Below are 72089 nucleotides of genomic sequence, written 5' to 3'. Positions count from 1 at the left end.
CCCAGTTTCTTGTGATCCACACAGTCAAAGGCTTTGGCATTGTCAATAAAGCAGAAATAGATTTTTTTTTTCTGGAACTCTCTTGCTTTTTCAATGAGCCAGTGGATGTTGGCAATTTGATCTCTGGTTTCTCTGCATTTTTTAAATCCCTCTTGAACATCTGGAAGTTCACAGTTCATGTGAACTTGGAGAATTTTGAACATTACTTTACTAGTGTGTGAGATGAGTGCAATTGTGCAGCTGCTTGAATATTCTTTGTCATTGCCTTTCTTTGGGATTGGAATGAAAACTGACCTAATGACTAGATGTTTTCAATTGCATATGCTGAAAGAACTGGCTGTGCAGTTCTGAAGAAAAGAAAATCATTTTAACCCATTTTCTCTGAAGTGCAAGGCATATCATGGCCATCCCTGAATCATAAAGTCACCTTTTCTTTATGTAGTCATAGTTTCATGCCTAAATTATAGGCCAACTCGTGCTCAACTTGACTCTGATGTCAGGGGCAGATCAACTGATAAAAAGCTTGGATTGTCCCTCTGGAGGAAAGTGAGATCTTGGTCCCACGAGAAGAATCTGAAGGGTTAAGGGAACTTGCAAGAGTGGGGAAAGCTTAGTCCATCCTACATGTACCAAAATCTTAAATAAGGCTTATTTACTTTACCGAAGTAAAAAAAAAAAAAAACAGATGATGAAAACAATTATAAATCAATGAAAGGTAGAGAAACTCATAGTCTGTGATCAAAAATTGCATTCTAAGAAAACTTTGTTCTCTTAACCTAGAGAGGAGACTAAATTGCATCTGGTACCAGCTTACCAGAAGACAAGCAAACAAACAAACAAATTATCAGTAAGCTTAAAAAAAGTATTTTCCATATATCTTGAAGTAGCAGTATTTCTGCAAAGGCATCAGTGTGAAACCATAGAGGACATGGTTAAAACCTGATGAAATAGAAATTGACAATGTCATCTGGTCACTGCTGCGACTTGAAATGCTTTAATATGATAACTAGAATTATAACTGACAGCATTTGACCAGGACATATCAGATTTTCACGGATGTCACATAATTTCTAGGATATCTATATTAGGAACTGAAGGAATCTTTGAACCTAGGAAAGAAAACAACAGTCTCAAAGGCCCTTGCTGAGTCATCTATCAGCAAGGAATGTCTTTGCAAGGATCGCAAAGTGAAGGGAAAATACACCGACCTGCCTCTGCAACTTCGGTCCTCTGAGCAGATCTGGAGGTCTCCCTTTGTATAAGCTAACCTGTTCCTTCCAAATAGAGGTTTGCAACACAAAACAAGTGGCCGCCTATTCTTCCCCGAAGGAGGCTCTCTTTCCCCACATCCTGCGAACTCCCTTTCCCAGCCTCCTGGAAAAGTGCTTCTTGCAGTTCCTTTCAGAAAATCCTATGGACAGAGAAGCCTGGTAGGCTGCAGTCCATGGGGTCGCTGAGGGTCGGACACGACTGAGCGACTGCACTTTCATTTTCACTTTCATGCATTGGAGAAGGCAATGGCAACCCACTTACTGTTCTTGCCTGGAGAATCCCAGGGACGGGGGAGCCTAGTGGGCTACCGTCTATGGCGTCGCACAGAGTCGAACACGACTGAAGCAACTTAGCAGCAGCAGCAGCAGCAGCAGCAGCAGCAGCAGCAGCAGTTCCTTTCTTAGGGGCAGTTATCCCTGAGATTGGGACCTGGAAAGGCAGAGCCACCTCCACACACACATCTTTTCTGTCCCCTTTCCTCTGGAGGAGAGCTCTAGTGAGCCTAGGTCTGTCAGGAAAATTCTTGGCTTTGACGGGATCACACCCAGTGTGTGAACCTGCATACCCGACCTAGGGGCCACAGGGCACCTGTTTTGCTCGAGTGGGTCCTGGAGGGGTGCAGCATAGCAAGAGCTTAAAAATCCATCCAATTTGTCTTTCTTTTACCTCGGAGAGAACGAGTTTGCTCCACCTCCACCCTTTGGCAGTGTGGAGGGAAGAGGGCACAACCCTCTCCCAAAGGGGACATAGGGCCTACCAGGAGAGAAAGGCCCCTTGAGGAGCTGAGCCCAGGTAGGCAGCCAGTGATGTCAAGCACACTCCCGCTGCTTGCTTCTTCATGGGCACTCCGACAATCTGCTAGGAATGTCTTGGCAAGGATCTCAAAGGGAAGGGGAGATACATGGCCCTGTCTCTGGAACTTCAGTCCTCTGAGCAGATCTGGAGGTCTTGAGTTGTATAAGCAAACCTGTTCCTTCCAAATAGAGGCTTGCAAACACACCCCCGGTGGTTGCCTCTTCTTCCCCGAAGAAGTCTTTCTTTCCCCACATGCTGCGAACTCCCTGTCCCAACCTCCAAGATTAGCACTTCTTGCCATTCCTTTCTTAGAGGCAGTTATCCCTGAGCTTGGGGCTGTAGGGAGTAGCCCCACACTCACAGGGAAAGGCAAAGACTCCTCCATACATCTCCTCTATCCCCTTTGCTCTGGAGGAGAGCTTTAGTGAGCCTAGGTCTTTCAGGAAAATTGTTGGCTTGGACAGGATCTCACCCTGTTTGTGAACCTGCATACCCAACCGGGGGCCACAGAGCACCTGTTTCAGTAAAGTGGGCCCTGAAAGGGTGCAGCCTAGCAAGATCTTGAAAATCCATTCAGTTGCTGTTTTTGTACCTCTGACAGAGCGAGCTTTGCTCCACCCTTTGGCAGTGTGAGAAAAGAGGCATGACACCCTCCCCAAGGGGACAAGTGGCCTACTTCAAGAGGAAAGGCCCCTTGTGGAGTTGAGGCACACAGTCGTGTCAAACACACTCCCACTGCTTGCTTCTTCATGGGCACTCCCGCTATCAGCTAGGAATGTCTTTGCAGTGATCACAAAGGGAAGGGGAGATACACGGCCCTGCCTCTGGACCTCCGCTGCTCTGAGCAAATCTGGTCTCCCCTTGTTGGTCAAGTTCAAGTTCAAGTTCAAGGTCAAGGTCAAGTTCAAGGTCAAAGTCAAGTCCAAGGTCAAGGTCAAAGTCAAGGTCAAGGTCAAGTTTAAGTTTAAGGGCAAGGACAATGTAAGGGCAAGGACAAGGTAAGGCCAAGGACAAGGCCTAGGGAAGGCCAAGCCCAAGGCCAAGGGCAAGGGCAAGGGCAACGCCAAGGGTAAGGCCAAGGCCCAGGCCAGGGCCAAGGCCAAGGCCGACAAAGCGAAGCCCAAACCCCGTAACGCCTGACAGAAGGCAGAAGGCACTAGGCCCCTGTGCAGAGGAAGCCACTGAAGGCGGCAAGGCCACAGAGCTCCCCGATTCCGTTCCCACAGGAAGATGTAAGGATAAAGGGCCTCATCCCAGCACAGCACCCGCTCCCACCGGACCCCGCCCCCTGCAGACTCGTGGAAAAGCCTCGTGGGAAATCCTCAAGGGAAAGCCACTGATCCCATGATCGATGCGACCGGAAGCGTGACACTGCTGCTACAGCTCGAGAGGAAAGCGCACATGCATGCCACCTCTCGAGACGAGTACTGACTCCCCTGGGGAGAGTCCAGAAGTACCCCAAGTTCCATGTCAGCACTGGAGAGGAATCCTCAGGTTCCGGCCCCGACTCCACACAAGGTCTTTGGCCCTGGCATCGAAGGGAGAGGAATCCCAAAAGGCCCGCGAGCAACTCGCATGGGGACTGGCCAGTCCTGAGGACACCAGAGCGAGTCCCATAGGTCACCGTCATAAGACGAGAGCACCTGCCCCAACTCGAAAAAATCCAGGAGGTTCTCCACTCCAGGCTAGATGAGGCCCTTTTCCGCTGAGGCATCTCACTGATAATGACATCTAACCTCTGGAACTTCCAACGGGTACTTCACACCCTTGCTGTAACTGAATAAGTTACCGGACATACCCGTCTCCACTCGAGAAGAGGCACGAAGGTCCAGCCCACATCCAGAGGAGCCCCGTTTCCGCCTCGTAGCTCGAGATGAGGGATCCTTTCGCTGCTAAGTCGGGAAAGAATTCTGGGCGTTCACGTCGCATCTCAAGAGGAGGCGCTCTCCACAGGAAAGGCGAGAGGAACTCCAGGGTCTTGCCACCAGTCCCAGAGTCCCCCAGATGTTTCAGTCCACTCCAGAGGAACCTGTATTCCCTGCACTACCTCGAATTGCACGCCGAGGATCGAGTCCCACCATGGTGGAACGTGGGACAGCCCTGTGGGAAAGCCTCGTTGGAAATCCTCGAGGGAAAGCCACAGATGCCATGATCGACGCGCCAGGAAGCGTGACACTATGGCTACATCTCGGGAGGAAAGGGCACGTGCATGCCCCCATTGGAGACGAGGACTGACTCCCCTGGGGAGTCTCCAGAAGTACCCCAAGATCCATGTCAGCACTGGAGAGGAATCCTCAGATTCCGGCCCCGACTCCACACAAGGTCTTAGGCCGCGGCATCCAAGGGAGAGGAATCCCGAGAGGCCCCTGAGAAACTCGCATGGGGACGGGCCTTTCCTGAGGACACCAGATCGGGTCGCTGAGGTCCCCTTCATAAGTCGAGAGCACCTGCAGCAACTCGAGAAAATTCAGGAGGTTTTGCCCTCCAGGCGAGATGAGGCCCATTTCCGCTGAGGCTTCTCGAGGTTAATCAAATCTAACCTTTGGAACTTCCAAAAGGTCCTTCAGACCCTTGCTGCAACTCAAGAAGTCCCCGACACCCGTTTCCAGTCAAGAGGAAGCACGAGGGTCCCGCCCACATCCAGAGGAGCCCCGTTTCCGCATCATAGCTCGAGATGAGGGATCCGTTCCCTGCTTGGTCGGGAAAGTATTCTGGGCGTTCCCGTCGCATCTGAAGAGGAGGCGCTCTAAACAGGAAAGGCGAGAGGAACTCCAGGGTCGTGCCACCATTCCCAGAGATCCCCAGAAGTCTCAGTCCACTCCAGAGGAACCTGTTTTCCATGCACTGCCTTGACTTTCACACCAAGGATCGACTCCCACCACGGTGGAAAGTGGGACAGCCCTGAGGGAAAGCCTCGTGGGAAAGCCTCGTGGGAGAACCTCGTGGGAAATCCTCGAGGAAAAGCCACAGATCCCATGATCGACGCGACGGGAAGCGTGACACTGCTGCTACCGCTCTGGAGGACAGCGAAAATGCAATCCCCCTCTCGAGACGAGGACTCACTCCCCTGGGGAGACTCCAGAGGTTCCCCAAGTTCCATGTCAGCACTGTAGAGGAATCCTCAGGTCCCGGCTCCGACTCCACACAAGGTCTTAAGCCCCGGCATCGAACCGGGGAGGAATCCCGAGAGGCCCCCAAGCACCTCGCATGGGGACGGGCCTTTCCTGCGGCCCCCAGAGCGGGTCCCTGAGGTCCCCGTCATAATCCGAAAGCACGTGCCGCAACTCGAGAAAATCCAGGAGGTTTTGCGCTCCAGGCGAGATGAGGCCCATTTCCCCTGAGGCTTCTCGAGGCTAATCACACCTAAACTCTGGAACTTCCAAAAGGTTCTTCACACCCTTGAAGCAACTCAAGAAGTTCCCCGACATAACCGTCTCCACTCTGGAGGAAGTACGGGGGTCCCGCCCACATCCAGAGGAGCCACGTTTCCTCCTCGTAGCTCAAGATGAGAGATCCTTTCTCTGCATGGACGGGAAGGAATTCTGTTCGTTCCGGAGCATCTCAAGAGGAGGCGCTCTCCACAGGAAAGACGAGAGGAACTCCAGGGTCTTGCCACCATTACAAGAGTCCCCCAGATGTCTCAGTCCATTCCAGAGGAAACTCTTTTCCCTGCACTGCCTCGACTTTCACGCCGAGGATCAACTCCCGCCACGGAGGCACATGGGACAGCCCTGAGGGAAAGCCTCGAGGGAAAGCCTCGGGGGAAAGACTCGAGGGAAAGCCACAGATCCCTTGACCCACGCGACGGGAAGCGTGACACTGCTGCTACCGCTCCAGATTAAAGCGCACGTGCATGCCCCTATTCGAGACGAGGACTGACTCCCATGGGGAGACTCCAGAAGTACCCCAATATCCATGTCAGCACTGGAGAGGAATCCTCAGGTTCCGGCCCCGACTCCACACAAGATTTTAGGCCCCGGCATCGAAGGCAGAGGAATCCCGAGAGGGCACGGAGCAACTCGTATGGGGACTGGCCTTTGCTGTGGCCACCAGAGCGGATTCCTGAGGTCCCCGTTGTTAGTCGAGAGCTCCTGCCGCAACTCGAGAAAACCCAGGAGGTTTTGCCTTCCAGGCGAGATGAGGCCCATTTCCTTGTGGCTTCTCCAGGCTAATCACACCTAACCTCTGGAACTTCCAAAAGGTCCTTCACATCGTTCCTGCAACTCAAGAAGTTCCCCGACATCCTGTCTCCACTCTAGAGGACGCTCGAGGTTCCTGCCCACATTCAGGGGAGCCCCGTTTCCGCCTCGTAGCTCGAGATGAGGGATTCTTTCCCTGTTTCGCGGGAAAGAATTCCCGGCTTTCCCGTCGCATCTCAAGAGGTGGCGCTCTCCACAGGAAAGGCGAGAGGAACTCCAGGGTTGTGCCACCATTAACAGATTCCCCCAGATGTCTCAGTCCATTCCAGAGGAACCTGTTTTCCTTGTACTGCCTCCACTTTCATGCCGAGGATCGACTCCCCCCACCGTGGCACGTGGGACAGCCCTGTGGGAAAGCCTCGTGGAAAAGCCTCCTGGGAAAGCCTCGAGGGAAAGACACAGATCCCTTGATCCACGCGACGGAAAGAGTGACACTGCTGCTACCTCTCTGGAGGAAAGCGCACGTGCATGCCCCCATTGTGACGAGGACTTACTCCCCTGGGGAGACTCCAGAAATACCGCAAGATCCATGTCAGCACTGGAGAGGAATCCTCAGGTTCCGGCACCGACTACACACAAGGTCTTAGGCCCCGGCATCGAAGGGAGAGGAATCCCGAGAGGGCCCCGAGAAACTTGCATGGGGACTGGTCTTTCCTGAGGCAACCAGAGCGGGTCCCTGAGGTCCCCGTCATAAGTCAAGAGCACCTGCCCCAGCTGGAAAAAATCCAGGAGATTTTGCCCTCCAGGCGAGATGAGGCCCATTTCCGCTGAGGCTTCTCGAGGCGAATCAAACCTAAACTCTGGAATTTCTAAAAGGTCCTTCACACCCTTGCTGCAACTCAAGTAGTGACCCGACATACCAGTCTCCAGTCTAGAGGTAGCACGAGGGTCTCGCCCGCAACCAGAGGAGCCCCATTTCCGCCTCGTAGCTCGAGATGAAGGATGCTTTCGCGGCTTGGTCGAGAAAGAATTCTGGGTGTTCCCGTCCCATCTTAAGAGGAGGCGCTCTAAATAGGAAAGGTGAGAGGAACTCCAGGGTCGTTCCACCATTCCAAGAGTCCCCCAGATGTCTCAGTCCATTCCAGAGGAACCTGTTTTTCCTGCACTGCCTCGACTTTCACGCCAAGGATCGACTCCCACCACGGTGGAAAGTGGGACAGCCCTGAGGGAAAGACTCGTGGGAAAGCCTCGTGGGAAAGCCTCGTGGAAAATCCTCGAGGAAAAGCCACAGATCCCATGATCGACGGGACGGGAAGCGAGACACTGCTGCTACCACTCTGGAGGACAGCGAACGTGCATGCCTCCATTCGAGACGAGGACTTACTCCCCTGGGGAGACTCCAGAAGTACCCCAACATCCATGTCAGCACTGGAGAGGAATACTCAGGTTCCGGTTCCGCCTCCACAGAAGGTCTTAGGCTCCGGCATCGAGGGAGAGGAAACCCGAGAGGCCCTCGAGCAACTCGCATGGGGACTGGCATTTCCTGAGGCCACCAGAGCGGGTCCCTGAGGTCCCCGTCGTAAGTCGAGAGCACCTGCCACAATTGGAGAAAATCCAGGAGGTTTTGCCCTCCAGGCGAGATAAGGCCCATTTCCGCTGAGGCTTCTCAAGGCTAATCACATCTAAGCTCTGGAACTTCCAAAAGGTCCTTCACACCCTTGCTGCAACTGAAGAAGTTCCCCGACATCCCCGTTTCCACTCTAGAGGAATCACGGGGGTCCCGCCCACATCCAGAGGAGCCCCGTTTCCATCTAGTAGATTGAGATGAGGGATCCTTTCTCTGCTTGGTCGGTAAGAATTCCCGGCGTTCCCGTCGCATCTCAAGAGGAGACGCTCTCCACAGGAAAGGCGAGAGGAAGTTCACCGTCGTGCCACCATTACAAGAGTCCCCCAGATGTCTCAGTCTATTCCAGAGGAACCTGTTTTCCCTGCATTGCCTCGACTTTCACGCGGAGGATCGACTCACACCACGGTGGCACGTGGGACATCCCTGTGGGAAAGCCTCGTGGGAAAGCCTCAAGGGAAAGCCACAGATCCCTTGATCCACGCCCCGGGAAGCGTGACACTGCTGCTACCTCTCTGGACGAAAGCGCACGTGCATGCCCCCATTCGAGACGAGGACTTAATCCCCTGAGGAGACTCCAGAAGTACCCCAAGATCCATGTCAGAACTGGAGAGGAATCCTCAGGTTCCGGCCGCGCCTCCACATGAGGTCTTAGGCCCCGGCATCGAGGGAGAGGAATCCCGAGAGGCCCCCGAGCAACTCAAATGGGGACTGGCCTTTTCTGAGGCCACCAGATTGGGTCCCTGAGGTCCCCGTCGTAAGTCGAGAGCACCTGCCGCCACTCGAGGATATCCAGGAGGTTTTGCCCTTCAGTCGAGATGAGGCCCATTTCCGCTGTGTCCTCTCAAGGCTAATCACACCTAAACTCTGGAACTTCTAAAAGGTCCTTCACACCCTTGCTGCAACTCAAGAAGTTCCCCGACATACCGGTCTCCACTCTTTAGGAAGCACGAGGGTCACGCCCACATCCAGGGGAGCCCCGTTTCTGCCTCGTAGCACGAGATGAGGGATCTTTTCCCTGCTTGGACGGGAAAGAATTCCCGGTATCCCCTTTCATCGCAAGAGGAGGTGCTCTCCACAGGAAAGGCGAGAAGAACTCCAACGTCAGGCCACCATTCCAAGAGTCCCCCAGATGTCTTCGTCCATTGCAGAGGACTCTTCTTTCCCTACACTGCCTCGACTTTCACGTCGAGAATCGACTCCCACCTCGGTGGCACGTGGGACAGCCCTGTGGAAAAGCCTCGAGGGACAGCCCTGTGGGAAAGCCTCGTGAGAAAGCCTCGTGGGAAAGCTTCGGGGGAAACCCTAGAGGGAAAGCTGCAGATCCATTAATCGACGCTACGGGAAGCCTGACACTGCTGCAACCGCTCTGGAGGAAAGCGCATGTGCAGGCCCCCTCTTGAGAAAATGACTTACTGCCCTGGGGAGAATCCAGAAGTACCCCAAGATCCATGTCAGCACTGGAGAGGATTCCTCAGGTTCCGGCTCCGCCTCCACACGAGGTCTTAGGCCCCGGCATCGAGGGAGAGGAATCCCGAGAGGCCCTCGAGCAGCTCGCATGTGGACTGGTCATTCCTGAGGCCACCAGAGCGGGTCCCTGAGGTCCCCGTCGTAAGTCGAGAGCACATGCCGCAACTCGAGAAAATCCAGGAGGTTTTGCCCTCCAGGCGAGATGAGGCCGATTTCCGCTGACGTTTCTCAAGGCTAATCACATCTAAGCTCTGGAACTTCCAAAAGGTCCTTCACACCCTTGCTGCAACTCAAGAAGTTCCCCGACATTCCCGTCTCCACTCTAGAGGAAGCACGAGGGTCCCGCCCACATCCAGAGGAGCCCCGTTTCCGCCTCGTAGCTCAAGAGGAGGGATCCTTTTCCTGCTTGGTCGGTAAGAATTCCCGACGTTCCCGTCGTATCTCAAGGGGAGGCGCTCTCCACAGGTAAGGCGAGAGGAACTCCAGCGTCGTGCCACCATTACAGGAGTCCCCCAAATGTCTCAGTCCATTCCAGAGGAAACAGTTTTCCCTGCACTGCCTCCACTTTCACACCGAGGATTGATTCCCACCACGGTGGTACGTGAGACAGCCCTGGTGGAACGCCTCTTGGGAAAGCCTCGTGGGCAAGCCTCGAGGGAAAGACTCAGATCCCTTGATGCACGTCACAGGAAACGTGACCCTGCTGCTACAGGTCGGGAGGAAAGCGCACGTGCATGCCCCCTCTCGAGACGAGGACTGAACACCTGGGGAGACTTCAGAAGTACCCCAAGATCCATGTCAGCACTGGAGAGGAATCCTCAGGTTCCGGCCGGGACTCCAAACAAGGTCTTCTGCCCCGGCATAGAAGGTAGAGGAATCCCGAGAGGCCCCAGAACAACTTGCATGGGGACTGGCCTTTACTGAGGCCACCAGAGTGGGTCCCTGAGGTCCCCGTCGTAAGTGGAGAGCACCTGCCCCAACTCGAGAAAATCCAGGAGGTTTTGCCTCCAGGCGAGAAATCACGTGGGCCCCACCCGGAAATCACGTGGGCCCCACCCGGAAATCACGTGGGCCCCACCCGGAAATCACGTGGGCCCCACGGGGAAATCACGTGGGCCCCACCCGGAAATCACGTGGGCCCCACCCGGAAATCACGTGGGCCCCACCCGGAAATCACGTGGGCCCCACCCGGAAATCACGTGGGCCCCACCCGGAAATCACGTGGGCCCCACCCGGAAATCACGTGGGCCCCACGGGGAAATCACGTGGGCCCCACCCGGAAATCACGTGGGGCCCACCCGGAAATCACGTGGGCCCCACGGGGAAATCACGTGGGCCCCACCCGGAAATCACGTGCGCCCCACCCGGAAATCACGTGGGACCCACCCGGAAATCACGTGGGCCCCACCCGGAAATCACGTGGGCCCCACAGGGAAATCACGTGGGCCCCAACCGGAAATCACGTGGGCCCCACCCGGAAATCACGTGGGCCCCACCCGGAAATCACGTGGGCCCCACCCGGAAATCACGTGGGCCCCACGGGGAAATCACGTGGGCCCCACCCGGAAATCACGTGGGCCCCACGGGGAAATCACGTGGGCCCCAACCGGAAATCAAGTGGGCCCCACCCGGAAATCACGTGGGCCCCACCCGGAAATCACGTGGGGCCCACCCGGAAATCACGTGGGCCCCAACCGGAAATCACGTGGGCCCCACCCGGAAATCACGTGGGCCCCACCCGGAAATCACGTGGGCCCCACCCGGAAATCACGTGGGCCCCACCCGGAAATCACGTGGGCCCCACCCGGAAATCACGTGGGCCCCACCCGGAAATCACGTGGGCCCCACCCGGAAATCACGTGGGCCCCACGGGGAAATCACGTGGGCCCCAGCCGGAAATCACGTGGGCCCCACCCGGAAATCACGTGGGCCCCACCCGGAAATCACGTGGGCCCCACCCGGAAATCACGTGGGCCCCACCCGGAAATCACGTGGGCCCCACGGGGAAATCACGTGGGCCCCACCCGGAAATCACGTGGGCCCCACCCGGAAATCACGTGGGCCCCACGGGGAAATCACGTGGGCCCCACCCGGAAATCACGTGGGCCCCACCCGGAAATCACGTGGGCCCCACGGGGAAATCACGTGGGCGCCACGGGGAAATCACGTGGGCCCCACCCGGAAATCACGTTGGCCCCACGGGGAAATCACGTGGGCCCCACCCGGAAATCACGTGGGCCCCACGGGGAAATCACGTGGGCCCCACCCGGAAATCACGTGGGCCCCACCCGGAAATCACGTGGGCCCCACGGGGAAATCACGTGGGCCCCACCCGGAAATCACGTGGGCCCCACGGGGAAATCACGTGGGCCCCACCCGGAAATCACGTGGGCCCCACCCGGAAATCACGTGGGCCCCACCCGGAAATCACGTGGGCCCCACGGGGAAATCACGTGGGCCCCACCCGGAAATCACGTGGGCCCCACCCGGAAATCACGTGGGCCCCACCCGGAAATGACGTGGGCCCCACCCGGAAATCACGTGGGCCCCACCCGGAAATCACGTGGGCCCCACGGGGAAATCACATGGGCCCCACCCGGAAATCACGTGGGCCCCACCCGGAAATCACGTGGGCCCCACCCGGAAATCACGTGGGCCCCACGGGGAAATCACGTGGGCCCCACCCGGAAATCACGTGGGCCTCACCCGGAAATCACGTGGGCCCCACCCGGAAATCACGTGGTCCCCACGGGGAAATCACGTGGGCCCCACCCGGAAATCACGTGGTCCCCACGGGGAAATCACGTGGGCCCCACGGGGAAATCACGTGGGCCCCACCCGGAAATCACGTGGGCCCCACCCGGAAATCACGTCGGCCCACCCGGAAATCACGTGGGCCCCACGGGGAAATCACGTGGGCCCCACCCGGAAATCACGTGGGCCCCACCCGGAAATCACGTGGGCCCCACCCGGAAATCACGTGGGCCCCACCAGGAAATCACGTGGGCCCCACCCGGAAATCACGTGGGCCCCACGCGGAAATCACGTAGGCCCCACCCGGAAATCACGTGGGGCCCACCCGGAAATCACGTGGGCCCCACGGGGAAATCACGTGGGCCCCACCCGGAAATCACGTGGGCCACACCCGGAAATCACGTGGGCCCCACGCGGAAATCACGTGGGCCCCACCCGGAAATCACGTGGGCCCCACGGGGAAATCACGTGGGCCCCACCCGGAAATCACGTGGGCCCCACCCGGAAATCACGTGGGCCCCACGGGGAAATCACGTGGGCCCCACCCGGAAATCACGTGGGCCCCACGGGGAAATCACGTGGGCCCCACCCGGAAATCACGTGGGCCCCACGGGGAAATCACGTGGGCCCCACCCGGAAATCACGTGGGCCCCACCCGGAAATCACGTGGGCCCCACGGGGAAATCACGTGGGCCCCACCCGGAAATCACGTGGGCCCCACCCGGAAATCACGTGGGCCCCACCCGGAAATCACGTGGGCCCCACGGGGAAATCACGTGGGCCCCACCCGGAAATCACGTGGGCCCCACGGGGAAATCACGTGGGCCCCACCCGGAAATCACGTGGGCCCCACCCGGAAATCACGTGGGCCCCACCCGGAAATGACGTGGGCCCCACCCGGAAATCACGTGGGCCCCACCCGGAAATCACGTGGGCCCCACGGGGAAATCACGTGGGCCCCACCCGGAAATCACGTGGGCCCCACCCGGAAATCACGTGGGCCCCACCCGGAAATCACGTGGGCCCCACGGGGAAATCACGTGGGCCCCACCCGGAAATCACGTGGGCCTCACCCGGAAATCACGTGGGCCCCACCCGGAAATCACGTGGTCCCCACGGGGAAATCACGTGGGCCCCACCCGGAAATCACGTGGTCCCCACGGGGAAATCACGTGGGCCCCACGGGGAAATCACGTGGGCCCCACCCGGAAATCACGTGGGCCCCACCCGGAAATCACGTGGGCCCCACCCGGAAATCACGTGGGCCCCACGGGGAAATCACGTGGGCCCCACGGGGAAATCACGTGGGCCCCACCCGGAAATCACGTGGGCCCCACCCGGAAATCACGTGGGCCCCACCCGGAAATCACGTGGGCCCCACCCGGAAATCACGTGGGCCCCACGGGGAAATCACGTGGGCCCCACCCGGAAATCACGTGGGCCCCACCCGGAAATCACGTGGGCCACACCCGGAAATCACGTGGGCCCCACCCGGAAATCACGTGGGCCCCACCCGGAAATCACGTGGGCCCCACCCGGAAATCACGTGGGCCCCACGGGAAAATCACGTGGGCCCCACGGGGAAATCACGTGGGCCCCACGGGGAAATCACGTGGGCCCCACCCGGAAATCACGTGGGCCCCACCCGGAAATCACGTGGGCCCCACCCGGAAATCACGTGGGCCCCACCCGGAAATCACGTGGGCCCCACGGGGAAATCACGTGGGCCCCACGGGGAAATCACGTGGGCCCCACCCGGAAATCACGTGGGCCCCACCCGGAAATCACGTGGGCCCCACGGGGAAATCACGTGGGCCCCACGGGGAAATCACGTGGGCCCCACCCGGAAATCACGTGGGCCCCACCCGGAAATCACGTGGGCCCCACCCGGAAATCACGTGGGCCCCACCCGGAAATCACGTGGGCCCCACCCGGAAATCACGTGTGCCCCACCCGGAAATCACGTGGGCCCCACCCGGAAATCTCGTGGGCCCCACCCGGAAATCACGTGGGCCCCACCCGGAAATCACGTGGGCCCCACCCGGAAATCACGTGGGCCCCACGGGGAAATCACGTGGGCCCCACGGGGAAATCACGTGGGCCCCACCCGGAAATCACGTGGGCCCCACCCGGAAATCACGTGGGCCCCACCCGGAAATCACGTGGACCCCACCCGGAAATCACGTGGGCCCCACCCGGAAATCACGTGGACCCCACGGGGAAATCACGTGGGCCCCACGGGGAAATCACGTGGGCCCCACGGGGAAATCACGTGGGCCCCACCCGGAAATCACGTGGGCCCCACGGGGAAATCACGTGGGCCCCACCCGGAAATCACGTGGGCCCCACGGGGAAATCACGTGGGCCCCACCCGGAAATCACGTTGGCCCCACGGGGAAATCACGTGGGCCCCACCCGGAAATCACGTGCTCCCCACGGGGAAATCACGTGGGCCCCACCCGGAAATCACGTGGGCCCCACCCGGAAATCACGTGGGCCCCACGGCGAAATCACGTGGGCCCCACCCGGAAATCACGTGGGCCCCACGGGGAAATCACGTGGGCCCCACCCGGAAATCACGTGGGCCCCACCCGGAAATCACGTGGGCCCCACGGGGAAATCACGTGGGCCCCACCCGGAAATCACGTGGGCCCCACCCGGAAATCACGTGGGCCCCACCCGGAAATGACGTGGGCCCCACCCGGAAATCACGTGGGCCCCACCCGGAAATCACGTGGGCCCCACGGGGAAATCACGTGGGCCCCACCCGGAAATCACGTGGGCCCCACCCGGAAATCACGTGGGCCCCACCCGGAAATCACGTGGGCCCCACGGGGAAATCACGTGGGCCCCACCCGGAAATCACGTGGGCCTCACCCGGAAATCACGTGGGCCCCACCCGGAAATCACGTGGTCCCCACGGGGAAATCACGTGGGCCCCACCCGGAAATCACGTGGTCCCCACGGGGAAATCACGTGGGCCCCACCCGGAAATCACGTGGGCCCCACCCGGAAATCACGTGGGCCCCACCCGGAAATCACGTGGGCCCCACCCGGAAATCACGTGGGCCCCACGGGGAAATCACGTGGGCCCCACCCGGAAATCACGTGGGCCCCACCCGGAAATCACGTGGGCCCCACCCGGAAATCACGTGGGCCCCACGGGGAAATCACGTGGGCCCCACGGGGAAATCACGTGGGCCCCACCCGGAAATCACGTGGGCCCCACCCGGAAATCACGTGGGCCCCACCCGGAAATCACGTGGGCCCCACGGGGAAATCACGTGGGCCCCACGGGGAAATCACGTGGGCCCCACCCGGAAATCACGTGGGCCCCACCCGGAAATCACGTGGGCCCCACCCGGAAATCACGTGGGCCCCACCCGGAAATCACGTGGGCCCCACCCGGAAATCACGTGGGCCCCACGGGAAAATCACGTGGGCCCCACGGGGAAATCACGTGGGCCCCACGGGGAAATCACGTGGGCCCCACCCGGAAATCACGTGGGCCCCACCCGGAAATCACGTGGGCCCCACCCGGAAATCACGTGGGCCCCACCCGGAAATCACGTGGGCCCCACGGGGAAATCACGTGGGCCCCACGGGGAAATCACGTGGGCCCCACCCGGAAATCACGTGGGCCCCACCCGGAAATCACGTGGGCCCCACGGGGAAATCACGTGGGCCCCACGGGGAAATCACGTGGGCCCCACCCGGAAATCACGTGGGCCCCACCCGGAAATCACGTGGGCCCCACCCGGAAATCACGTGGGCCCCACCCGGAAATCACGTGGGCCCCACCCGGAAATCACGTGTGCCCCACCCGGAAATCACGTGGGCCCCACCCGGAAATCTCGTGGGCCCCACCCGGAAATCACGTGGGCCCCACCCGGAAATCACGTGGGCCCCACCCGGAAATCACGTGGGCCCCACGGGGAAATCACGTGGGCCCCACGGGGAAATCACGTGGGCCCCACCCGGAAATCACGTGGGCCCCACCCGGAAATCACGTGGGCCCCACCCGGAAATCACGTGGACCCCACCCGGAAATCACGTGGGCCCCACCCGGAAATCACGTGGACCCCACGGGGAAATCACGTGGGCCCCACGGGGAAATCACGTGGGCCCCACGGGGAAATCACGTGGGCCCCACCCGGAAATCACGTGGGCCCCACCCGGAAATCACGTGGGCCCCACCCGGAAATCACGTGGGCCCCACCCGGAAATCACGTGGGCCCCACCCGGAAATCACGTGGGCCCCACGGGGAAATCACGTGGGCCCCACCCGGAAATCACGTGGGCCCCACCCGGAAATCACGTGGGCCCCACCCGGAAATCACGTGGGCCCCACGGGGAAATCACGTGGGCCCCACCCGGAAATCACGTGGGCCCCACCCGGAAATCACGTGGGCCCCACCCGGAAATCACGTGGGCCCCACCCGGAAATCACGTGGGCCCCACGGGGAAATCACGTGGGCCCCACAAGGAAATCACGTGGGCCCCACCCGGAAATCACGTGGGCCCCACCCGGAAATCACGTGGGCCCCACCCGGAAATCACGTGGGCCCCACCCGGAAATCACGTGGGCCCCACGGGGAAATCACGTGGGCCCCACCCGGAAATCACGTGGGCCCCACCCGGAAATCACGTGGGCCCGACCCGGAAATCCCGTGGGCCCCACGGGGAAATCACGTGGGCCCCACCCGGAAATCACGTGGGCCCCACCCGGAAATCACGTGGGCCCCACCCGGAAATCACGTGGGCCCCACCCGGAAATCACGTGGGCCCCACGGGGAAATCACGTGGGCCCCACCCGGAAATCACGTGGGAGCCACGGGGAAATCACGTGGGCCCCACCCGGAAATCACGTGGGCCCCACCCGGAAATCACTTGGGCCCCACCCGGAAATCACGTGGGCCCCACCCGGAAATCACGTGGGCCCCACGGGGAAATCACGTGGGCCCCACCCGGAAATCACGTGGGCCCCACCCGGAAATCACGTGGGCCCCACCCGGAAATCACGCGGGCCCCACGGGGAAATCACGTGGGCCCCACGGGGAAATCACGTGGGCCCCACGGGGAAATCACGTGGGCCCCACCCGGAAATCACGTGGGCCCCACCCGGAAATCACGTGGGCCCCACCCGGAAATCACGTGGGCCCCACCCGGAAATCACGTGGGCCCCACGGGGAAATCACGTGGGCCCCATGGGGAAATCACGTGGGCCCCACCCGGAAATCACGTGGGCCCCACCCGGAAATCACGTGGGCCCCACCCGGAAATCACGTGGGCCCCACCCGGAAATCACGTGGGCCGCACGGGGAAATCACGTGGGCCCCACCCGGAAATCACGTGGGCCCCACCCGGAAATCACGTGGGCCCCACCCGGAAATCACGTGGGCCCCACCCGGAAATCACGTGGGCCCCACCCGGAAATCACGTGGGCCCCACCCGGAAATCACGTGGGCCCCACGGGGAAATCACGTGGGCCCCACGGGGAAACCACGTGGGCCCCACCCGGAAATCACGTGGGCCCCACCCGGAAATCACGTGGGCCCCACCCGGAAATCACGTGGGCCCCACCCGGAAATCACGTGGGCCCCACCCGGAAATCACGTGGGCCCCACCCGGAAATCACGTGGGCCCCACCCGGAAATCACGTGGGCCCCACCCGGAAATCACGTGGGCCCCACCCGGAAATCACGTGGGCCCCACGGGGAAATCACGTGGGCCCCACCCGGAAATCACGTGGGCCCCACGGGGAAATCACGTGGGCCCCACCCGGAAATCACGTGGGCCCCACCCGGAAATCACGTGGGCCCCACCCGGAAATCACGTGGGCCCCACGGGGAAATCACGTGGGCCCCACCCGGAAATCACGTGGGCCCCACCCGGAAATCACGTGGGCCCCACCCGGAAATCACGTGGGCCCCACGGGGAAATCACGTGGGCCCCACCCGGAAATCACGTGGGCCCCACGGGGAAATCACGTGGGCCCCACCCGGAATTCACGTGGGCCCCACCCGGAAATCACGTGGGCCCCACGGGGAAATCACGTGGGCCCCACCCGGAAATCACGTGGGCCCCACCCGGAAATCACGTGGGCCCCACCCGGAAATCACGTGGCCCCCACCCGGAAATCACGTGGCCCCCACCCGGAAATCACGTGGGCCCCACCCGGAAATCACGTGGGCCCCACCCGGAAATCACGTGGGCCCCACCCGGAAATCACGTGGGCCCCACCCGGAAATCACGTGGGCCCCACGGGGAAATCACGTGGGCCCCACCCGGAAATCACTTGGGTCCCACCCGGAAATCACGTGGGCCCCACCCGGAAATCACGTAGGCCCCACCCGGAAAACACGTGGGCCCCACCCGGAAATCACGTGGGCCCCACCCGGAAATCACGGGGGCCCCACCCGGAAATCACGTGGGCCCCACGGGGAAATCACGTGGGCCCCACGGGGAAATCACGTGGGCCCCACCCGGAAATCACGTGGTCCCCACCCGGAAATCACGTGGGCCCACCCGGAAATCACGTGGGCCCCACGGGGAAATCACGTGGGCCCCACCCGGAAATCACGTGGGCCCCACCCGGAAATCACGTGGGCCCCACCCGGAAATCACGTGGGCCCCACCAGGAAATCACGTGGGCCCCACCCGGAAATCACGTGGGCCCAACCCGGAAATCACGTGGGCCCCACGCGGAAATCACTTGGGCCCCACCCGGAAATCACGTGGGCCCCACCCGGAAATCACGTGGGCCCCACCCGGAAATCACGTGGGCCCCACGGGGAAATCACGTGGGCCCCACCCGGAAATCACGTGGGCCCCACCCGGAAATCACGTGGGCCCCACCCGGAAATGACGTGGGCCCCACCCGGAAATCACGTGGGCCCCACCCGGAAATCACGTGGGCCCCACGGGGAAATCACGTGGGCCCCACCCGGAAATCACGTGGGCCCCACCCGGAAATCACGTGGGCCCCACCCGGAAATCACGTGGGCCCCACGGGGAAATCACGTGGGCCCCACCCGGAAATCACGTGGGCCTCACCCGGAAATCACGTGGGCCCCACCCGGAAATCACGTGGTCCCCACGGGGAAATCACGTGGGCCCCACCCGGAAATCACGTGGGCCCCACCCGGAAATCACGTGGGCCCCACCCGGAAATCACGTGGGCCCCACCCGGAAATCACGTGGGCCCCACGGGGAAATCACGTGGGCCCCACCCGGAAATCACGTGGGCCCCACCCGGAAATCACGTGGGCCCCACCCGGAAATCACGTGGGCCCCACGGGGAAATCACGTGGGCCCCACGGGGAAATCACGTGGGCCCCACCCGGAAATCACGTGGGCCCCACCCGGAAATCACGTGGGCCCCACCCGGAAATCACGTGGGCCCCACGGGGAAATCACGTGGGCCCCACCCGGAAATCACGTGGGCCCCACCCGGAAATCACGTGGGCCCCACCCGGAAATACGTGGGCCCCACCCGGAAATCACGTGGGAGCCACGGGGAAATCACGTGGGCCCCACCCGGAAATCACGTGGGCCCCACCCGGAAATCACTTGGCCCCACCCGGAAATCACGTGGGCCCCACCCGGAAATCACGTGGGCCCCACCCGGAAATCACGTGGGCCCCACCCGGAAATCACGTGGGCCCCACGGGGAAATCACGTGGGCCCAACCCGGAAATCACGTGGGCCCCACGCGGAAATCACGTGGGCCCACCCGGAAATCACGTGGGGCCCACCCGGAAATCATGAGGGTCCCACGGGGAAATCACGTGGGCCCCACCCGGAAATCACGTGGGCCACACCCGGAAATCACGTGGGCCCCACCCGGAAATCACGTGGGCCCCACCCGGAAATCACGTGGGCCCCACGGGGAAATCAAGTGGGCCCCACCCGGAAATCACGTGGGCCCCACCCGGAAATCACGTGGGCTCCACGGGGAAATCACGTGGGCCCCACCCGGAAATCACGTGGGGCCCACTCGGAAATCACGTGGGCCCCACGGGGAAATCACGTGGGCCCCACCCGGAAATCACGTGGGCCCCACCCGGAAATCACGTGGGCCCCACCCGGAAATCACGTGGGCCCCACCCGGAAATCACGTGGGCCCCACGGGGAAATCACGTGGGCCCCACGGGGAAATCACGTGGGCCCCACCCGGAAATCACGTGGGCCCCACCCGGAAATCACGTGGGCCCCACCCGGAAATCACGTGGGCCCCACGGGGAAATCACGGGGGCCCCACGGGGAAATCACGTGGGCCCCACCCGGAAATCACGTGGGCCCCACCCGGAAATCACGTGGGCCCCACCCGGAAATCACGTGGGCCCCACCCGGAAATCACGTGGGCCCCACCCGGAAATCACGTGGGCCCCACGGGAAAATCACGTGGGCCCCACGGGGAAATCACGTGGGCCCCACGGGGAAATCACGTGGGCCCCACCCGGAAATCACGTGGGCCCCACCCGGAAATCACGTGGGCCCCACCCGGAAATCACGTGGGCCCCACCCGGAAATCACGTGGGCCCCACGGGGAAATCACGTGGGCCCCACGGGGAAATCACGTGGGCCCCACCCGGAAATCACGTGGGCCCCACCCGGAAATCACGTGGGCCCCACGGGGAAATCACGTGGGCCCCACGGGGAAATCACGTGGGCCCCACCCGGAAATCACGTGGGCCCCACCCGGAAATCACGTGGGCCCCACCCGGAAATCACGTGGGCCCCACCCGGAAATCACGTGGGCCCCACCCGGAAATCACGTGTGCCCCACCCGGAAATCACGTGGGCCCCACCCGGAAATCTCGTGGGCCCCACCCGGAAATCACGTGGGCCCCACCCGGAAATCACGTGGGCCCCACCCGGAAATCACGTGGGCCCCACGGGGAAATCACGTGGGCCCCACGGGGAAATCACGTGGGCCCCACCCGGAAATCACGTGGGCCCCACCCGGAAATCACGTGGGCCCCACCCGGAAATCACGTGGACCCCACCCGGAAATCACGTGGGCCCCACCCGGAAATCACGTGGACCCCACGGGGAAATCACGTGGGCCCCACGGGGAAATCACGTGGGCCCCACGGGGAAATCACGTGGGCCCCACCCGGAAATCACGTGGGCCCCACCCGGAAATCACGTGGGCCCCACCCGGAAATCACGTGGGCCCCACCCGGAAATCACGTGGGCCCCACCCGGAAATCACGTGGGCCCCACGGGGAAATCACGTGGGCCCCACCCGGAAATCACGTGGGCCCCACCCGGAAATCACGTGGGCCCCACCCGGAAATCACGTGGGCCCCACGGGGAAATCACGTGGGCCCCACCCGGAAATCACGTGGGCCCCACCCGGAAATCACGTGGGCCCCACCCGGAAATCACGTGGGCCCCACCCGGAAATCACGTGGGCCCCACGGGGAAATCACGTGGGCCCCACAAGGAAATCACGTGGGCCCCACCCGGAAATCACGTGGGCCCCACCCGGAAATCACGTGGGCCCCACCCGGAAATCACGTGGGCCCCACCCGGAAATCACGTGGGCCCCACGGGGAAATCACGTGGGCCCCACCCGGAAATCACGTGGGCCCCACCCGGAAATCACGTGGGCCCGACCCGGAAATCCCGTGGGCCCCACGGGGAAATCACGTGGGCCCCACCCGGAAATCACGTGGGCCCCACCCGGAAATCACGTGGGCCCCACCCGGAAATCACGTGGGCCCCACCCGGAAATCACGTGGGCCCCACGGGGAAATCACGTGGGCCCCACCCGGAAATCACGTGGGAGCCACGGGGAAATCACGTGGGCCCCACCCGGAAATCACGTGGGCCCCACCCGGAAATCACTTGGGCCCCACCCGGAAATCACGTGGGCCCCACCCGGAAATCACGTGGGCCCCACGGGGAAATCACGTGGGCCCCACCCGGAAATCACGTGGGCCCCACCCGGAAATCACGTGGGCCCCACCCGGAAATCACGCGGGCCCCACGGGGAAATCACGTGGGCCCCACGGGGAAATCACGTGGGCCCCACGGGGAAATCACGTGGGCCCCACCCGGAAATCACGTGGGCCCCACCCGGAAATCACGTGGGCCCCACCCGGAAATCACGTGGGCCCCACCCGGAAATCACGTGGGCCCCACGGGGAAATCACGTGGGCCCCACGGGGAAATCACGTGGGCCCCACCCGGAAATCACGTGGGCCCCACCCGGAAATCACGTGGGCCCCACCCGGAAATCACGTGGGCCCCACCCGGAAATCACGTGGGCCGCACGGGGAAATCACGTGGGCCCCACCCGGAAATCACGTGGGCCCCACCCGGAAATCACGTGGGCCCCACCCGGAAATCACGTGGGCCCCACCCGGAAATCACGTGGGCCCCACCCGGAAATCACGTGGGCCCCACCCGGAAATCACGTGGGCCCCACGGGGAAATCACGTGGGCCCCACGGGGAAACCACGTGGGCCCCACCCGGAAATCACGTGGGCCCCACCCGGAAATCACGTGGGCCCCACCCGGAAATCACGTGGGCCCCACCCGGAAATCACGTGGGCCCCACCCGGAAATCACGTGGGCCCCACCCGGAAATCACGTGGGCCCCACCCGGAAATCACGTGGGCCCCACCCGGAAATCACGTGGGCCCCACCCGGAAATCACGTGGGCCCCACGGGGAAATCACGTGGGCCCCACCCGGAAATCACGTGGGCCCCACGGGGAAATCACGTGGGCCCCACCCGGAAATCACGTGGGCCCCACCCGGAAATCACGTGGGCCCCACCCGGAAATCACGTGGGCCCCACGGGGAAATCACGTGGGCCCCACCCGGAAATCACGTGGGCCCCACCCGGAAATCACGTGGGCCCCACCCGGAAATCACGTGGGCCCCACGGGGAAATCACGTGGGCCCCACCCGGAAATCACGTGGGCCCCACGGGGAAATCACGTGGGCCCCACCCGGAATTCACGTGGGCCCCACCCGGAAATCACGTGGGCCCCACGGGGAAATCACGTGGGCCCCACCCGGAAATCACGTGGGCCCCACCCGGAAATCACGTGGGCCCCACCCGGAAATCACGTGGCCCCCACCCGGAAATCACGTGGCCCCCACCCGGAAATCACGTGGGCCCCACCCGGAAATCACGTGGGCCCCACCCGGAAATCACGTGGGCCCCACCCGGAAATCACGTGGGCCCCACCCGGAAATCACGTGGGCCCCACGGGGAAATCACGTGGGCCCCACCCGGAAATCACTTGGGTCCCACCCGGAAATCACGTGGGCCCCACCCGGAAATCACGTAGGCCCCACCCGGAAAACACGTGGGCCCCACCCGGAAATCACGTGGGCCCCACCCGGAAATCACGGGGGCCCCACCCGGAAATCACGTGGGCCCCACGGGGAAATCACGTGGGCCCCACGGGGAAATCACGTGGGCCCCACCCGGAAATCACGTGGTCCCCACCCGGAAATCACGTGGGCCCACCCGGAAATCACGTGGGCCCCACGGGGAAATCACGTGGGCCCCACCCGGAAATCACGTGGGCCCCACCCGGAAATCACGTGGGCCCCACCCGGAAATCACGTGGGCCCCACCAGGAAATCACGTGGGCCCCACCCGGAAATCACGTGGGCCCAACCCGGAAATCACGTGGGCCCCACGCGGAAATCACTTGGGCCCCACCCGGAAATCACGTGGGCCCCACCCGGAAATCACGTGGGCCCCACCCGGAAATCACGTGGGCCCCACGGGGAAATCACGTGGGCCCCACCCGGAAATCACGTGGGCCCCACCCGGAAATCACGTGGGCCCCACCCGGAAATGACGTGGGCCCCACCCGGAAATCACGTGGGCCCCACCCGGAAATCACGTGGGCCCCACGGGGAAATCACGTGGGCCCCACCCGGAAATCACGTGGGCCCCACCCGGAAATCACGTGGGCCCCACCCGGAAATCACGTGGGCCCCACGGGGAAATCACGTGGGCCCCACCCGGAAATCACGTGGGCCTCACCCGGAAATCACGTGGGCCCCACCCGGAAATCACGTGGTCCCCACGGGGAAATCACGTGGGCCCCACCCGGAAATCACGTGGGCCCCACCCGGAAATCACGTGGGCCCCACCCGGAAATCACGTGGGCCCCACCCGGAAATCACGTGGGCCCCACGGGGAAATCACGTGGGCCCCACCCGGAAATCACGTGGGCCCCACCCGGAAATCACGTGGGCCCCACCCGGAAATCACGTGGGCCCCACGGGGAAATCACGTGGGCCCCACGGGGAAATCACGTGGGCCCCACCCGGAAATCACGTGGGCCCCACCCGGAAATCACGTGGGCCCCACCCGGAAATCACGTGGGCCCCACGGGGAAATCACGTGGGCCCCACCCGGAAATCACGTGGGCCCCACCCGGAAATCACGTGGGCCCCACCCGGAAATACGTGGGCCCCACCCGGAAATCACGTGGGAGCCACGGGGAAATCACGTGGGCCCCACCCGGAAATCACGTGGGCCCCACCCGGAAATCACTTGGCCCCACCCGGAAATCACGTGGGCCCCACCCGGAAATCACGTGGGCCCCACCCGGAAATCACGTGGGCCCCACCCGGAAATCACGTGGGCCCCACGGGGAAATCACGTGGGCCCAACCCGGAAATCACGTGGGCCCCACGCGGAAATCACGTGGGCCCACCCGGAAATCACGTGGGGCCCACCCGGAAATCATGAGGGTCCCACGGGGAAATCACGTGGGCCCCACCCGGAAATCACGTGGGCCACACCCGGAAATCACGTGGGCCCCACCCGGAAATCACGTGGGCCCCACCCGGAAATCACGTGGGCCCCACGGGGAAATCAAGTGGGCCCCACCCGGAAATCACGTGGGCCCCACCCGGAAATCACGTGGGCTCCACGGGGAAATCACGTGGGCCCCACCCGGAAATCACGTGGGGCCCACTCGGAAATCACGTGGGCCCCACGGGGAAATCACGTGGGCCCCACCCGGAAATCACGTGGGCCCCACCCGGAAATCACGTGGGCCCCACCCGGAAATCACGTGGGCCCCACCCGGAAATCACGTGGGCCCCACGGGGAAATCACGTGGGCCCCACGGGGAAATCACGTGGGCCCCACCCGGAAATCACGTGGGCCCCACCCGGAAATCACGTGGGCCCCACCCGGAAATCACGTGGGCCCCACGGGGAAATCACGGGGGCCCCACCCGGAAATCACGGGGGCCCCACGGGGAAATTACGTGGGCCCCACCCGGAAATCACGTGGGCCCCACCCGGAAATCACGTGGGCCCCACCCGGAAATCACGTGGGCCCCACGGGGAAATCACGTGGGCCCCACGGGGAAATCACGTGGGCCCCACCCGGAAATCACGTGGGCCCCACCCGGAAATCACGTGGGCCCCACGGGGAAATCACGTGGGCCCCACCCGGAAATCACGTGGGCCCCACGGGGAAATCACGTGGGCCCCACCCGGAAATCACGTGGGCCCCACCCGGAAATCACGTGGGCCCCACGGGGAAATCACGTGGGCCCCACCTGGAAATCACGTGGGCCCCACCCGGAAATCACGTGGGCCCCACCCGGAAATCACGTGGGCCCCACCCGGAAATCACGTGGGCCCCACCCGGAAATCACGTGGGCCCCACCCGGAAATCACGTGGGCCCCACCCGGAAATCACGTGGGCCCCACCCGGAAATCACGTGGGCCCCACGGGGAAATCACGTGGGCCCGACCCGGAAATCACGTGGGCCCCACGGGGAAATAACGTGGGCCCCACCCGGAAATCACGTGGGCCCCACCCGGCACTCACGTGGGCCCCACCCGGAAATCACGTGGGCCCCACCCGGAAATCACGTGGGCCCCACCCGGAAATCACGTGGGCCCCACGGGGAAATCACGTGGGCCCCACCCAGAAATCACGTGGGAGCCACGGGGAAATCACGTGGGCCCCACCCGGAAATCACGTGGGCCCCACCCGGAAATCACGTGGGCCCCACCCGGAAATCACGTGGGCCCCACCCGGAAATCACGTGGGCCCCACCCGGAAATCACGTGGGCCCCACGGGGAAATCACGTGGGCCCCACGGGGAAATCACGTGGGCCCCACCCGGAAATCACGTGGGCCCCACCCGGAAATCACGTGGGCCCCACCCGGAAATCACGTGGGCCCCACGGGGAAATCACGTGGGCCCCACGGGGAAATCACGTGGGCCCCACGGGGAAATCACGTGGGCCCCACCCGGAAATCACGTGGGCCCCACCCGGAAATCACGTGGGCCCCACCCGGAAATCACGTGGGCCCAACCCGGAAATCACGTGGGCCCCACGCGGAAATCACGTGGGCCCACCCGGAAATCACGTGGGGCCCACCCGGAAATCATGAGGGCCCCACGGGGAAATCACGTGGGCCCCACCCGGAAATCACGTGGGCCACACCCGGAAATCACGTGGGCCCCACCCGGAAATCACGTGGGCCCCACCCGGAAATCACGTGTGCCCCACGGGGAAATCAAGTGGGCCCCACCCGGAAATCACGTGGGCCCCACGGGGAAATCACGTGGGCCCCACCCGGAAATCACGTGGGCCCCACCCGGAAATCACGTGGGCCCCACCCGGAAATCACGTGGGCCCCACCCTGAAATCACGTGGGCCCCACCCGGAAATCACGTGGGCCCCACCCGGAAATCCCGTGGGCCCCACGGGGAAATCACGTGGGCCCCACCCGGAAATCACGTGGGCCCCACCCGGAAATCACGTGGGCCCCACCCGGAAATCACATGGGCCCCACGGGGAAATCACGTGGGCCCCACCCGGAAATCACGTGGGCCCCACGGGGAAATCACGTGGGCTCCACCCGGAAATCACGTGGGCCCCACCCGGAAATCCCGTGGGCCCCACGGGGAAATCACGTGGGCCCCACCCGGAAATCACGTGGGCCCCACCCAGAAATCACGTGGGCCCCACCCGGAAATCACGTGGGCCCCACCCGGAAATCACGTGGGCCCCACGGGGAAATCACGTGGGCCCCACCCGGAAATCACGTGGGAGCCACGGGGAAATCACGTGGGCCCCACCCGGAAATCACGTGGGCCCCACCCGGAAATCACTTGGGCCCCACCCGGAAATCACGTGGGCCCCACCCGGAAATCACGTGGGCCCCACCCGGAAATCACGTGGGCCCCACCCGGAAATCACGTGGGCCCCACCCGGAAATCACGTGGGCCCCACCCGGAAATCACGTGGGCCCCACGGGGAAATCACGTGGGCTCCACCCGGAAATCACGTGGGCCCCACCCGGAAATCCCGTGGGCCCCACGGGGAAATCACTTGGGCCCCACCCGGAAATCACGTGGGCCCCACCCGGACATCACGTGGGCCCCACCCGGAAATCACGGGGGCCCCACCCGGAAATCACGTGGGCCCCACGGGGAAATCACGTGGGCCCCACGGGGAAATCACGTGGGCCCCACCCGGAAATCACGTGGTCCCCACCCGGAAATCACGTGGGCCCACCCGGAAATCACGTGGGCCCCACGGGGAAATCACGTGGGCCCCACCCGGAAATCACGTGGGCCCCACCCGGAAATCACGTGGGCCCCACCCGGAAATCACGTGGGCCCCACCAGGAAATCACGTGGGCCCCACCCGGAAATCACGTGGGCCCAACCCGGAAATCACGTGGGCCCCACGCGGAAATCACGTGGGCCCCACCCGGAAATCACGTGGGCCCCACCCGGAAATCACGTGGGCCCCACCCGGAAATCACGTGGGCCCCACGGGGAAATCACGTGGGCCCCACCCGGAAATCACGTGGTCCCCACGGGGAAATCACGTGGGCCCCACCCGGAAATCACGTGGGCCCCACCCGGAAATCACGTGGGCCCCACCCGGAAATCACGTGGGCCCCACGGGGAAATCACGTGGGCCCCACCCGGAAATCACGTGGGCCCCACCCGGAAATCACGTGGGCCCCACCCGGAAATCACGTGGGCCCCACGGGGAAATCACGTGGGCCCCACCCGGAAATCACGTGGGCCTCACCCGGAAATCACGTGGGCCCCACCCGGAAATCACGTGGTCCCCACGGGGAAATCACGTGGGCCCCACCCGGAAATCACGTGGGCCCCACCCGGAAATCACGTGGGCCCCACCCGGAAATCACGTGGGCCCCACCCGGAAATCACGTGGGCCCCACCCGGAAATCACGTGGGCCCCACCCGGAAATCACGTGGGCCCCACCCGGAAATCACGTGGGCCCCACCCGGAAATCACGTGGGCCCCACGGGGAAATCACGTGGGCCCCACGGGGAAATCACGTGGGCCCCAACCGGAAATCACGTGGGCCCCACCCGGAAATCACGTGGGCCCCACCCGGAAATCACGTGGGCCCCACCCGGAAATCACGTGGGCCCCACCCGGAAATCACGTGGGCCCCACCCGGAAATCACGTGGGCCCCACGGGGAAATCACGTGGGCCCCACCCGGAAATCACGTGGGCCACACCCGGAAATCACGTGGGCCCCACCCGGAAATCACGTGGGCCCCACGGGGAAATCACGTGGGCCCCACCCGGAAATCACGTGGGCCCCACCCGGAAATCACGTGGGCCCCACCCGGAAATCACGTGGGCCCCACCCGGAAATCACGTGGGCCCCACCCGGAAATCACGTGGGCCCCACCCGGAAATCACGTGGGACCCACGGGGAAATCACGTGGGCTCCACCCGGAAATCACGTGGGCCCCACCCGGAAATCACGTGGGCCCGACCCGGAAATCCCGTGGGCCCCACGGGGAAATCACGTGGGCCCCACCCGGAAATCACGTGGGCCCCACCCGGAAATCACGTGGGCCCCACCCGGAAATCACGTGGGCCCCACCCGGAAATCACGTGGGCCCCACGGGGAAATCACGTGGGCCCCACCCGGAAATCACGTGGGCCCCACCCGGAAATCACGTGGGCCCCACCCGGAAATCACGTGGGCCCCACCCGGAAATCACGTGGGCCCCACCCGGAAATCACGTGGGCCCCACCCGGAAATCACGTGGGCCCCACCCGGAAATCACGTGGGCCCCACCCGGAAATCACGTGGGCCCCACGGGGAAATCACGTGGGCTCCACCCAGAAATCACGTGGGAGCCACGGGGAAATCACGTGGGCCCCACCCGGAAATCACGTGGGCCCCACCCGGAAATCACGTGGGCCCCACCCGGAAATCACGTGGGCCCCACCCGGAAATCACGTGGGCCCCACCCGGAAATCACGTGGGCCCCACCCGGAAATCACGTGGGCCCCACGGGGAAATCACGTGGGCCCCACCCGGAAATCACGTGGGCCCCACCCGGAAATCACGTGGGCCCCACGGGGAAATCACGTGGGCCAAACCCGGAAATCACGTGGGCCCCACCCGGAAATCACGTGGGCCCCACCCGGAAATCACGTGGGCCCCACCCGGAAATCACGTGGGCCCCACCCGGAAATCACGTGGGCCCCACCCGGAAATCACGTGGGCCCCACCCGGAAATCACGTGGGCCCCACCCGGAAATCACGTGGGCCCCACCCGGAAATCACGTGGGCCCCACCCGGAAATCACGTGGGCCCCACCCGGAAATCACGTGGGAGCCACGGGGAAATCACGTGGGCCCCACCCGGAAATCACGTGGGCCCCACCCGGAAATCACTTGGCCCCACCCGGAAATCACGTGGGCCCCACCCGGAAATCACGTGGGCCCCACCCGGAAATCACGTGGGCCCCACCCGGAAATCACGTGGGCCCCACGGGGAAATCACGTGGGCCCAACCCGGAAATCACGTGGGCCCCACGCGGAAATCACGTGGGCCCACCCGGAAATCACGTGGGGCCCACCCGGAAATCATGAGGGTCCCACGGGTAAATCACGTGGGCCCCACCCGGAAATCACGTGGGCCACACCCGGAAATCACGTGGGCCCCACCCGGAAATCACGTGGGCCCCACCCGGAAATCACGTGGGCTCCACGGGGAAATCACGTGGGCCCCACCCGGAAATCACGTGGGGCCCACCCGGAAATCACGTGGGCCCCACGGGGAAATCACGTGGGCCCCACCCGGAAATCACGTGGGCCCCACCCGGAAATCACGTGGGCCCCACCCGGAAATCACGTGGGCCCCACCCGGAAATCACGTGGGCCCCACGGGGAAATCACGTGGGCCCCACGGGGAAATCACGTGGGCCCCACCCGGAAATCACGTGGGCCCCACCCGGAAATCACGTGGGCCCCACCCGGAAATCACGTGGGCCCCACGGGGAAATCACGTGGGCCCCACCCGGAAATCACTTGGGTCCCACCCGGAAATCACGTGGGCCCCACCCGGAAATCACGTAGGCCCCACCCGGAAAACACGTGGGCCCCACCCGGAAATCACGTGGGCCCCACCCGGAAATCACGGGGGCCCCACCCGGAAATCACGTGGGCCCCACGGGGAAATCACGTGGCCCCCACGGGGAAATCACGTGGGCCCCACCCGGAAATCACGTGGTCCCCACCCGGAAATCACGTGGGCCCACCCGGAAATCACGTGGGCCCCACGGGGAAATCACGTGGGCCCCACCCGGAAATCACGTGGGCCCCACCCGGAAATCACGTGGGCCCCACCCGGAAATCACGTGGGCCCCACCAGGAAATCACGTGGGCCCCACCCGGAAATCACGTGGGCCCAACCCGGAAATCACGTGGGCCCCACGCGGAAATCACTTGGGCCCCACCCGGAAATCACGTGGGCCCCACCCGGAAATCACGTGGGCCCCACCCGGAAATCACGTGGGCCCCACGGGGAAATCACGTGGGCCCCACCCGGAAATCACGTGGGCCCCACCCGGAAATCACGTGGGCCCCACCCGGAAATGACGTGGGCCCCACCCGGAAATCACGTGGGCCCCACCCGGAAATCACGTGGGCCCCACGGGGAAATCACGTGGGCCCCACCCGGAAATCACGTGGGCCCCACCCGGAAATCACGTGGGCCCCACCCGGAAATCACGTGGGCCCCACGGGGAAATCACGTGGGCCCCACCCGGAAATCACGTGGGCCTCACCCGGAAATCACGTGGGCCCCACCCGGAAATCACGTGGTCCCCACGGGGAAATCACGTGGGCCCCACCCGGAAATCACGTGGGCCCCACCCGGAAATCACGTGGGCCCCACCCGGAAATCACGTGGGCCCCACCCGGAAATCACGTGGGCCCCACGGGGAAATCACGTGGGCCCCACCCGGAAATCACGTGGGCCCCACCCGGAAATCACGTGGGCCCCACCCGGAAATCACGTGGGCCCCACGGGGAAATCACGTGGGCCCCACGGGGAAATCACGTGGGCCCCACCCGGAAATCACGTGGGCCCCACCCGGAAATCACGTGGGCCCCACCCGGAAATCACGTGGGCCCCACGGGGAAATCACGTGGGCCCCACCCGGAAATCACGTGGGCCCCACCCGGAAATCACGTGGGCCCCACCCGGAAATACGTGGGCCCCACCCGGAAATCACGTGGGAGCCACGGGGAAATCACGTGGGCCCCACCCGGAAATCACGTGGGCCCCACCCGGAAATCACTTGGCCCCACCCGGAAATCACGTGGGCCCCACCCGGAAATCACGTGGGCCCCACCCGGAAATCACGTGGGCCCCACCCGGAAATCACGTGGGCCCCACGGGGAAATCACGTGGGCCCAACCCGGAAATCACGTGGGCCCCACGTGGAAATCACGTGGGCCCACCCGGAAATCACGTGGGGCCCACCCGGAAATCATGAGGGTCCCACGGGGAAATCACGTGGGCCCCACCCGGAAATCACGTGGGCCACACCCGGAAATCACGTGGGCCCCACCCGGAAATCACGTGGGCCCCACCCGGAAATCACGTGGGCCCCACGGGGAAATCAAGTGGGCCCCACCCGGAAATCACGTGGGCCCCACCCGGAAATCACGTGGGCCCCACCCGGAAATCACGTGGGCCCCACCCGGAAATCACGTGGGCCCCACGGGGAAATCACGTGGGCCCCACCCGGAAATCACGTGGGCCCCACCCGGAAATCACGTGGGCCCCACCCGGAAATCACGTGGGCCCCACGGGGAAATCACGTGGGCCCCACGGGGAAATCACGTGGGCCCCACCGGAAATCACGTGGGCCCCACCCGGAAATCACGTGGGCCCCACCCGGAAATCACGTGGGCCCCACGGGGAAATCACGTGGGCCCCACCCGGAAATCACGTGGGCCCCACCCGGAAATCACGTGGGCCCCACCCGGAAATACGTGGGCCCCACCCGGAAATCACGTGGGAGCCACGGGGAAATCACGTGGGCCCCACCCGGAAATCACGTGGCCCCACCCGGAAATCACTTGGCCCCACCCGGAAATCACGTGGGCCCCACCCGGAAAACACGAGGGCCCCACCCGGAAATCACGTGGGCCCCACCCGGAAATCACGTGGGCCCCACGGGGAAATCACGTGGGCCCAACCCGGAAATCACGTGGGCCCCACGTGGAAATCACGTGGGCCCACCCGGAAATCACGTGGGGCCCACCCGGAAATCATGAGGGTCCCACGGGGAAATCACGTGGGCCCCACCCGGAAATCACGTGGGCCCCACCCGGAAATCACGTGGGCCCCACCCGGAAATCACGTGGGCCCCACCCGGAAATCACGTGGGCCCCACCCGGAAATCACGTGGGCCCCACCCGGAAATCACGTGGGAGCCACGGGGAAATCACGTGGGCCCCACCCGGAAATCACGTGGGCCCCACCCGGAAATCACTTGGCCCCACCCGGAAATCACGTGGGCCCCACCCGGAAATCACGTGGGCCCCACCCGGAAATCACGTGGGCCCCACCCGGAAATCACGTGGGCCCCACGGGGAAATCACGTGGGCCCAACCCGGAAATCACGTGGGCCCCACGCGGAAATCACGTGGGCCCACCCGGAAATCACGTGGGGCCCACCCGGAAATCATGAGGGTCCCACGGGTAAATCACGTGGGCCCCACCCGGAAATCACGTGGGCCACACCCGGAAATCACGTGGGCCCCACCCGGAAATCACGTGGGCCCCACCCGGAAATCACGTGGGCTCCACGGGGAAATCACGTGGGCCCCACCCGGAAATCACGTGGGGCCCACCCGGAAATCACGTGGGCCCCACGGGGAAATCACGTGGGCCCCACCCGGAAATCACGTGGGCCCCACCCGGAAATCACGTGGGCCCCACCCGGAAATCACGTGGGCCCCACCCGGAAATCACGTGGGCCCCACGGGGAAATCACGTGGGCCCCACGGGGAAATCACGTGGGCCCCACCCGGAAATCACGTGGGCCCCACCCGGAAATCACGTGGGCCCCACCCGGAAATCACGTGGGCCCCACGGGGAAATCACGTGGGCCCCACCCGGAAATCACTTGGGTCCCACCCGGAAATCACGTGGGCCCCACCCGGAAATCACGTAGGCCCCACCCGGAAAACACGTGGGCCCCACCCGGAAATCACGTGGGCCCCACCCGGAAATCACGGGGGCCCCACCCGGAAATCACGTGGGCCCCACGGGGAAATCACGTGGCCCCCACGGGGAAATCACGTGGGCCCCACCCGGAAATCACGTGGTCCCCACCCGGAAATCACGTGGGCCCACCCGGAAATCACGTGGGCCCCACGGGGAAATCACGTGGGCCCCACCCGGAAATCACGTGGGCCCCACCCGGAAATCACGTGGGCCCCACCCGGAAATCACGTGGGCCCCACCAGGAAATCACGTGGGCCCCACCCGGAAATCACGTGGGCCCAACCCGGAAATCACGTGGGCCCCACGCGGAAATCACTTGGGCCCCACCCGGAAATCACGTGGGCCCCACCCGGAAATCACGTGGGCCCCACCCGGAAATCACGTGGGCCCCACGGGGAAATCACGTGGGCCCCACCCGGAAATCACGTGGGCCCCACCCGGAAATCACGTGGGCCCCACCCGGAAATGACGTGGGCCCCACCCGGAAATCACGTGGGCCCCACCCGGAAATCACGTGGGCCCCACGGGGAAATCACGTGGGCCCCACCCGGAAATCACGTGGGCCCCACCCGGAAATCACGTGGGCCCCACCCGGAAATCACGTGGGCCCCACGGGGAAATCACGTGGGCCCCACCCGGAAATCACGTGGGCCTCACCCGGAAATCACGTGGGCCCCACCCGGAAATCACGTGGTCCCCACGGGGAAATCACGTGGGCCCCACCCGGAAATCACGTGGGCCCCACCCGGAAATCACGTGGGCCCCACCCGGAAATCACGTGGGCCCCACCCGGAAATCACGTGGGCCCCACGGGGAAATCACGTGGGCCCCACCCGGAAATCACGTGGGCCCCACCCGGAAATCACGTGGGCCCCACCCGGAAATCACGTGGGCCCCACGGGGAAATCACGTGGGCCCCACGGGGAAATCACGTGGGCCCCACCCGGAAATCACGTGGGCCCCACCCGGAAATCACGTGGGCCCCACCCGGAAATCACGTGGGCCCCACGGGGAAATCACGTGGGCCCCACCCGGAAATCACGTGGGCCCCACCCGGAAATCACGTGGGCCCCACCCGGAAATACGTGGGCCCCACCCGGAAATCACGTGGGAGCCACGGGGAAATCACGTGGGCCCCACCCGGAAATCACGTGGGCCCCACCCGGAAATCACTTGGCCCCACCCGGAAATCACGTGGGCCCCACCCGGAAATCACGTGGGCCCCACCCGGAAATCACGTGGGCCCCACCCGGAAATCACGTGGGCCCCACGGGGAAATCACGTGGGCCCAACCCGGAAATCACGTGGGCCCCACGTGGAAATCACGTGGGCCCACCCGGAAATCACGTGGGGCCCACCCGGAAATCATGAGGGTCCCACGGGGAAATCACGTGGGCCCCACCCGGAAATCACGTGGGCCACACCCGGAAATCACGTGGGCCCCACCCGGAAATCACGTGGGCCCCACCCGGAAATCACGTGGGCCCCACGGGGAAATCAAGTGGGCCCCACCCGGAAATCACGTGGGCCCCACCCGGAAATCACGTGGGCCCCACCCGGAAATCACGTGGGCCCCACCCGGAAATCACGTGGGCCCCACGGGGAAATCACGTGGGCCCCACCCGGAAATCACGTGGGCCCCACCCGGAAATCACGTGGGCCCCACCCGGAAATCACGTGGGCCCCACGGGGAAATCACGTGGGCCCCACGGGGAAATCACGTGGGCCCCACCCGGAAATCACGTGGGCCCCACCCGGAAATCACGTGGGCCCCACCCGGAAATCACGTGGGCCCCACGGGGAAATCACGTGGGCCCCACCCGGAAATCACGTGGGCCCCACCCGGAAATCACGTGGGCCCCACCCGGAAATACGTGGGCCCCACCCGGAAATCACGTGGGAGCCACGGGGAAATCACGTGGGCCCCACCCGGAAATCACGTGGGCCCCACCCGGAAATCACTTGGCCCCACCCGGAAATCACGTGGGCCCCACCCGGAAATCACGTGGGCCCCACCCGGAAATCACGTGGGCCCCACGGGGAAATCACGTGGGCCCAACCCGGAAATCACGTGGGCCCCACGTGGAAATCACGTGGGCCCACCCGGAAATCACGTGGGGCCCACCCGGAAATCATGAGGGTCCCACGGGGAAATCACGTGGGCCCCACCCGGAAATCACGTGGGCCACACCCGGAAATCACGTGGGCCCCACCCGGAAATCACGTGGGCCCCACCCGGAAATCACGTGGGCCCCACGGGGAAATCAAGTGGGCCCCACCCGGAAATCACGTGGGCCCCACCCGGAAATCACGTGGGCTCCACGGGGAAATCACGTGGGCCCCACCCGGAAATCACGTGGGGCCCACTCGGAAATCACGTGGGCCCCACGGGGAAATCACGTGGGCCCCACCCGGAAATCACGTGGGCCCCACCCGGAAATCACGTGGGCCCCACCCGGAAATCACGTGGGCCCCACCTGGAAATCACGTGGGCCCCACGGGGAAATCACGTGGGCCCCACGGGGAAATCACGTGGGCCCCACCCGGAAATCACGTGGGCCCCACCCGGAAATCACGTGGGCCCCACCCGGAAATCACGTGGGCCCCACGGGGAAATCACGGGGGCCCCACCCGGAAATCACGGGGGCCCCACGGGGAAATTACGTGGGCCCCACCCGGAAATCACGTGGGCCCCACCCGGAAATCACGTGGGCCCCACCCGGAAATCACGTGGGCCCCACGGGGAAATCACGTGGGCCCCACCCGGAAATCACGTGGGCCCCACCCGGAAATCACGTGGGCCCCACCCGGAAATCACGTGGGCCCGACCCGGAAATCCCGTGGGCCCCACGGGGAAATCACGTGGGCCCCACCCGGAAATCACGTGGGCCCCACCCGGAAATCACGTGGGCCCCACCCGGAAATCACGTGGGCCCCACCCGGAAATCACGTGGGCCCCACGGGGAAATCACGTGGGCCCCACCCGGAAATCACGTGGGCCCCACCCGGAAATCACGTGGGCCCCACCCGGAAATCACGTGGGCCCCACCCGGAAATCACGTGGGCCCCACCCGGAAATCACGTGGGCCCCACCCGGAAATCACGTGGGCCCCACCCGGAAATCACGTGGGCCCCACCCGGAAATCACGTGGGCCCCACGGGGAAATCACGTGGGCTCCACCCAGAAATCACGTGGGAGCCACGGGGAAATCACGTGGGCCCCACCCGGAAATCACGTGGGCCCCACCCGGAAATCACGTGGGCCCCACCCGGAAATCACGTGGGCCCCACCCGGAAATCACGTGGGCCCCACCCGGAAATCACGTGGGCCCCACCCGGAAATCACGTGGGCCCCACGGGGAAATCACGTGGGCCCCACCCGGAAATCACGTGGGCCCCACCCGGAAATCACGTGGGCCCCACGGGGAAATCACGTGGGCCAAACCCGGAAATCACGTGGGCCCCACCCGGAAATCACGTGGGCCCCACCCGGAAATCACGTGGGCCCCACCCGGAAATCACGTGGGCCCCACCCGGAAATCACGTGGGCCCCACCCGGAAATCACGTGGGCCCCACCCGGAAATCACGTGGGCCCCACCCGGAAATCACGTGGGCCCCACCCGGAAATCACGTGGGCCCCACCCGGAAATCACGTGGGCCCCACCCGGAAATCACGTGGGAGCCACGGGGAAATCACGTGGGCCCCACCCGGAAATCACGTGGGCCCCACCCGGAAATCACTTGGCCCCACCCGGAAATCACGTGGGCCCCACCCGGAAATCACGTGGGCCCCACCCGGAAATCACGTGGGCCCCACCCGGAAATCACGTGGGCCCCACGGGGAAATCACGTGGGCCCAACCCGGAAATCACGTGGGCCCCACGCGGAAATCACGTGGGCCCACCCGGAAATCACGTGGGGCCCACCCGGAAATCATGAGGGTCCCACGGGTAAATCACGTGGGCCCCACCCGGAAATCACGTGGGCCACACCCGGAAATCACGTGGGCCCCACCCGGAAATCACGTGGGCCCCACCCGGAAATCACGTGGGCTCCACGGGGAAATCACGTGGGCCCCACCCGGAAATCACGTGGGGCCCACCCGGAAATCACGTGGGCCCCACGGGGAAATCACGTGGGCCCCACCCGGAAATCACGTGGGCCCCACCCGGAAATCACGTGGGCCCCACCCGGAAATCACGTGGGCCCCACCCGGAAATCACGTGGGCCCCACGGGGAAATCACGTGGGCCCCACGGGGAAATCACGTGGGCCCCACCCGGAAATCACGTGGGCCCCACCCGGAAATCACGTGGGCCCCACCCGGAAATCACGTGGGCCCCACGGGGAAATCACGTGGGCCCCACCCGGAAATCACTTGGGTCCCACCCGGAAATCACGTGGGCCCCACCCGGAAATCACGTAGGCCCCACCCGGAAAACACGTGGGCCCCACCCGGAAATCACGTGGGCCCCACCCGGAAATCACGGGGGCCCCACCCGGAAATCACGTGGGCCCCACGGGGAAATCACGTGGCCCCCACGGGGAAATCACGTGGGCCCCACCCGGAAATCACGTGGTCCCCACCCGGAAATCACGTGGGCCCACCCGGAAATCACGTGGGCCCCACGGGGAAATCACGTGGGCCCCACCCGGAAATCACGTGGGCCCCACCCGGAAATCACGTGGGCCCCACCCGGAAATCACGTGGGCCCCACCAGGAAATCACGTGGGCCCCACCCGGAAATCACGTGGGCCCAACCCGGAAATCACGTGGGCCCCACGCGGAAATCACTTGGGCCCCACCCGGAAATCACGTGGGCCCCACCCGGAAATCACGTGGGCCCCACCCGGAAATCACGTGGGCCCCACGGGGAAATCACGTGGGCCCCACCCGGAAATCACGTGGGCCCCACCCGGAAATCACGTGGGCCCCACCCGGAAATGACGTGGGCCCCACCCGGAAATCACGTGGGCCCCACCCGGAAATCACGTGGGCCCCACGGGGAAATCACGTGGGCCCCACCCGGAAATCACGTGGGCCCCACCCGGAAATCACGTGGGCCCCACCCGGAAATCACGTGGGCCCCACGGGGAAATCACGTGGGCCCCACCCGGAAATCACGTGGGCCTCACCCGGAAATCACGTGGGCCCCACCCGGAAATCACGTGGTCCCCACGGGGAAATCACGTGGGCCCCACCCGGAAATCACGTGGGCCCCACCCGGAAATCACGTGGGCCCCACCCGGAAATCACGTGGGCCCCACCCGGAAATCACGTGGGCCCCACGGGGAAATCACGTGGGCCCCACCCGGAAATCACGTGGGCCCCACCCGGAAATCACGTGGGCCCCACCCGGAAATCACGTGGGCCCCACGGGGAAATCACGTGGGCCCCACGGGGAAATCACGTGGGCCCCACCCGGAAATCACGTGGGCCCCACCCGGAAATCACGTGGGCCCCACCCGGAAATCACGTGGGCCCCACGGGGAAATCACGTGGGCCCCACCCGGAAATCACGTGGGCCCCACCCGGAAATCACGTGGGCCCCACCCGGAAATACGTGGGCCCCACCCGGAAATCACGTGGGAGCCACGGGGAAATCACGTGGGCCCCACCCGGAAATCACGTGGGCCCCACCCGGAAATCACTTGGCCCCACCCGGAAATCACGTGGGCCCCACCCGGAAATCACGTGGGCCCCACCCGGAAATCACGTGGGCCCCACCCGGAAATCACGTGGGCCCCACGGGGAAATCACGTGGGCCCAACCCGGAAATCACGTGGGCCCCACGTGGAAATCACGTGGGCCCACCCGGAAATCACGTGGGGCCCACCCGGAAATCATGAGGGTCCCACGGGGAAATCACGTGGGCCCCACCCGGAAATCACGTGGGCCACACCCGGAAATCACGTGGGCCCCACCCGGAAATCACGTGGGCCCCACCCGGAAATCACGTGGGCCCCACGGGGAAATCAAGTGGGCCCCACCCGGAAATCACGTGGGCCCCACCCGGAAATCACGTGGGCTCCACGGGGAAATCACGTGGGCCCCACCCGGAAATCACGTGGGGCCCACTCGGAAATCACGTGGGCCCCACGGGGAAATCACGTGGGCCCCACCCGGAAATCACGTGGGCCCCACCCGGAAATCACGTGGGCCCCACCCGGAAATCACGTGGGCCCCACCTGGAAATCACGTGGGCCCCACGGGGAAATCACGTGGGCCCCACGGGGAAATCACGTGGGCCCCACCCGGAAATCACGTGGGCCCCACCCGGAAATCACGTGGGCCCCACCCGGAAATCACGTGGGCCCCACGGGGAAATCACGGGGGCCCCACCCGGAAATCACGGGGGCCCCACGGGGAAATTATGTGGGCCCCACCCGGAAATCACGTGGGCCCCACCCGGAAATCACGTGGGCCCCACCCGGAAATCACGTGGGCCCCACGGGGAAATCACGTGGGCCCCACCCGGAAATCACGTGGGCCCCACCCGGAAATCACGTGGGCCCCACCCGGAAATCACGTGGGCCCCACGGGGAAATCACGTGGGCCCCACCCGGAAATCACGTGGGCCCCACGGGGAAATCACGTGGGCCCCACCCGGAAATCACGTGGGCCCCACCCGGAAATCACGTGGGCCCCACGGGGAAATCACGTGGGCCCCACCCGGAAATCACGTGGGCCCCACCCGGAAATCACGTGGGCCCCACCCGGAAATCACGTGGGCCCCACCCGGAAATCACGTGGGCCCCACCCGGAAATCACGTGGGCCCCACCCGGAAATCACGTGGGCCCCACCCGGAAATCCCGTGGGCCCCACCCGGAAATCACGTGGGCCCCACCCGGAAATCACGTGGGCCCGACCCGGAAATCACGTGGGCCCCACGGGGAAATCACGTTGGCCCCACCCGGAAATCACGTGGGCCCCACCCGGAAATCACGTGGGCCCCACCCGGAAATCACGTGGGCCCCACCCGGAAATCACGTGGGCCCCACGGGGAAATCACGTGGGCCCCACCCAGAAATCACGTGGGAGCCACGGGGAAATCACGTGGGCCCCACCCGGAAATCACGTGGGCCCCACCCGGAAATCACGTGGGCCCCACCCGGAAATCACGTGGGCCCCACCCGGAAATCACGTGGGCCCCACCCGGAAATCACGTGGGCCCCACCCGGAAATCACGTGGGCCCCACCCGGAAATCACGTGGGCCCCACGGGGAAATCACGTGGGCCCCACGGGGAAATCACGTGGGCCCCACCCGGAAATCACGTGGGCCCCACCCGGAAATCACGTGGGCCCCACCCGGAAATCACGTGGGCCCCACGGGGAAATCACGTGGGCCCCACGGGGAAATCACGTGGGCCCCACGGGGAAATCACGTGGGCCCCACCCGGAAATCACGTGGGCCCCACCCGGAAATCACGTGGGCCCCACCCGGAAATCACGTGGGCCCAACCCGGAAATCACGTGGGCCCCACGCGGAAATCACGTGGGCCCACCCGGAAATCACGTGGGGCCCACCCGGAAATCATGAGGGCCCCACGGGGAAATCACGTGGGCCCCACCCGGAAATCACGTGGGCCACACCCGGAAATCACGTGGGCCCCACCCGGAAATCACGTGGGCCCCACCCGGAAATCACGTGTGCCCCACGGGGAAATCAAGTGGGCCCCACCCGGAAATCACGTGGGCCCCACGGGGAAATCACGTGGGCCCCACCCGGAAATCACGTGGGCCCCACCCGGAAATCACGTGGGCCCCACCCGGAAATCACGTGGGCCCCACCCGGAAATCACGTGGGCCCCACCCGGAAATCACGTGGGCCCCACCCGGAAATCACGTGGGCCCCACCCGGAAATCACGTGGGCCCCACCCGGAAATCACGTGGGAGCCACGGGGAAATCACGTGGGCCCCACCCGGAAATCACGTGGGCCCCACCTGGAAATCACTTGGGCCCCACCTGGAAATCACGTGGGCCCCACCCGGAAATCACGTGGGCCCCACCCGGAAATCACGTGGGCCCCACGGGGAAATCACGTGGGCCCCACGGGGAAATCACGTGGGCCCCACCCGGAAATCACGTGGGCCCCACCCGGAAATCACGTGGGCCCCACCCGGAAATCACGTGGGCCCCACCCGGAAATCACGTGGGCCCCACCCGGAAATCACGTGGGCCCCACCCGGAAATCACGTGGGCCCCACGGGGAAATCACGTGGGCCCCACCCTGAAATCACGTGGGCCCCACCCGGAAATCACGTGGGCCCCACCCGGAAATCCCGTGGGCCCCACGGGGAAATCACGTGGGCCCCACCCGGAAATCACGTGGGCCCCACCCGGAAATCACGTGGGCCCCACCCGGAAATCACATGGGCCCCACGGGGAAATCACGTGGGCCCCACCCGGAAATCACGTGGGCCCCACGGGGAAATCACGTGGGCCCCACCCGGAAATCACGTGGGCCCCACCCGGAAATCACGTGGGCCCCACCCGGAAATCACGTGGGCCCCACCCGGAAATCACGTGGGCCCCACGGGGAAATCACGTAGGCCCCACCCGGAAATCACGTGGGCCCCACCCGGAAATCACGTGGGCCCCACCCGGAAATCACGTGGGCCCCACCCGGAAATCACGTGGGCCCCACCCGGAAATCACGTGGGCCCCACCCGGAAATCACGTGGGCCCCACCCGGAAATCACGTGGGCTCCACCCGGAAATCACGTGGGCCCCACCCGGAAATCCCGTGGGCCCCACGGGGAAATCACGTGGGCCCCACCCGGAAATCACGTGGGCACCACCCGGAAATCACGTGGGCCCCACCCGGAAATCACGTGGGCCCCACCCGGAAATCACGTGGGCCCCACGGGGAAATCACGTGGGCCCCACCCGGAAATCACGTGGGAGCCACGGGGAAATCACGTGGGCCCCACCCGGAAATCACGTGGGCCCCACCCGGAAATCACTTGGGCCCCACCCGGAAATCACGTGGGCCCCACCCGGAAATCACGTGGGCCCCACCCGGAAATCACGTGGGCCCCACCCGGAAATCACGTGGGCCCCACCCGGAAATCACGTGGGCCCCACCCGGAAATCACGTGGGCCCCACCCGGAAATCACGTGGGCCCCACCAGGAAATCACGTGGGCCCCACCCGGAAATCACGTGGGCCCAACCCGGAAATCACGTGGGCCCCACGTGGAAATCACGTGGGCCCCACCCGGAAATCACGTGGGCCCCACCCGGAAATCACGTGGGCCCCACCCGGAAATCACGTGGGCCCCACGGGGAAATCACGTGGGCCCCACCCGGAAATCACGTGGGCCCCACCCGGAAATCACGTGGGCCCCACCCGGAAATCACGTGGGCCCCACCCGGAAATCACGTGGGCCCCACCCGGAAATCACGTGGGCCCCACCCGGAAATCACGTGGGCCCCACGGGGAAATCACGTGGGCCCCACCCGGAAATCACGTGGGCCTCACCCGGAAATCACGTGGGCCCCACCCGGAAATCACGTGGTCCCCACGGGGAAATCACGTGGGCCCCACCCGGAAATCACGTGGGCCCCACCCGGAAATCACGTGGGCCCCACCCGGAAATCACGTGGGCCCCACCCGGAAATCACGTGGGCCCCACGGGGAAATCACGTGGGCCCCACCCGGAAATCACGTGGGCCCCACCCGGAAATCACGTGGGCCCCACCCGGAAATCACGTGGGCCCCACGGGGAAATCACGTGGGCCCCACGGGGAAATCACGCGGGCCCCAACCGGAAATCACGTGGGCCCCACCCGGAAATCACGTGGGCCCCACCCGGAAATCACGTGGGCCCCACGGGGAAATCACGTGGGCCCCACCCGGAAATCACGTGGGCCCCACCCGGAAATCACGTGGGCCCCACCCGGAAATCACGTGGGCCCCACCCGGAAATCACGTGGGTCCCACCCGGAAATCACGTGGGCCCCACCCGGAAATCACGTGGGCCCCACCCGGAAATCACGTGGGCCCCACCCGGAAATCACGTGGGCCCCACCCGGAAATCACGTGGGCCCCACCCGGAAATCACGTGGGCCCCACCCGGAAATCACGTGGGCCCCACGGGGAAATCACGTGGGCCCCACCCGGAAATCACGTGGGCCACACCCGGAAATCACGTGGGCCCCACCCGGAAATCACGTGGGCCCCACGGGGAAATCACGTGGGCCCCACCCGGAAATCACGTGGGCCCCACCCGGAAATCACGTGGGCCCCACCCGGAAATCATGTGGGCCCCACCCGGAAATCACGTGGGCCCCACCCGGAAATCACGTGGGCCTCACCCGGAAATCACGTGGGCCCCACGGGGAAATCACGTGGGCTCCACCCGGAAATCACGTGGGCCCCACCTGGAAATCACGTGGGCCCGACCCGGAAATCCCGTGGGCCCCACGGGGAAATCACGTGGGCCCCACCCGGAAATCACGTGGGCCCCACCCGGAAATCACGTGGGCCCCACCCGGAAATCACGTGGGCCCCACCCGGAAATCACGTGGGCCCCACGGGGAAATCACGTGGGCCCCACCCGGAAATCACGTGGGCCCCACCCGGAAATCACGTGGGCCCCACCCGGAAATCACGTGGGCCCCACCCGGAAATCACGTGGGCCCCACCCGGAAATCACGTGGGCCCCACCCGGAAATCACGTGGGCCCCACCCGGAAATCACGTGGGCCCCACCCGGAAATCACGTGGGCCCCACGGGGAAATCACGTGGGCTCCACCCAGAAATCACGTGGGAGCCACGGGGAAATCACGTGGGCCCCACCCGGAAATCACGTGGGCCCCACGGGGAAATCACGTGGGCCCCACGGGGAAATCACGTGGGCCCCACCCGGAAATCACGTGGGCCCCACCCGGAAATCACGTGGGCCCCACCCGGAAATCACGTGGGCCCCACCCGGAAATCACGTGGGCCGCACGGGGAAATCACGTGGGCCCCACCCGGAAATCACGTGGGCCCCACCCGGAAATCACGTGGGCCCCACGGGGAAATCACGTGGGCCCCACCCGGAAATCACGTGGGCCCCACCCGGAAATCACGTGGGCCCCACCCGGAAATCACGTGGGCCCCACGGGGAAATCACGTGGGCCCCACCCGGAAATCACGTGGGCCCCACCCGGAAATCACGTGGGCCCCACCCGGAAATCACGTGGGCCCCACCCGGAAATCACGTGGGCCCCACGGGGAAATCACGTGGGCCCCACCCGGAAATCACGTGGGCCCCACCCGGAAATCACGTGGGCCCCACGGGGAAATCAAGTGGGCCCCACCCGGAAATCACGTGGGCCCCACCCGGAAATCACGTGGGCTCCACGGGGAAATCACGTGGGCCCCACCCGGAAATCACGTGGGGCCCACTCGGAAATCACGTGGGCCCCACGGGGAAATCACGTGGGCCCCACCCGGAAATCACGTGGGCCCCACCCGGAAATCACGTGGGCCCCACCCGGAAATCACGTGGGCCCCACCTGGAAATCACGTGGGCCCCACGGGGAAATCACGTGGGCCCCACGGGGAAATCACGTGGGCCCCACCCGGAAATCACGTGGGCCCCACCCGGAAATCACGTGGGCCCCACCCGGAAATCACGTGGGCCCCACGGGGAAATCACGGGGGCCCCACCCGGAAATCACGGGGGCCCCACGGGGAAATTACGTGGGCCCCACCCGGAAATCACGTGGGCCCCACCCGGAAATCACGTGGGCCCCACCCGGAAATCACGTGGGCCCCACGGGGAAATCACGTGGGCCCCACCCGGAAATCACGTGGGCCCCACCCGGAAATCACGTGGGCCCCACCCGGAAATCACGTGGGCCCCACGGGGAAATCACGTGGGCCCCACCCGGAAATCACGTGGGAGCCACGGGGAAATCACGTGGGCCCCACCCGGAAATCACGTGGGCCCCACCCGGAAATCACTTGGGCCCCACCCGGAAATCACGTGGGCCCCACCCGGAAATCACGTGGGCCCCACCCGGAAATCACGTGGGCCCCACCCGGAAATCACGTGGGCCCCACCCGGAAATCACGTGGGCCCCACCCGGAAATCACGTGGGCCCCACCCGGAAATCACGTGGGCCCCACCAGGAAATCACGTGGGCCCCACCCGGAAATCACGTGGGCCCAACCCGGAAATCACGTGGGCCCCACGCGGAAATCACGTGGGCCCCACCCGGAAATCACGTGGGCCCCACCCGGAAATCACGTGGGCCCCACCCGGAAATCACGTGGGCCCCACGGGGAAATCACGTGGGCCCCACCCGGAAATCACGTGGGCCCCACCCGGAAATCACGTGGGCCCCACCCGGAAATGACGTGGGCCCCACCCGGAAATCACGTGGGCCCCACCCGGAAATCACGTGGGCCCCACCCGGAAATCACGTGGGCCCCACCCGGAAATCACGTGGGCCCCACCCGGAAATCACGTGGGCCCCACCCGGAAATCACGTGGGCCCCACGGGGAAATCACGTGGGCCCCACCCGGAAATCACGTGGGCCTCACCCGGAAATCACGTGGGCCCCACCCGGAAATCACGTGGTCCCCACGGGGAAATCACGTGGGCCCCACCCGGAAATCACGTGGGCCCCACCCGGAAATCACGTGGGCCCCACCCGGAAATCACGTGGGCCCCACCCGGAAATCACGTGGGCCCCACGGGGAAATCACGTGGGTCCCACCCGGAAATCACGTGGGCCCCACGGGGAAATCACGTGGGCCCCACCCGGAAATCACGTGGGCCCCACCCGGAAATCACGTGGGCCCCACCCGGAAATCACGTGGGCCCCACCCGGAAATCACGTGGGCCCCACGGGGAAATCACGTGGGCCCCACAAGGAAATCACGTGGGCCCCACCCGGAAATCACGTGGGCCCCACCCGGAAATCACGTGGGCCCCACCCGGAAATCACGTGGGCCCCACCCGGAAATCACGTGGGCCCCACGGGGAAATCACGTGGGCCCCACCCGGAAATCACGTGGGCCCCACCCGGAAATCACGTGGGCCCGACCCGGAAATCCCGTGGGCCCCACGGGGAAATCACGTGGGCCCCACCCGGAAATCACGTGGGCCCCACCCGGAAATCACGTGGGCCCCACCCGGAAATCACGTGGGCCCCACCCGGAAATCACGTGGGCCCCACGGGGAAATCACGTGGGCCCCACCCGGAAATCACGTGGGAGCCACGGGGAAATCACGTGGGCCCCACCCGGAAATCACGTGGGCCCCACCCGGAAATCACTTGGGCCCCACCCGGAAATCACGTGGGCCCCACCCGGAAATCACGTGGGCCCCACGGGGAAATCACGTGGGCCCCACCCGGAAATCACGTGGGCCCCACCCGGAAATCACGTGGGCCCCACCCGGAAATCACGCGGGCCCCACGGGGAAATCACGTGGGCCCCACGGGGAAATCACGTGGGCCCCACGGGGAAATCACGTGGGCCCCACCCGGAAATCACGTGGGCCCCACCCGGAAATCACGTGGGCCCCACCCGGAAATCACGTGGGCCCCACCCGGAAATCACGTGGGCCCCACGGGGAAATCACGTGGGCCCCACGGGGAAATCACGTGGGCCCCACCCGGAAATCACGTGGGCCCCACCCGGAAATCACGTGGGCCCCACCCGGAAATCACGTGGGCCCCACCCGGAAATCACGTGGGCCGCACGGGGAAATCACGTGGGCCCCACCCGGAAATCACGTGGGCCCCACCCGGAAATCACGTGGGCCCCACCCGGAAATCACGTGGGCCCCACCCGGAAATCACGTGGGCCCCACCCGGAAATCACGTGGGCCCCACCCGGAAATCACGTGGGCCCCACGGGGAAATCACGTGGGCCCCACGGGGAAACCACGTGGGCCCCACCCGGAAATCACGTGGGCCCCACCCGGAAATCACGTGGGCCCCACCCGGAAATCACGTGGGCCCCACCCGGAAATCACGTGGGCCCCACCCGGAAATCACGTGGGCCCCACCCGGAAATCACGTGGGCCCCACCCGGAAATCACGTGGGCCCCACCCGGAAATCACGTGGGCCCCACCCGGAAATCACGTGGGCCCCACGGGGAAATCACGTGGGCCCCACCCGGAAATCACGTGGGCCCCACGGGGAAATCACGTGGGCCCCACCCGGAAATCACGTGGGCCCCACCCGGAAATCACGTGGGCCCCACCCGGAAATCACGTGGGCCCCACGGGGAAATCACGTGGGCCCCACCCGGAAATCACGTGGGCCCCACCCGGAAATCACGTGGGCCCCACCCGGAAATCACGTGGGCCCCACGGGGAAATCACGTGGGCCCCACCCGGAAATCACGTGGGCCCCACGGGGAAATCACGTGGGCCCCACCCGGAATTCACGTGGGCCCCACCCGGAAATCACGTGGGCCCCACGGGGAAATCACGTGGGCCCCACCCGGAAATCACGTGGGCCCCACCCGGAAATCACGTGGGCCCCACCCGGAAATCACGTGGCCCCCACCCGGAAATCACGTGGCCCCCACCCGGAAATCACGTGGGCCCCACCCGGAAATCACGTGGGCCCCACCCGGAAATCACGTGGGCCCCACCCGGAAATCACGTGGGCCCCACCCGGAAATCACGTGGGCCCCACGGGGAAATCACGTGGGCCCCACCCGGAAATCACTTGGGTCCCACCCGGAAATCACGTGGGCCCCACCCGGAAATCACGTAGGCCCCACCCGGAAAACACGTGGGCCCCACCCGGAAATCACGTGGGCCCCACCCGGAAATCACGGGGGCCCCACCCGGAAATCACGTGGGCCCCACGGGGAAATCACGTGGGCCCCACGGGGAAATCACGTGGGCCCCACCCGGAAATCACGTGGTCCCCACCCGGAAATCACGTGGGCCCACCCGGAAATCACGTGGGCCCCACGGGGAAATCACGTGGGCCCCACCCGGAAATCACGTGGGCCCCACCCGGAAATCACGTGGGCCCCACCCGGAAATCACGTGGGCCCCACCAGGAAATCACGTGGGCCCCACCCGGAAATCACGTGGGCCCAACCCGGAAATCACGTGGGCCCCACGCGGAAATCACTTGGGCCCCACCCGGAAATCACGTGGGCCCCACCCGGAAATCACGTGGGCCCCACCCGGAAATCACGTGGGCCCCACGGGGAAATCACGTGGGCCCCACCCGGAAATCACGTGGGCCCCACCCGGAAATCACGTGGGCCCCACCCGGAAATGACGTGGGCCCCACCCGGAAATCACGTGGGCCCCACCCGGAAATCACGTGGGCCCCACGGGGAAATCACGTGGGCCCCACCCGGAAATCACGTGGGCCCCACCCGGAAATCACGTGGGCCCCACCCGGAAATCACGTGGGCCCCACGGGGAAATCACGTGGGCCCCACCCGGAAATCACGTGGGCCTCACCCGGAAATCACGTGGGCCCCACCCGGAAATCACGTGGTCCCCACGGGGAAATCACGTGGGCCCCACCCGGAAATCACGTGGGCCCCACCCGGAAATCACGTGGGCCCCACCCGGAAATCACGTGGGCCCCACCCGGAAATCACGTGGGCCCCACGGGGAAATCACGTGGGCCCCACCCGGAAATCACGTGGGCCCCACCCGGAAATCACGTGGGCCCCACCCGGAAATCACGTGGGCCCCACGGGGAAATCACGTGGGCCCCACGGGGAAATCACGTGGGCCCCACCCGGAAATCACGTGGGCCCCACCCGGAAATCACGTGGGCCCCACCCGGAAATCACGTGGGCCCCACGGGGAAATCACGTGGGCCCCACCCGGAAATCACGTGGGCCCCACCCGGAAATCACGTGGGCCCCACCCGGAAATACGTGGGCCCCACCCGGAAATCACGTGGGAGCCACGGGGAAATCACGTGGGCCCCACCCGGAAATCACGTGGGCCCCACCCGGAAATCACTTGGCCCCACCCGGAAATCACGTGGGCCCCACCCGGAAATCACGTGGGCCCCACCCGGAAATCACGTGGGCCCCACCCGGAAATCACGTGGGCCCCACGGGGAAATCACGTGGGCCCAACCCGGAAATCACGTGGGCCCCACGCGGAAATCACGTGGGCCCACCCGGAAATCACGTGGGGCCCACCCGGAAATCATGAGGGTCCCACGGGGAAATCACGTGGGCCCCACCCGGAAATCACGTGGGCCACACCCGGAAATCACGTGGGCCCCACCCGGAAATCACGTGGGCCCCACCCGGAAATCACGTGGGCCCCACGGGGAAATCAAGTGGGCCCCACCCGGAAATCACGTGGGCCCCACCCGGAAATCACGTGGGCTCCACGGGGAAATCACGTGGGCCCCACCCGGAAATCACGTGGGGCCCACTCGGAAATCACGTGGGCCCCACGGGGAAATCACGTGGGCCCCACCCGGAAATCACGTGGGCCCCACCCGGAAATCACGTGGGCCCCACCCGGAAATCACGTGGGCCCCACCCGGAAATCACGTGGGCCCCACGGGGAAATCACGTGGGCCCCACGGGGAAATCACGTGGGCCCCACCCGGAAATCACGTGGGCCCCACCCGGAAATCACGTGGGCCCCACCCGGAAATCACGTGGGCCCCACGGGGAAATCACGGGGGCCCCACCCGGAAATCACGGGGGCCCCACGGGGAAATTACGTGGGCCCCACCCGGAAATCACGTGGGCCCCACCCGGAAATCACGTGGGCCCCACCCGGAAATCACGTGGGCCCCACGGGGAAATCACGTGGGCCCCACGGGGAAATCACGTGGGCCCCACCCGGAAATCACGTGGGCCCCACCCGGAAATCACGTGGGCCCCACGGGGAAATCACGTGGGCCCCACCCGGAAATCACGTGGGCCCCACGGGGAAATCACGTGGGCCCCACCCGGAAATCACGTGGGCCCCACCCGGAAATCACGTGGGCCCCACGGGGAAATCACGTGGGCCCCACCTGGAAATCACGTGGGCCCCACCCGGAAATCACGTGGGCCCCACCCGGAAATCACGTGGGCCCCACCCGGAAATCACGTGGGCCCCACCCGGAAATCACGTGGGCCCCACCCGGAAATCACGTGGGCCCCACCCGGAAATCACGTGGGCCCCACCCGGAAATCACGTGGGCCCCACCCGGAAATCACGTGGGCCCGACCCGGAAATCACGTGGGCCCCACGGGGAAATAACGTGGGCCCCACCCGGAAATCACGTGGGCCCCACCCGGAAATCACGTGGGCCCCACCCGGAAATCACGTGGGCCCCACCCGGAAATCACGTGGGCCCCACCCGGAAATCACGTGGGCCCCACGGGGAAATCACGTGGGCCCCACCCAGAAATCACGTGGGAGCCACGGGGAAATCACGTGGGCCCCACCCGGAAATCACGTGGGCCCCACCCGGAAATCACGTGGGCCCCACCCGGAAATCACGTGGGCCCCACCCGGAAATCACGTGGGCCCCACCCGGAAATCACGTGGGCCCCACGGGGAAATCACGTGGGCCCCACGGGGAAATCACGTGGGCCCCACCCGGAAATCACGTGGGCCCCACCCGGAAATCACGTGGGCCCCACCCGGAAATCACGTGGGCCCCACGGGGAAATCACGTGGGCCCCACGGGGAAATCACGTGGGCCCCACGGGGAAATCACGTGGGCCCCACCCGGAAATCACGTGGGCCCCACCCGGAAATCACGTGGGCCCCACCCGGAAATCACGTGGGCCCAACCCGGAAATCACGTGGGCCCCACGCGGAAATCACGTGGGCCCACCCGGAAATCACGTGGGGCCCACCCGGAAATCATGAGGGCCCCACGGGGAAATCACGTGGGCCCCACCCGGAAATCACGTGGGCCACACCCGGAAATCACGTGGGCCCCACCCGGAAATCACGTGGGCCCCACCCGGAAATCACGTGTGCCCCACGGGGAAATCAAGTGGGCCCCACCCGGAAATCACGTGGGCCCCACGGGGAAATCACGTGGGCCCCACCCGGAAATCACGTGGGCCCCACCCGGAAATCACGTGGGCCCCACCCGGAAATCACGTGGGCCCCACCCGGAAATCACGTGGGCCCCACCCGGAAATCACGTGGGCCCCACCCGGAAATCACGTGGGCTCCACCCGGAAATCACGTGGGCCCCACCCGGAAATCACGTGGGAGCCACGGGGAAATCACGTGGGCCCCACCCGGAAATCACGTGGGCCCCACCTGGAAATCACTTGGGCCCCACCTGGAAATCACGTGGGCCCCACCCGGAAATCACGTGGGCCCCACCCGGAAATCACGTGGGCCCCACCCGGAAATCACGTGGGCCCCACCCGGAAATCACGTGGGCCCCACCCGGAAATCACGCGGGCCCCACCCGGAAATCACGTGGGCCCCACCCGGAAATCACGTGGGCCCCACCCGGAAATCACGTGGGCCCCACCCGGAAATCACGTGGGCCCCACCCGGAAATCACGTGGGCCCCACCCGGAAATCACGTGGGCCCCACCCTGAAATCACGTGGGCCCCACCCGGAAATCACGTGGGCCCCACCCGGAAATCCCGTGGGCCCCACGGGGAAATCACGTGGGCCCCACCCGGAAATCACGTGGGCCCCACCCGGAAATCACGTGGGCCCCACCCGGAAATCACATGGGCCCCACGGGGAAATCACGTGGGCCCCACCCGGAAATCACGTGGGCCCCACGGGGAAATCACGTGGGCTCCACCCGGAAATCACGTGGGCCCCACCCGGAAATCCCGTGGGCCCCACGGGGAAATCACGTGGGCCCCACCCGGAAATCACGTGGGCCCCACCCAGAAATCACGTGGGCCCCACCCGGAAATCACGTGGGCCCCACCCGGAAATCACGTGGGCCCCACGGGGAAATCACGTGGGCCCCACCCGGAAATCACGTGGGAGCCACGGGGAAATCACGTGGGCCCCACCCGGAAATCACGTGGGCCCCACCCGGAAATCACTTGGGCCCCACCCGGAAATCACGTGGGCCCCACCCGGAAATCACGTGGGCCCCACCCGGAAATCACGTGGGCCCCACCCGGAAATCACGTGGGCCCCACCCGGAAATCACGTGGGCCCCACCCGGAAATCACGTGGGCCCCACGGGGAAATCCCGTGGGCTCCACCCGGAAATCACGTGGGCCCCACCCGGAAATCCCGTGGGCCCCACGGGGAAATCACTTGGGCCCCACCCGGAAATCACGTGGGCCCCACCCGGAAATCACGTGGGCCCCACCCGGAAATCACGGGGGCCCCACCCGGAAATCCCGTGGGCCCCACGGGGAAATCACGTGGGCCCCACGGGGAAATCACGTGGGCCCCACCCGGAAATCACGTGGTCCCCACCCGGAAATCACGTGGGCCCACCCGGAAATCACGTGGGCCCCACGGGGAAATCACGTGGGCCCCACCCGGAAATCACGTGGGCCCCACCCGGAAATCACGTGGGCCCCACCCGGAAATCACGTGGGCCCCACCAGGAAATCACGTGGGCCCCACCCGGAAATCACGTGGGCCCAACCCGGAAATCACGTGGGCCCCACGCGGAAATCACGTGGGCCCCACCCGGAAATCACGTGGGCCCCACCCGGAAATCACGTGGGCCCCACCCGGAAATCACGTGGGCCCCACGGGGAAATCACGTGGGCCCCACCCGGAAATCACGTGGTCCCCACGGGGAAATCACGTGGGCCCCACCCGGAAATCACGTGGGCCCCACCCGGAAATCACGTGGGCCCCACCCGGAAATCACGTGGGCCCCACGGGGAAATCACGTGGGCCCCACCCGGAAATCACGTGGGCCCCACCCGGAAATCACGTGGGCCCCACCCGGAAATCACGTGGGCCCCACGGGGAAATCACGTGGGCCCCACCCGGAAATCACGTGGGCCTCACCCGGAAATCACGTGGGCCCCACCCGGAAATCACGTGGTCCCCACGGGGAAATCACGTGGGCCCCACCCGGAAATCACGTGGGCCCCACCCGGAAATCACGTGGGCCCCACCCGGAAATCACGTGGGCCCCACCCGGAAATCACGTGGGCCCCACCCGGAAATCACGTGGGCCCCACCCGGAAATCACGTGGGCCCCACCCGGAAATCACGTGGGCCCCACCCGGAAATCACGTGGGCCCCACGGGGAAATCACGTGGGCCCCACGGGGAAATCACGTGGGCCCCAACCGGAAATCACGTGGGCCCCACCCGGAAATCACGTGGGCCCCACCCGGAAATCACGTGGGCCCCACCCGGAAATCACGTGGGCCCCACCCGGAAATCACGTGGGCCCCACCCGGAAATCACGTGGGCCCCACGGGGAAATCACGTGGGCCCCACCCGGAAATCACGTGGGCCACACCCGGAAATCACGTGGGCCCCACCCGGAAATCACGTGGGCCCCACGGGGAAATCACGTGGGCCCCACCCGGAAATCACGTGGGCCCCACCCGGAAATCACGTGGGCCCCACCCGGAAATCACGTGGGCCCCACCCGGAAATCACGTGGGCCCCACCCGGAAATCACGTGGGCCCCACCCGGAAATCACGTGGGACCCACGGGGAAATCACGTGGGCTCCACCCGGAAATCACGTGGGCCCCACCCGGAAATCACGTGGGCCCGACCCGGAAATCCCGTGGGCCCCACGGGGAAATCACGTGGGCCCCACCCGGAAATCACGTGGGCCCCACCCGGAAATCACGTGGGCCCCACCCGGAAATCACGTGGGCCCCACCCGGAAATCACGTGGGCCCCACGGGGAAATCACGTGGGCCCCACCCGGAAATCACGTGGGCCCCACCCGGAAATCACGTGGGCCCCACCCGGAAATCACGTGGGCCCCACCCGGAAATCACGTGGGCCCCACCCGGAAATCACGTGGGCCCCACCCGGAAATCACGTGGGCCCCACCCGGAAATCACGTGGGCCCCACCCGGAAATCACGTGGGCCCCACGGGGAAATCACGTGGGCTCCACCCAGAAATCACGTGGGAGCCACGGGGAAATCACGTGGGCCCCACCCGGAAATCACGTGGGCCCCACCCGGAAATCACGTGGGCCCCACCCGGAAATCACGTGGGCCCCACCCGGAAATCACGTGGGCCCCACCCGGAAATCACGTGGGCCCCACCCGGAAATCACGTGGGCCCCACGGGGAAATCACGTGGGCCCCACCCGGAAATCACGTGGGCCCCACCCGGAAATCACGTGGGCCCCACGGGGAAATCACGTGGGCCAAACCCGGAAATCACGTGGGCCCCACCCGGAAATCACGTGGGCCCCACCCGGAAATCACGTGGGCCCCACCCGGAAATCACGTGGGCCCCACCCGGAAATCACGTGGGCCCCACCCGGAAATCACGTGGGCCCCACCCGGAAATCACGTGGGCCCCACCCGGAAATCACGTGGGCCCCACCCGGAAATCACGTGGGCCCCACCCGGAAATCACGTGGGCCCCACCCGGAAATCACGTGGGAGCCACGGGGAAATCACGTGGGCCCCACCCGGAAATCACGTGGGCCCCACCCGGAAATCACTTGGCCCCACCCGGAAATCACGTGGGCCCCACCCGGAAATCACGTGGGCCCCACCCGGAAATCACGTGGGCCCCACCCGGAAATCACGTGGGCCCCACGGGGAAATCACGTGGGCCCAACCCGGAAATCACGTGGGCCCCACGCGGAAATCACGTGGGCCCACCCGGAAATCACGTGGGGCCCACCCGGAAATCATGAGGGTCCCACGGGTAAATCACGTGGGCCCCACCCGGAAATCACGTGGGCCACACCCGGAAATCACGTGGGCCCCACCCGGAAATCACGTGGGCCCCACCCGGAAATCACGTGGGCTCCACGGGGAAATCACGTGGGCCCCACCCGGAAATCACGTGGGGCCCACCCGGAAATCACGTGGGCCCCACGGGGAAATCACGTGGGCCCCACCCGGAAATCACGTGGGCCCCACCCGGAAATCACGTGGGCCCCACCCGGAAATCACGTGGGCCCCACCCGGAAATCACGTGGGCCCCACGGGGAAATCACGTGGGCCCCACGGGGAAATCACGTGGGCCCCACCCGGAAATCACGTGGGCCCCACCCGGAAATCACGTGGGCCCCACCCGGAAATCACGTGGGCCCCACGGGGAAATCACGTGGGCCCCACCCGGAAATCACTTGGGTCCCACCCGGAAATCACGTGGGCCCCACCCGGAAATCACGTAGGCCCCACCCGGAAAACACGTGGGCCCCACCCGGAAATCACGTGGGCCCCACCCGGAAATCACGGGGGCCCCACCCGGAAATCACGTGGGCCCCACGGGGAAATCACGTGGCCCCCACGGGGAAATCACGTGGGCCCCACCCGGAAATCACGTGGTCCCCACCCGGAAATCACGTGGGCCCACCCGGAAATCACGTGGGCCCCACGGGGAAATCACGTGGGCCCCACCCGGAAATCACGTGGGCCCCACCCGGAAATCACGTGGGCCCCACCCGGAAATCACGTGGGCCCCACCAGGAAATCACGTGGGCCCCACCCGGAAATCACGTGGGCCCAACCCGGAAATCACGTGGGCCCCACGCGGAAATCACTTGGGCCCCACCCGGAAATCACGTGGGCCCCACCCGGAAATCACGTGGGCCCCACCCGGAAATCACGTGGGCCCCACGGGGAAATCACGTGGGCCCCACCCGGAAATCACGTGGGCCCCACCCGGAAATCACGTGGGCCCCACCCGGAAATGACGTGGGCCCCACCCGGAAATCACGTGGGCCCCACCCGGAAATCACGTGGGCCCCACGGGGAAATCACGTGGGCCCCACCCGGAAATCACGTGGGCCCCACCCGGAAATCACGTGGGCCCCACCCGGAAATCACGTGGGCCCCACGGGGAAATCACGTGGGCCCCACCCGGAAATCACGTGGGCCTCACCCGGAAATCACGTGGGCCCCACCCGGAAATCACGTGGTCCCCACGGGGAAATCACGTGGGCCCCACCCGGAAATCACGTGGGCCCCACCCGGAAATCACGTGGGCCCCACCCGGAAATCACGTGGGCCCCACCCGGAAATCACGTGGGCCCCACGGGGAAATCACGTGGGCCCCACCCGGAAATCACGTGGGCCCCACCCGGAAATCACGTGGGCCCCACCCGGAAATCACGTGGGCCCCACGGGGAAATCACGTGGGCCCCACGGGGAAATCACGTGGGCCCCACCCGGAAATCACGTGGGCCCCACCCGGAAATCACGTGGGCCCCACCCGGAAATCACGTGGGCCCCACGGGGAAATCACGTGGGCCCCACCCGGAGATCACGTGGGCCCCACCCGGAAATCACGTGGGCCCCACCCGGAAATACGTGGGCCCCACCCGGAAATCACGTGGGAGCCACGGGGAAATCACGTGGGCCCCACCCGGAAATCACGTGGGCCCCACCCGGAAATCACTTGGCCCCACCCGGAAATCACGTGGGCCCCACCCGGAAATCACGTGGGCCCCACCCGGAAATCACGTGGGCCCCACCCGGAAATCACGTGGGCCCCACGGGGAAATCACGTGGGCCCAACCCGGAAATCACGTGGGCCCCACGTGGAAATCACGTGGGCCCACCCGGAAATCACGTGGGGCCCACCCGGAAATCATGAGGGTCCCACGGGGAAATCACGTGGGCCCCACCCGGAAATCACGTGGGCCACACCCGGAAATCACGTGGGCCCCACCCGGAAATCACGTGGGCCCCACCCGGAAATCACGTGGGCCCCACGGGGAAATCAAGTGGGCCCCACCCGGAAATCACGTGGGCCCCACCCGGAAATCACGTGGGCCCCACCCGGAAATCACGTGGGCCCCACCCGGAAATCACGTGGGCCCCACGGGGAAATCACGTGGGCCCCACCCGGAAATCACGTGGGCCCCACCCGGAAATCACGTGGGCCCCACCCGGAAATCACGTGGGCCCCACGGGGAAATCACGTGGGCCCCACGGGGAAATCACGTGGGCCCCACCGGAAATCACGTGGGCCCCACCCGGAAATCACGTGGGCCCCACCCGGAAATCACGTGGGCCCCACGGGGAAATCACGTGGGCCCCACCCGGAAATCACGTGGGCCCCACCCGGAAATCACGTGGGCCCCACCCGGAAATACGTGGGCCCCACCCGGAAATCACGTGGGAGCCACGGGGAAATCACGTGGGCCCCACCCGGAAATCACGTGGGCCCCACCCGGAAATCACTTGGCCCCACCCGGAAATCACGTGGGCCCCACCCGGAAATCACGTGGGCCCCACCCGGAAATCACGTGGGCCCCACCCGGAAATCACGTGGGCCCCACGGGGAAATCACGTGGGCCCAACCCGGAAATCACGTGGGCCCCACGTGGAAATCACGTGGGCCCACCCGGAAATCACGTGGGGCCCACCCGGAAATCATGAGGGTCCCACGGGGAAATCACGTGGGCCCCACCCGGAAATCACGTGGGCCCCACCCGGAAATCACGTGGGCCCCACCCGGAAATCACGTGGGCCCCACCCGGAAATCACGTGGGCCCCACCCGGAAATCACGTGGGCCCCACCCGGAAATCACGTGGGAGCCACGGGGAAATCACGTGGGCCCCACCCGGAAATCACGTGGGCCCCACCCGGAAATCACTTGGCCCCACCCGGAAATCACGTGGGCCCCACCCGGAAATCACGTGGGCCCCACCCGGAAATCACGTGGGCCCCACCCGGAAATCACGTGGGCCCCACGGGGAAATCACGTGGGCCCAACCCGGAAATCACGTGGGCCCCACGCGGAAATCACGTGGGCCCACCCGGAAATCACGTGGGGCCCACCCGGAAATCATGAGGGTCCCACGGGTAAATCACGTGGGCCCCACCCGGAAATCACGTGGGCCACACCCGGAAATCACGTGGGCCCCACCCGGAAATCACGTGGGCCCCACCCGGAAATCACGTGGGCTCCACGGGGAAATCACGTGGGCCCCACCCGGAAATCACGTGGGGCCCACCCGGAAATCACGTGGGCCCCACGGGGAAATCACGTGGGCCCCACCCGGAAATCACGTGGGCCCCACCCGGAAATCACGTGGGCCCCACCCGGAAATCACGTGGGCCCCACCCGGAAATCACGTGGGCCCCACGGGGAAATCACGTGGGCCCCACGGGGAAATCACGTGGGCCCCACCCGGAAATCACGTGGGCCCCACCCGGAAATCACGTGGGCCCCACCCGGAAATCACGTGGGCCCCACGGGGAAATCACGTGGGCCCCACCCGGAAATCACTTGGGTCCCACCCGGAAATCACGTGGGCCCCACCCGGAAATCACGTAGGCCCCACCCGGAAAACACGTGGGCCCCACCCGGAAATCACGTGGGCCCCACCCGGAAATCACGGGGGCCCCACCCGGAAATCACGTGGGCCCCACGGGGAAATCACGTGGCCCCCACGGGGAAATCACGTGGGCCCCACCCGGAAATCACGTGGTCCCCACCCGGAAATCACGTGGGCCCACCCGGAAATCACGTGGGCCCCACGGGGAAATCACGTGGGCCCCACCCGGAAATCACGTGGGCCCCACCCGGAAATCACGTGGGCCCCACCCGGAAATCACGTGGGCCCCACCAGGAAATCACGTGGGCCCCACCCGGAAATCACGTGGGCCCAACCCGGAAATCACGTGGGCCCCACGCGGAAATCACTTGGGCCCCACCCGGAAATCACGTGGGCCCCACCCGGAAATCACGTGGGCCCCACCCGGAAATCACGTGGGCCCCACGGGGAAATCACGTGGGCCCCACCCGGAAATCACGTGGGCCCCACCCGGAAATCACGTGGGCCCCACCCGGAAATGACGTGGGCCCCACCCGGAAATCACGTGGGCCCCACCCGGAAATCACGTGGGCCCCACGGGGAAATCACGTGGGCCCCACCCGGAAATCACGTGGGCCCCACCCGGAAATCACGTGGGCCCCACCCGGAAATCACGTGGGCCCCACGGGGAAATCACGTGGGCCCCACCCGGAAATCACGTGGGCCTCACCCGGAAATCACGTGGGCCCCACCCGGAAATCACGTGGTCCCCACGGGGAAATCACGTGGGCCCCACCCGGAAATCACGTGGGCCCCACCCGGAAATCACGTGGGCCCCACCCGGAAATCACGTGGGCCCCACCCGGAAATCACGTGGGCCCCACGGGGAAATCACGTGGGCCCCACCCGGAAATCACGTGGGCCCCACCCGGAAATCACGTGGGCCCCACCCGGAAATCACGTGGGCCCCACGGGGAAATCACGTGGGCCCCACGGGGAAATCACGTGGGCCCCACCCGGAAATCACGTGGGCCCCACCCGGAAATCACGTGGGCCCCACCCGGAAATCACGTGGGCCCCACGGGGAAATCACGTGGGCCCCACCCGGAAATCACGTGGGCCCCACCCGGAAATCACGTGGGCCCCACCCGGAAATACGTGGGCCCCACCCGGAAATCACGTGGGAGCCACGGGGAAATCACGTGGGCCCCACCCGGAAATCACGTGGGCCCCACCCGGAAATCACTTGGCCCCACCCGGAAATCACGTGGGCCCCACCCGGAAATCACGTGGGCCCCACCCGGAAATCACGTGGGCCCCACCCGGAAATCACGTGGGCCCCACGGGGAAATCACGTGGGCCCAACCCGGAAATCACGTGGGCCCCACGTGGAAATCACGTGGGCCCACCCGGAAATCACGTGGGGCCCACCCGGAAATCATGAGGGTCCCACGGGGAAATCACGTGGGCCCCACCCGGAAATCACGTGGGCCACACCCGGAAATCACGTGGGCCCCACCCGGAAATCACGTGGGCCCCACCCGGAAATCACGTGGGCCCCACGGGGAAATCAAGTGGGCCCCACCCGGAAATCACGTGGGCCCCACCCGGAAATCACGTGGGCCCCACCCGGAAATCACGTGGGCCCCACCCGGAAATCACGTGGGCCCCACGGGGAAATCACGTGGGCCCCACCCGGAAATCACGTGGGCCCCACCCGGAAATCACGTGGGCCCCACCCGGAAATCACGTGGGCCCCACGGGGAAATCACGTGGGCCCCACGGGGAAATCACGTGGGCCCCACCCGGAAATCACGTGGGCCCCACCCGGAAATCACGTGGGCCCCACCCGGAAATCACGTGGGCCCCACGGGGAAATCACGTGGGCCCCACCCGGAAATCACGTGGGCCCCACCCGGAAATCACGTGGGCCCCACCCGGAAATACGTGGGCCCCACCCGGAAATCACGTGGGAGCCACGGGGAAATCACGTGGGCCCCACCCGGAAATCACGTGGGCCCCACCCGGAAATCACTTGGCCCCACCCGGAAATCACGTGGGCCCCACCCGGAAATCACGTGGGCCCCACCCGGAAATCACGTGGGCCCCACGGGGAAATCACGTGGGCCCAACCCGGAAATCACGTGGGCCCCACGTGGAAATCACGTGGGCCCACCCGGAAATCACGTGGGGCCCACCCGGAAATCATGAGGGTCCCACGGGGAAATCACGTGGGCCCCACCCGGAAATCACGTGGGCCACACCCGGAAATCACGTGGGCCCCACCCGGAAATCACGTGGGCCCCACCCGGAAATCACGTGGGCCCCACGGGGAAATCAAGTGGGCCCCACCCGGAAATCACGTGGGCCCCACCCGGAAATCACGTGGGCTCCACGGGGAAATCACGTGGGCCCCACCCGGAAATCACGTGGGGCCCACTCGGAAATCACGTGGGCCCCACGGGGAAATCACGTGGGCCCCACCCGGAAATCACGTGGGCCCCACCCGGAAATCACGTGGGCCCCACCCGGAAATCACGTGGGCCCCACCTGGAAATCACGTGGGCCCCACGGGGAAATCACGTGGGCCCCACGGGGAAATCACGTGGGCCCCACCCGGAAATCACGTGGGCCCCACCCGGAAATCACGTGGGCCCCACCCGGAAATCACGTGGGCCCCACGGGGAAATCACGGGGGCCCCACCCGGAAATCACGGGGGCCCCACGGGGAAATTACGTGGGCCCCACCCGGAAATCACGTGGGCCCCACCCGGAAATCACGTGGGCCCCACCCGGAAATCACGTGGGCCCCACGGGGAAATCACGTGGGCCCCACCCGGAAATCACGTGGGCCCCACCCGGAAATCACGTGGGCCCCACCCGGAAATCACGTGGGCCCGACCCGGAAATCCCGTGGGCCCCACGGGGAAATCACGTGGGCCCCACCCGGAAATCACGTGGGCCCCACCCGGAAATCACGTGGGCCCCACCCGGAAATCACGTGGGCCCCACCCGGAAATCACGTGGGCCCCACGGGGAAATCACGTGGGCCCCACCCGGAAATCACGTGGGCCCCACCCGGAAATCACGTGGGCCCCACCCGGAAATCACGTGGGCCCCACCCGGAAATCACGTGGGCCCCACCCGGAAATCACGTGGGCCCCACCCGGAAATCACGTGGGCCCCACCCGGAAATCACGTGGGCCCCACCCGGAAATCACGTGGGCCCCACGGGGAAATCACGTGGGCTCCACCCAGAAATCACGTGGGAGCCACGGGGAAATCACGTGGGCCCCACCCGGAAATCACGTGGGCCCCACCCGGAAATCACGTGGGCCCCACCCGGAAATCACGTGGGCCCCACCCGGAAATCACGTGGGCCCCACCCGGAAATCACGTGGGCCCCACCCGGAAATCACGTGGGCCCCACGGGGAAATCACGTGGGCCCCACCCGGAAATCACGTGGGCCCCACCCGGAAATCACGTGGGCCCCACGGGGAAATCACGTGGGCCAAACCCGGAAATCACGTGGGCCCCACCCGGAAATCACGTGGGCCCCACCCGGAAATCACGTGGGCCCCACCCGGAAATCACGTGGGCCCCACCCGGAAATCACGTGGGCCCCACCCGGAAATCACGTGGGCCCCACCCGGAAATCACGTGGGCCCCACCCGGAAATCACGTGGGCCCCACCCGGAAATCACGTGGGCCCCACCCGGAAATCACGTGGGCCCCACCCGGAAATCACGTGGGAGCCACGGGGAAATCACGTGGGCCCCACCCGGAAATCACGTGGGCCCCACCCGGAAATCACTTGGCCCCACCCGGAAATCACGTGGGCCCCACCCGGAAATCACGTGGGCCCCACCCGGAAATCACGTGGGCCCCACCCGGAAATCACGTGGGCCCCACGGGGAAATCACGTGGGCCCAACCCGGAAATCACGTGGGCCCCACGCGGAAATCACGTGGGCCCACCCGGAAATCACGTGGGGCCCACCCGGAAATCATGAGGGTCCCACGGGTAAATCACGTGGGCCCCACCCGGAAATCACGTGGGCCACACCCGGAAATCACGTGGGCCCCACCCGGAAATCACGTGGGCCCCACCCGGAAATCACGTGGGCTCCACGGGGAAATCACGTGGGCCCCACCCGGAAATCACGTGGGGCCCACCCGGAAATCACGTGGGCCCCACGGGGAAATCACGTGGGCCCCACCCGGAAATCACGTGGGCCCCACCCGGAAATCACGTGGGCCCCACCCGGAAATCACGTGGGCCCCACCCGGAAATCACGTGGGCCCCACGGGGAAATCACGTGGGCCCCACGGGGAAATCACGTGGGCCCCACCCGGAAATCACGTGGGCCCCACCCGGAAATCACGTGGGCCCCACCCGGAAATCACGTGGGCCCCACGGGGAAATCACGTGGGCCCCACCCGGAAATCACTTGGGTCCCACCCGGAAATCACGTGGGCCCCACCCGGAAATCACGTAGGCCCCACCCGGAAAACACGTGGGCCCCACCCGGAAATCACGTGGGCCCCACCCGGAAATCACGGGGGCCCCACCCGGAAATCACGTGGGCCCCACGGGGAAATCACGTGGCCCCCACGGGGAAATCACGTGGGCCCCACCCGGAAATCACGTGGTCCCCACCCGGAAATCACGTGGGCCCACCCGGAAATCACGTGGGCCCCACGGGGAAATCACGTGGGCCCCACCCGGAAATCACGTGGGCCCCACCCGGAAATCACGTGGGCCCCACCCGGAAATCACGTGGGCCCCACCAGGAAATCACGTGGGCCCCACCCGGAAATCACGTGGGCCCAACCCGGAAATCACGTGGGCCCCACGCGGAAATCACTTGGGCCCCACCCGGAAATCACGTGGGCCCCACCCGGAAATCACGTGGGCCCCACCCGGAAATCACGTGGGCCCCACGGGGAAATCACGTGGGCCCCACCCGGAAATCACGTGGGCCCCACCCGGAAATCACGTGGGCCCCACCCGGAAATGACGTGGGCCCCACCCGGAAATCACGTGGGCCCCACCCGGAAATCACGTGGGCCCCACGGGGAAATCACGTGGGCCCCACCCGGAAATCACGTGGGCCCCACCCGGAAATCACGTGGGCCCCACCCGGAAATCACGTGGGCCCCACGGGGAAATCACGTGGGCCCCACCCGGAAATCACGTGGGCCTCACCCGGAAATCACGTGGGCCCCACCCGGAAATCACGTGGTCCCCACGGGGAAATCACGTGGGCCCCACCCGGAAATCACGTGGGCCCCACCCGGAAATCACGTGGGCCCCACCCGGAAATCACGTGGGCCCCACCCGGAAATCACGTGGGCCCCACGGGGAAATCACGTGGGCCCCACCCGGAAATCACGTGGGCCCCACCCGGAAATCACGTGGGCCCCACCCGGAAATCACGTGGGCCCCACGGGGAAATCACGTGGGCCCCACGGGGAAATCACGTGGGCCCCACCCGGAAATCACGTGGGCCCCACCCGGAAATCACGTGGGCCCCACCCGGAAATCACGTGGGCCCCACGGGGAAATCACGTGGGCCCCACCCGGAAATCACGTGGGCCCCACCCGGAAATCACGTGGGCCCCACCCGGAAATACGTGGGCCCCACCCGGAAATCACGTGGGAGCCACGGGGAAATCACGTGGGCCCCACCCGGAAATCACGTGGGCCCCACCCGGAAATCACTTGGCCCCACCCGGAAATCACGTGGGCCCCACCCGGAAATCACGTGGGCCCCACCCGGAAATCACGTGGGCCCCACCCGGAAATCACGTGGGCCCCACGGGGAAATCACGTGGGCCCAACCCGGAAATCACGTGGGCCCCACGTGGAAATCACGTGGGCCCACCCGGAAATCACGTGGGGCCCACCCGGAAATCATGAGGGTCCCACGGGGAAATCACGTGGGCCCCACCCGGAAATCACGTGGGCCACACCCGGAAATCACGTGGGCCCCACCCGGAAATCACGTGGGCCCCACCCGGAAATCACGTGGGCCCCACGGGGAAATCAAGTGGGCCCCACCCGGAAATCACGTGGGCCCCACCCGGAAATCACGTGGGCTCCACGGGGAAATCACGTGGGCCCCACCCGGAAATCACGTGGGGCCCACTCGGAAATCACGTGGGCCCCACGGGGAAATCACGTGGGCCCCACCCGGAAATCACGTGGGCCCCACCCGGAAATCACGTGGGCCCCACCCGGAAATCACGTGGGCCCCACCTGGAAATCACGTGGGCCCCACGGGGAAATCACGTGGGCCCCACGGGGAAATCACGTGGGCCCCACCCGGAAATCACGTGGGCCCCACCCGGAAATCACGTGGGCCCCACCCGGAAATCACGTGGGCCCCACGGGGAAATCACGGGGGCCCCACCCGGAAATCACGGGGGCCCCACGGGGAAATTATGTGGGCCCCACCCGGAAATCACGTGGGCCCCACCCGGAAATCACGTGGGCCCCACCCGGAAATCACGTGGGCCCCACGGGGAAATCACGTGGGCCCCACCCGGAAATCACGTGGGCCCCACCCGGAAATCACGTGGGCCCCACCCGGAAATCACGTGGGCCCCACGGGGAAATCACGTGGGCCCCACCCGGAAATCACGTGGGCCCCACGGGGAAATCACGTGGGCCCCACCCGGAAATCACGTGGGCCCCACCCGGAAATCACGTGGGCCCCACGGGGAAATCACGTGGGCCCCACCCGGAAATCACGTGGGCCCCACCCGGAAATCACGTGGGCCCCACCCGGAAATCACGTGGGCCCCACCCGGAAATCACGTGGGCCCCACCCGGAAATCACGTGGGCCCCACCCGGAAATCACGTGGGCCCCACCCGGAAATCACGTGGGCCCCACCCGGAAATCACGTGGGCCCCACCCGGAAATCACGTGGGCCCGACCCGGAAATCACGTGGGCCCCACGGGGGAAATCACGTTGGCCCCACCCGGAAATCACGTGGGCCCCACCCGGAAATCACGTGGGCCCCACCCGGAAATCACGTGGGCCCCACCCGGAAATCACGTGGGCCCCACGGGGAAATCACGTGGGCCCCACCCAGAAATCACGTGGGAGCCACGGGGAAATCACGTGGGCCCCACCCGGAAATCACGTGGGCCCCACCCGGAAATCACGTGGGCCCCACCCGGAAATCACGTGGGCCCCACCCGGAAATCACGTGGGCCCCACCCGGAAATCACGTGGGCCCCACCCGGAAATCACGTGGGCCCCACCCGGAAATCACGTGGGCCCCACGGGGAAATCACGTGGGCCCCACGGGGAAATCACGTGGGCCCCACCCGGAAATCACGTGGGCCCCACCCGGAAATCACGTGGGCCCCACCCGGAAATCACGTGGGCCCCACGGGGAAATCACGTGGGCCCCACGGGGAAATCACGTGGGCCCCACGGGGAAATCACGTGGGCCCCACCCGGAAATCACGTGGGCCCCACCCGGAAATCACGTGGGCCCCACCCGGAAATCACGTGGGCCCAACCCGGAAATCACGTGGGCCCCACGCGGAAATCACGTGGGCCCACCCGGAAATCACGTGGGGCCCACCCGGAAATCATGAGGGCCCCACGGGGAAATCACGTGGGCCCCACCCGGAAATCACGTGGGCCACACCCGGAAATCACGTGGGCCCCACCCGGAAATCACGTGGGCCCCACCCGGAAATCACGTGTGCCCCACGGGGAAATCAAGTGGGCCCCACCCGGAAATCACGTGGGCCCCACGGGGAAATCACGTGGGCCCCACCCGGAAATCACGTGGGCCCCACCCGGAAATCACGTGGGCCCCACCCGGAAATCACGTGGGCCCCACCCGGAAATCACGTGGGCCCCACCCGGAAATCACGTGGGCCCCACCCGGAAATCATGTGGGCCCCACCCGGAAATCACGTGGGCCCCACCCGGAAATCACGTGGGAGCCACGGGGAAATCACGTGGGCCCCACCCGGAAATCACGTGGGCCCCACCTGGAAATCACTTGGGCCCCACCTGGAAATCACGTGGGCCCCACCCGGAAATCACGTGGGCCCCACCCGGAAATCACGTGGGCCCCACGGGGAAATCACGTGGGCCCCACGGGGAAATCACGTGGGCCCCACCCGGAAATCACGTGGGCCCCACCCGGAAATCACGTGGGCCCCACCCGGAAATCACGTGGGCCCCACCCGGAAATCACGTGGGCCCCACCCGGAAATCACGTGGGCCCCACCCGGAAATCACGTGGGCCCCACGGGGAAATCACGTGGGCCCCACCCTGAAATCACGTGGGCCCCACCCGGAAATCACGTGGGCCCCACCCGGAAATCCCGTGGGCCCCACGGGGAAATCACGTGGGCCCCACCCGGAAATCACGTGGGCCCCACCCGGAAATCACGTGGGCCCCACCCGGAAATCACATGGGCCCCACGGGGAAATCACGTGGGCCCCACCCGGAAATCACGTGGGCCCCACGGGGAAATCACGTGGGCCCCACCCGGAAATCACGTGGGCCCCACCCGGAAATCACGTGGGCCCCACCCGGAAATCACGTGGGCCCCACCCGGAAATCACGTGGGCCCCACGGGGAAATCACGTAGGCCCCACCCGGAAATCACGTGGGCCCCACCCGGAAATCACGTGGGCCCCACCCGGAAATCACGTGGGCCCCACCCGGAAATCACGTGGGCCCCACCCGGAAATCACGTGGGCCCCACCCGGAAATCACGTGGGCCCCACCCGGAAATCACGTGGGCTCCACCCGGAAATCACGTGGGCCCCACCCGGAAATCCCGTGGGCCCCACGGGGAAATCACGTGGGCCCCACCCGGAAATCACGTGGGCACCACCCGGAAATCACGTGGGCCCCACCCGGAAATCACGTGGGCCCCACCCGGAAATCACGTGGGCCCCACGGGGAAATCACGTGGGCCCCACCCGGAAATCACGTGGGAGCCACGGGGAAATCACGTGGGCCCCACCCGGAAATCACGTGGGCCCCACCCGGAAATCACTTGGGCCCCACCCGGAAATCACGTGGGCCCCACCCGGAAATCACGTGGGCCCCACCCGGAAATCACGTGGGCCCCACCCGGAAATCACGTGGGCCCCACCCGGAAATCACGTGGGCCCCACCCGGAAATCACGTGGGCCCCACCCGGAAATCACGTGGGCCCCACCAGGAAATCACGTGGGCCCCACCCGGAAATCACGTGGGCCCAACCCGGAAATCACGTGGGCCCCACGCGGAAATCACGTGGGCCCCACCCGGAAATCACGTGGGCCCCACCCGGAAATCACGTGGGCCCCACCCGGAAATCACGTGGGCCCCACGGGGAAATCACGTGGGCCCCACCCGGAAATCACGTGGGCCCCACCCGGAAATCACGTGGGCCCCACCCGGAAATGACGTGGGCCCCACCCGGAAATCACGTGGGCCCCACCCGGAAATCACGTGGGCCCCACCCGGAAATCACGTGGGCCCCACCCGGAAATCACGTGGGCCCCACCCGGAAATCACGTGGGCCCCACCCGGAAATCACGTGGGCCCCACGGGGAAATCACGTGGGCCCCACCCGGAAATCACGTGGGCCTCACCCGGAAATCACGTGGGCCCCACCCGGAAATCACGTGGTCCCCACGGGGAAATCACGTGGGCCCCACCCGGAAATCACGTGGGCCCCACCCGGAAATCACGTGGGCCCCACCCGGAAATCACGTGGGCCCCACCCGGAAATCACGTGGGCCCCACGGGGAAATCACGTGGGCCCCACCCGGAAATCACGTGGGCCCCACCCGGAAATCACGTGGGCCCCACCCGGAAATCACGTGGGCCCCACGGGGAAATCACGTGGGCCCCACGGGGAAATCACGCGGGCCCCAACCGGAAATCACGTGGGCCCCACCCGGAAATCACGTGGGCCCCACCCGGAAATCACGTGGGCCCCACGGGGAAATCACGTGGGCCCCACCCGGAAATCACGTGGGCCCCACCCGGAAATCACGTGGGCCCCACCCGGAAATCACGTGGGCCCCACCCGGAAATCACGTGGGTCCCACCCGGAAATCACGTGGGCCCCACCCGGAAATCACGTGGGCCCCACCCGGAAATCACGTGGGCCCCACCCGGAAATCACGTGGGCCCCACCCGGAAATCACGTGGGCCCCACCCGGAAATCACGTGGGCCCCACCCGGAAATCACGTGGGCCCCACGGGGAAATCACGTGGGCCCCACCCGGAAATCACGTGGGCCACACCCGGAAATCACGTGGGCCCCACCCGGAAATCACGTGGGCCCCACGGGGAAATCACGTGGGCCCCACCCGGAAATCACGTGGGCCCCACCCGGAAATCACGTGGGCCCCACCCGGAAATCATGTGGGCCCCACCCGGAAATCACGTGGGCCCCACCCGGAAATCACGTGGGCCTCACCCGGAAATCACGTGGGCCCCACGGGGAAATCACGTGGGCTCCACCCGGAAATCACGTGGGCCCCACCTGGAAATCACGTGGGCCCGACCCGGAAATCCCGTGGGCCCCACGGGGAAATCACGTGGGCCCCACCCGGAAATCACGTGGGCCCCACCCGGAAATCACGTGGGCCCCACCCGGAAATCACGTGGGCCCCACCCGGAAATCACGTGGGCCCCACGGGGAAATCACGTGGGCCCCACCCGGAAATCACGTGGGCCCCACCCGGAAATCACGTGGGCCCCACCCGGAAATCACGTGGGCCCCACCCGGAAATCACGTGGGCCCCACCCGGAAATCACGTGGGCCCCACCCGGAAATCACGTGGGCCCCACCCGGAAATCACGTGGGCCCCACCCGGAAATCACGTGGGCCCCACGGGGAAATCACGTGGGCTCCACCCAGAAATCACGTGGGAGCCACGGGGAAATCACGTGGGCCCCACCCGGAAATCACGTGGGCCCCACGGGGAAATCACGTGGGCCCCACGGGGAAATCACGTGGGCCCCACCCGGAAATCACGTGGGCCCCACCCGGAAATCACGTGGGCCCCACCCGGAAATCACGTGGGCCCCACCCGGAAATCACGTGGGCCGCACGGGGAAATCACGTGGGCCCCACCCGGAAATCACGTGGGCCCCACCCGGAAATCACGTGGGCCCCACGGGGAAATCACGTGGGCCCCACCCGGAAATCACGTGGGCCCCACCCGGAAATCACGTGGGCCCCACCCGGAAATCACGTGGGCCCCACGGGGAAATCACGTGGGCCCCACCCGGAAATCACGTGGGCCCCACCCGGAAATCACGTGGGCCCCACCCGGAAATCACGTGGGCCCCACCCGGAAATCACGTGGGCCCCACGGGGAAATCACGTGGGCCCCACCCGGAAATCACGTGGGCCCCACCCGGAAATCACGTGGGCCCCACGGGGAAATCAAGTGGGCCCCACCCGGAAATCACGTGGGCCCCACCCGGAAATCACGTGGGCTCCACGGGGAAATCACGTGGGCCCCACCCGGAAATCACGTGGGGCCCACTCGGAAATCACGTGGGCCCCACGGGGAAATCACGTGGGCCCCACCCGGAAATCACGTGGGCCCCACCCGGAAATCACGTGGGCCCCACCCGGAAATCACGTGGGCCCCACCTGGAAATCACGTGGGCCCCACGGGGAAATCACGTGGGCCCCACGGGGAAATCACGTGGGCCCCACCCGGAAATCACGTGGGCCCCACCCGGAAATCACGTGGGCCCCACCCGGAAATCACGTGGGCCCCACGGGGAAATCACGGGGGCCCCACCCGGAAATCACGGGGGCCCCACGGGGAAATTACGTGGGCCCCACCCGGAAATCACGTGGGCCCCACCCGGAAATCACGTGGGCCCCACCCGGAAATCACGTGGGCCCCACGGGGAAATCACGTGGGCCCCACCCGGAAATCACGTGGGCCCCACCCGGAAATCACGTGGGCCCCACCCGGAAATCACGTGGGCCCCACGGGGAAATCACGTGGGCCCCACCCGGAAATCACGTGGGAGCCACGGGGAAATCACGTGGGCCCCACCCGGAAATCACGTGGGCCCCACCCGGAAATCACTTGGGCCCCACCCGGAAATCACGTGGGCCCCACCCGGAAATCACGTGGGCCCCACCCGGAAATCACGTGGGCCCCACCCGGAAATCACGTGGGCCCCACCCGGAAATCACGTGGGCCCCACCCGGAAATCACGTGGGCCCCACCCGGAAATCACGTGGGCCCCACCAGGAAATCACGTGGGCCCCACCCGGAAATCACGTGGGCCCAACCCGGAAATCACGTGGGCCCCACGCGGAAATCACGTGGGCCCCACCCGGAAATCACGTGGGCCCCACCCGGAAATCACGTGGGCCCCACCCGGAAATCACGTGGGCCCCACGGGGAAATCACGTGGGCCCCACCCGGAAATCACGTGGGCCCCACCCGGAAATCACGTGGGCCCCACCCGGAAATGACGTGGGCCCCACCCGGAAATCACGTGGGCCCCACCCGGAAATCACGTGGGCCCCACCCGGAAATCACGTGGGCCCCACCCGGAAATCACGTGGGCCCCACCCGGAAATCACGTGGGCCCCACCCGGAAATCACGTGGGCCCCACGGGGAAATCACGTGGGCCCCACCCGGAAATCACGTGGGCCTCACCCGGAAATCACGTGGGCCCCACCCGGAAATCACGTGGTCCCCACGGGGAAATCACGTGGGCCCCACCCGGAAATCACGTGGGCCCCACCCGGAAATCACGTGGGCCCCACCCGGAAATCACGTGGGCCCCACCCGGAAATCACGTGGGCCCCACGGGGAAATCACGTGGGCCCCACCCGGAAATCACGTGGGCCCCACCCGGAAATCACGTGGGCCCCACCCGGAAATCACGTGGGCCCCACGGGGAAATCACGTGGGCCCCACGGGGAAATCACGCGGGCCCCAACCGGAAATCACGTGGGCCCCACCCGGAAATCACGTGGGCCCCACCCGGAAATCACGTGGGCCCCACGGGGAAATCACGTGGGCCCCACCCGGAAATCACGTGGGCCCCACCCGGAAATCACGTGGGCCCCACCCGGAAATCACGTGGGCCCCACCCGG

The sequence above is a fragment of the Ovis canadensis genome, chromosome 19 (assembly GCF_042477335.2).
Source record: "Ovis canadensis isolate MfBH-ARS-UI-01 breed Bighorn chromosome 19, ARS-UI_OviCan_v2, whole genome shotgun sequence".
Taxonomy (NCBI): Eukaryota; Metazoa; Chordata; class Mammalia; order Artiodactyla; family Bovidae; genus Ovis; species Ovis canadensis.
This window is presented reverse-complemented; position numbering follows the sequence as displayed.